The 72,089-nt window shown below is 41.2% G+C and overlaps 1 long non-coding RNA gene across 1 annotated transcript; it reads right to left on the reverse strand.

Moving 5' to 3' along the window:
• Positions 1–19,848: 19,848 nt before the first annotated feature.
• On the reverse strand, positions 19,849–54,346 carry LOC128572797 (uncharacterized). Its single transcript, XR_008376252.1, has 3 exons — positions 54,183–54,346; positions 36,478–36,570; positions 19,849–19,915 (listed from the first exon to the last, which is right to left on the reverse strand). It is a non-coding gene; the product is annotated as an uncharacterized LOC128572797 (long non-coding RNA).
• Between the last annotated feature and the right edge of the window lie 17,743 nt (positions 54,347–72,089).

The raw sequence follows: 72,089 nt of genomic DNA on the forward strand, positions 1-72,089 counted from the left end.
CATAGTCCCAAAGATCTACCACATTAAAATATGAATGCAACAGAACTTTACATGGTGAAAAGTTCAAGTGGACTACTGAAAATTATCTAATACTCAGGACAAGACTCATATGATCATAACTAATAATACCTAGTTAAATCCTATAAAAGATACCTTTGTCTTTCAAACCTTTCAAAAGATGAAGTTGGGATAAATTGTAAAACTAGTAGTACCTGAACCGTTTCTGATGAAAAATTTTTTTCAAAAATAAATTTAAAAAGCTGAATTTTTCTATTAAATTCTATCTCCTAGCACTAACTTCTCTCAGCATGGAAATAAAGTTTATGGTGGTAAAAATAGCTGCCTGTTTAATTTTTATAAATATTCTTTAAGTTACTAGTTCATTATTTCAACAGTGGCCACTCAGTGGATTACGTATTTAGGCAAGTGAAAAATTACTCATTTTCAGTAAACATGAAAAAAGTCCACTGATACACCTTTAACTAGTATTCAGTGGAGGTGTGTTTCTCAGCAACTTCTGGATTTGATTTGTTTTACCCAATGCCAGTGGACTTTTATGGAAAACATCTGCACACTGTTCAAATTGCATATGGGGTCCTTTATTGGCCGGCCACCCGAGATAGGTTCACAGTGAAAAATTCTCAGCCCAGCATCACAGAGGAAGGGTTTTTAAATACCTTTTTTCAGTTGAGAGGGGAGGAAGGCAGGTAGGATCTTTGCAAGGTTAGATTTACAGGGTAGGGGGTTGATTAGTTACCAGGGGAATGGAGGATATGAATGCCCTTTCACCAGGGTCTGCTGTACTCTGGGCTAATCCCCTGTCTCTGCAGGATATGTTTGTTTAACAGCCCATTTCTGCAAGGCCTATGTGCTGAAGGGGTTGCTGAAGGGCAGATAGAAAGGAAGTGCAAATTGGGGTCGGTTTGACCTTTCAGATTTATCTAATTAAAAAAAAATAAAACAGCAACACAATGCCTTTTCACAACTCCTACTGCCTTCTCACATTTCCAACCCAACTGTAAGGATCTATAGGACAATTTTCTGGTCCTAACAAAGGGCAAAAGTATACTGTGATCTATTCATATTCTTACCCTAAAATAAAATAGACTTTAAAAGGTGTTTACCAGGTTAAAGAAAAGTTCGGGCTTGGAGTCTGTACTATAGTAGTCACGACACCAGCCACATACACCCAAGCTGGTGTGTTCCAACCAAGCTCAGGCCTGCTAAACAATGACAACTGTGACAGAAAAATGGATGGGAATTGGAGGCAGCTGTAGTCCCAGCTACTTTGGAGGCTTAGGCAAGAAAATCATTTTAGCCCAAGAGTTCGAGGTTGCTGTGAGCTGTGACACCATGGCACTCTACTGAGGGACACATAGTAAGACTCTGTCTCAAAAAATAAATGAATTAATAAAATAAATAAACTAAAAAATGTCCAACCTCCTACTTCATCACCAGAGCCCATCTGAATGTACTTCCAACTTATTCTCTAACAATTGATGATTCAGGCTGGGCATCTAACTTTTCTCATAAAGACTACAGCCATACATCTTAACTAAATACATCAAAAGAACTGACACTCTTGACCTTTGAAAAGCTTATTTTGGAACCCTAAAATAGCACATTAATTCATTTCAAAGATATTTCTAGAAATATTCAGGTTCGTGGACAAAGGTTAACTTCATCTTTATCAAAATGGTTTTTCACATCTGTATTTATTTCTTTGGCTTTGTCATTCAAACAAAACCAAAACATCTATCTTACTGCTACAAATCCAGCTGTGCAAATGATGCTGGTTATGCATTTGGAAAGAAACACAAGCTTCAGCCAAGGTTCTATGTCTTACTAAGACTCAAATTTCAACAAAATCTCTATGAAAATGAAAAATTCCTATTATTTTCTAAGGTAAATAAAGAAAAAACAAACCACTCAGTAGGGCAAAAAGGAAATCTTAATCCACAATATGTAAAATTATCTGGACAGTCAAAAATAATACTCTAATAACTCAACCATATTAATGTTGTTCTCCATTAGAAATTCTGACTCCATATAACAATATGGCATTAAGATTTAAAAGGTAAATGTAATTAATGGAACTGTCCCCATTTTGATTCCAAAGACTAAGACTAAACTTTTTTTTTAATAAAATCTGAAGTTCTACCTTCTGAAGTTGTGCATAAGCTAACTTCTCATTTTTTTCTATAGGGAAATTACTGCATCAAGACTCTACCTTCCTATTCTTTTAAAATACAAGAAAAAAACAGCTAAGTTTGGAGAGAGACCTATTTAATCTAATGCTTCAAAGAGAAGGGGAAAAAATATACATGGAAATAAAGTGTGATGGAAAATAACCAGTGTGCATTGATCACTTCTACTAACGGCGATTTCTAAATAAGGAAAGATGCTGACATCAAGCAAATATCAAGTAGACACAGCGAAGAATTTCCACTCGTGATCCTCAGAACGTAGTGTCCTTTGAGAAAGCCCCAGAAGCCATGGTCCTGGGCTATTTCCACAGTGAGACTTCTCAGAAGCTTCCTTAGGAGGACACATCAGCTTCATTGACTTCAGGAGTTGGGAGGGAGGAGTACCGAGCACCATCTTTCCTCTCTGCAAGCTGCAGCCTTAGAGACAAACTTCAAACCTGAGCTACTTCCAACTTCCAAGGGGACGGGGGGAGCCAGAGAGCGTGGTTCCACTGCTTTCCTCTCACACCAAGCGCAGCAGCTGGGCTCTGCAACAGTGACAGGAGAGGCGGCTGGCGCCACATGCGGGTTTACTTGTCTCGGATAGATGTGGGAAGAGGAGATAGATTCTAATGAAAAGATGGAGAGGTGAGAGAAGAGGGGCTGGGAAGAAGGGGAGGCGCCACCTTTCTTTTCTCTGCCCTTCCTGGGGATTTGAAAACTCCTCCTAACAGGCCTTTCAGTTTCTTCAGGGCCTTTACCTAGAGCAGCTGTGCCCAAGGCTGCTTATGGCAGCTCTGGACCGCCTAGGCCTGGGCGGTGTCCTCAAGCCCGGGCTCAGCGGTGCTGAGGCCGCCGCCACCACAACCGCCATTTTCTGGGGAACACTCAAGCTCTGGGGTCTCCAGCGTCAATCTCGTCCCCTCCTACACCGCTGCTCTCCCACCATGTTAGTCCGTGGAGAGGCCTTTGTCTCCACAACAGGCGCCAGCCTGAGGAGCTTCTGGAAGCTTCTGCTCCCAAGGTCAAAGGGCGTGTTGGTAAGGGGCAGCAGGCCTCCTCAATGCCCTGTTGCTCTCAGCCCACCCACCCCTTGCCCCCAGTAGCCAAGAGCAGCGATCCCGACGCATCAGCTTCCTGGGTGCTCAGAAGCTGGGCACCCCAATCCTAATCGTGTAGTCCAGCGCCCTCTAGTATGGGGATTTCTCAAAAGAATGAATGTAGACCTACCATACTTGTACTCAAATGTTCACAGCAGCACAATTAACAATCACATGGATATGGAAACAACACAAGTGCCCATCAGTACATGAATGGATGAATTAAATATGGTATATGTATACATGGACTACTATTCAACCTTAAAAAGTTGGTGATCCAGTATATTTTGTAACAAAGTGGATGGAATAGGAGATGGTTCTTCTGAGAGGAGTATCAGAAGAACAGGAAAATAAGCACTCCTTGTGCTCAGTATTAAATTGGAACTATTTGATCAACACCTGTTTGCTCCTACTAAGGAAAACACAATAAAATTTGTGTGAGGGATGGGCAGCGCCTGTGGAGGAGTTGGGCGCTGACCCCATACACCAGAGGTGGCAGGTTCAAACACGGCGTTGGCCAAAGAACTGTGGGGAAAAAAAAAAATGTGTGGGAGGAGGGGAAGAAGAGGAATGGGAAGGATAAATTCTGACACAATAGGCACTTGGCCTGGGTACATTAGACATTTTTGAGTGAAGGGCATATCTATACCTTTGACTTAAAAGTTTAGAAAAGCAAACAATGTAACCAAAACACATGTACCTCCATGACATCTTGAAGTCAACTTTTAAAAAAATTGTGTTTTGGGCGGCTCCTATGGCTCAGTTGGTGGGGCCCCGGCCCCATATACCGAGGGTGGCGGGTTCAAACCCAGCCCCGGCCAAACTGCAACCAAAAAATAGCCGGGCGTTGTGGCGGGCACCTGTAGTCCCAGCTGCTCGGGAGGCTGAGGCAAGAGAATCGCTTAAGCCCAGGAGTTGGAGGTTGTTGTGAGCTGTGTGAGGCCACGGCACTCTACTGAGGGCCATAAAGTGAGACTCTGTCTCTACAAAAAAAAAAAAAAAAAATTGTGTTTTCTCTATATTCAAAATTAACCTATCAGGAAAAGAAGAATTAAGCTTTAATCTTTTTCATCCATTGTCATAACAATGATACTGTGGCAAAGAGAACAGGTAAAGGATATTTTTCCTAAGATGATCTTTTGTGTATTTGATATGATTCCATACACTAAAGTCTGTGCATGTTGTCGAGATAATTGTCCCAAATTAGATCAGTGTGGGACCTTTCACTTTGCCTCCTATGTCCTTGTGCCATGAGACTGTATGATTTGAGACCTTTCTTATTTTTTTGTAACAGACACACATGCATGCTTCTGTTTGTCTGATATGATTTGCAAAGAGATGTCCCATGGGCATATTTATTTTTACTTGACTTATGATGTTTCCTACACACATCATGGTGACATGAGAAAAATCCTGTCACTCTTACCCCCCTCTTTGCCTTCTCTATTTCTTGCTTCACTCCCTCCTTCCCCTTAATTTTTGTGAAACTGGGTGCTAGATCAACAAAACACAATCAATGGCGGAGTGGGGAGGGCATACAATAGTTTAGGGAGGTTACTAATACTTAACAATAGCTTAAGAAAGTTACTAATACTTAATAATAGTTTAAGAGTAAGTAAAATAGATAACAAAAGTTTAATAATAAATGCTAAACAGTAGAAAGCATTAGACATTAGGTGTGATTTTAAAATAAGTGTGTAAGAAATTATAATAAAATGTTTACTGTTTAATGAAATGTTAAAAGAAGCAGAAGGAAAAAAAGGGAAGCGGAAGTAGTGGAGCCTAGAAGTCTGGGTTATAGAAGCGGACACCCACTTCTCCTATTTACTCTGTACAACCTCACCATACTGAGGATCCCAATAAGCTGAACCAGACCTGACGGTTATAAAGATATTGTTAGAAAAAATGACTAAGACCAATGAGACTGAATGTCTGTCTGTGATTATTTTTACTGTACACCCTGTAAATGTTTAAACAATATCTGCTTCAGCAATTTTCTGATCATCAAGCTCACCCCAATATTGCATCAGCCTACCTTATCTAAATTGACCCATACCAGGGAACAGCCAGCCAATTGGTCTTTTTCATAAGACTTCCTATTGGAATTTTATTGATTGGCTTTGGGTCTTGATATCTCAAGTCTGTCCTATAACATTTAGAGGCCCCAGCTAGATTTCCCCCCAGGCACCAGCCCAGGGCTAAAACCTACAGGAGTGGTTTGGTGCAAGACCAGTTCTTACCCAGGGAGTGGCCATTGAAATGAAATCCCTCAGCCTTGTGTGTGAGGCCAGGACCCGATCCACACCACATAAACTAAAAACCAAAACAACTTCTCTGAGAAAATCATCAGATGTGTGTTCATCAGTGAGTCTGAGACAAGCATCCCACAGATGGACGCAGCAACAGGAACTGGGGGTTGTTTCTTAAAAAACTCGAGTTCTGGACCTTTTGGTTTACTGTCTGTCTCTGCCCCTGTGTCCTGTCTTTTCTGTGTGGTGACCCCCCCCTTGCCATGCTACACCTGATCCTATGGCTTAACAGCAAATCACACCACCATAATAGGGCCCTCTGACCTGGAACACGAATTATACCTCACACCTATGCCAAGATTGGGTCTTCTGTTCCTCTGGGAATGTGGGCAGACAAAGCTGGTGTGTGTTTTCAGTTCACATGTTTGTCCATATCCCTCAGTTCTGTGAGTTTTGACTGGGGTCTCTATCTGTTCTGGAAATTTGCCCTCTTCTTTAGATACTTATTAGAGGAATGGACTCACCCTGGTTCTCGTTCTGTGGAACACATCCTGTCATGGGTTACGGATCTAGTGTATCAGAGAACCTTGCTGAAATTCACCCCGGAGCTCTTCCCTTATTTTCTTCTCTACCTTATGTGTCACCCTCCATTTTATTAGTCAAATTAAGGGCCAGGGTGCTCTTTTACCTGGCCTTCTTCTTCTCTATGCTACGAGATCAGATAGCATTGGTGAGCTTGTGCACCAGATTCTTAATGTACAAGGCTTTCAGAGCCACTTTTAGAACTTTTTCCTTATTATCCTGTGTTCATTACTCTTACAGCATTGTTCTTGTTATGGATGTTGGGCTGGCTTCTAGCGCCCCTGCCACTTAGACTCTGGGAGAAAATGTAGCTCTCTGGCTAGCTGTACATCCTGACTCTTTCCTTTTTCTCCTTCCTAATCTTCTTTTGAGTTTAATGCCACGCCTGCACCTGGGGCCATCACTTTTACAAAAATTAGGGAAAACTTTCTCTCCGAAAATTAGGCACCTTTTCTGCTGCTTGTACCATCCAGACTCTTGCTTCTTCTGCAAAATTACTATACAGTGCTGTTTTCCTGATCGGCATAATAAAGAATTTTATCATGCTAGGGGTTGAACTGGACATGGGTCTTATGTCTGGCACAGGCCAGAATGTGATCAACTTGGGTGTCATCAACCATGTGAGAATAGTTGGTATGACTTCTAGTATGTGATCATCCCATACTGGCTCCAGAATTCACACCTGGTTGACCTACTGGTTTAACTTTTCTGTCACCCTGTTACTTTTCCTATAAATCTAAAGTGCTGATTTAGAGAAAGAGGAGACTTGTGGAGATGCCACTCTGTTAAACCTGTAGATATAGTAAGGGGAGTATTCTTTCTTTAAAAAGCCTATCATGAAATACTCGAAAGGTATTCTGACCACTGGGAATATCCTGCCCATTATTTTTTTCATTATCCCTCCTGGTTCCGGGATCCCCTCTGCTGTACCTGGCCCTGGCCAAATAGAGTATCTTGCTTACCCTGTCTTAGGTCCAAGGCCTCCCAATGGCCTCTCTCCAAGATTTAGTAGCACTAGCTTTCTTAAAACCTCTCATAGAAAAAGCTTATGCCATACTCAGCCAAAAGATTATAAACTTTCAGTACCTCTATAGATAGAATAGTTAATAACATGGGTCAGGGAGCTTCCAAACTTGCTGAATCCCCCCTTTCCTGCTTCCTTAAGAACTTTTTTGACTTTCAGCAAAGAGCCCATCAGGAGGGGTATCAGGTCAATGCCTTTGATCTCCAGAAATTCTGTGAGAGAGTGGCTCACTTTTGGAGTGGGATGGCCCCCAGGGGGTGGCACATATTTACTGCTAGCCTACCAGGTCCAGAGAATAATCTTTGGGAAGCCAGGACATCTCAAATCCCTTATATTCAAGTCTGGATCAATATAATTATAGAAAGGCCATCCTATCTTAAGGCCTATACAAAAGGCTCAAATGCTGGAAATATTCTCCTCACACAAACCACATGGAAAAATGGCTAGGGGGGTGAGGTAGGGTAAGGTTGGGAGCGTGGGAGGAGGGGATGAGGAGCAAACAAACCAGCTCAGCTTGTAATCCCTGAACCTACTGAGAACCTAGAGGCTGTAGATTTGATAACAGAGCCTCTTCCTCCTCCACCACACCATCCCCAACATCCCTCAGTAGAGGAAGCCCCTTTTCCTGACTTGAGCCAAAGGCATAGTCCTCCACATACTCGTAGTGGACATCCTTACCAGTTTCCTCATCCCAAGTCAGATCCCACCATGTCTACTATTTCATCCCCAGCCCCAGTATTACCCTTGCACTAGGTCACACGCCCTACCTAAGGGGGAGACATCCAACCACTTATGGTGTATGTTCTCTTTTCTAACAGTGATTTGTATAATTGGAAATTACAGAACCCTTCCTTCTCAGAGCAACCACACAAGTTAATTTCACTCTTAGAGACAATCCTCCTTATCCATCAACCAACTTGGGACTGTTGTCAGCAGTTGCTACAGATGCTTTTCACTTGTGAGGAGGGAGACAGAATTGTTAGGGAAACCCAAAAGCTTGTTCTAGATCCAGATGGACAAACCACTTTGGACCCCACCTGCCAGAATCTGTTTCCCTGTGTCCGCCAGACTGGGACCCCAAAACCAATGAAGGTAAGAAAACTCTCAACAATTACCACCAGGCTCCTCAAAAGCATATGGGCAGCGGCTCAAAAACCCACTAACCTATCAAAGGTGAGAGAAACAATTCAAAAGGCAGATGAGAGCCCAGCTGCATTCCTGGAATACCTCCTAGAGGCTTACTGCCTCTATACTCGGATAGACCACGAGGCTCTGGGAAACAGACAGGCTATTAATATCACCTTTGTTTCCCAGTCAGCCCCAGATATCCACAAAAAATTATAAAAGATAGAGGGTTTTGAGAGAAAGCTGTTATCTGAGCTAGTAGAGGTAGCCCAACGAAGCTTAACAAAAGAGATAACCCAGACATCCGATAGTCAAAGAAGCTAGCCTGGGTACTAGATACTACCCTGCAGGACTGGGATTGCACCAAAGATTTAAGAGGAAGAAGACAAGAGAAGGGGGAAGGAGGGAGTAAGAGAGACGGAATCCCACTGAAGTAAGACCAGTGTGCCTACTGCAAAGAAACCAGACATTAAAAAAATGAGTATCCCAAGAAAAAGAGGAGCCAGCTGACTCCTACCGCCCCCATTCTAGAACTGGAGCAAAGGGGCGTGGGCCCCATACCACTAGGCGCCCAGGAGCCCATGGTAACTTTGGACATTGGGGACCGAACAGTAGACTTCCTTGTGTACACTGGAGCCACCTTCTGTCTTTTTTTTTTTTTTTTTGTAGAGACAGAATCTCACTTTATCACCCTCAGTAGAGTGCTGTGGCATCTCAGCCCACAGCAACCTCCAACTCCAGAGCTTAGGCAATTCTCTTGCCTCAGCCTCCCGAGTAGCTGGGACTAAGGGCACCTGCCACAATGTCCGGCTGCACCTTCTCTGTCTTAAGGGAGGTGGCAGGCCCACTCTCAAAGTATCAAACAACCATACAGGAAGCTACAGTGTACACTGAATCATACCCATGGACTATAATAACTAATTTAGAAAAAGGAACTGTCACCCACTCCTTCCTAGTGATGCCAGAATGTCCATACCCCTTGATGGGGAGAGACTTATTCCAAAAACTACAAGCCACAATTTCTTTTGGAGATGGGGAGGTGAAATTAACTACCAACCCCCCTCTGCAAGGTCCATCCTCGATTCTTCTGACTTGCCCTCTGTCAGAAGAATACCACCTCCTGGGTGGAGAGATCTCACCTACAGGACATGCTCTCCAGACGCAGCTATAGAAATAAATTCCTGGAGTCAGGGTAGAAAATAATCCCCCGGGATTGGCTGCCCACCACTCTCCCATTTCTCAATGCAGACATTGAGAAACCTTTATATGCCTCGTCAGTCAGCCCAACCGGTAAGAGTTAAACAGTATCCAATCTCTCTAAAGGCCAGGAAGGGCATCGCAGTTCACATCAGAATGTTGAAAAATGCTGGGATCCTGAGTCCCTGCCAGTCAGCCTGGAAAACGCCCTTGCTGCCAGTCCAGAAACTGGGTACCAATGACTTCAGACCTGTCCAGGATTTATGGGAAGTAAACAAGGGGGTGGAAACCATCCACCCTACTGTGCCCAACTCATATACCCTCCTGTGCCTGCTTCCTCCAGACCATGGATACTACATGGTATTGGACTTAAAGGACGCGACAGATGAGCCAAGGTCTGAGGCAGGAACAGTGGACCTCTACACCAATGAAAGCAGCTACGTTTCATAGGGAGTGAACTATGCTGGAACAGCAGTAGTGACTTTAGATCAAGTTATATGGGTCCAGGCTCTGGAGCGTGGAACTTCTGCTCAGTCGGCAGAGCGGATTGCTGTAACCCAAACCTTGAGGTGGGGGAAGGAAAAGACAGTCAACATCTACACCGACAGCAAGTATGCCTTCGCCACAATACACATTCATGGGGCCCTATATCAGGAAAGAGGGATCCTGACCTCTGAAGGAAGAGAAATTGAGAACCAGAAAAAAATACTAACTCTCCTGGAAGCCATCTGGCTATCCAAAAAGGTGGTCGGCACTAGGCTGAAGACTCTTCCACTGCTAAAGGAAATGCTTTAGCTGACCACACAGAGTGAGAGTTCCCCAGAGAGCTGGTTGAACCACTCAAAATACTTCCTGCCCTCTCTCCTCAGGCACTGCTTCAATTGCCAGCATACACCCCAGGAGAGAGAGAACTAGGAAATAAGCTATATGCCTCCAAAGACCCCCAGGGTTGGCTAATTCTGTCTGATCAGTGTGTCCTCGTCCTCATCCCGACCTAGCTGGGAAGAGAGTTTGTGCATCAAATCCATGACTGTTCCCACTTGGGAGGCACTAAACTGATTGAACTTCTCCAGAAGGACTTTTATATCCCCCATCTGAGGAACATAGCTCAGTGGGTGGTGTCTTGTTGCCAACCGTGTGTAAAAATGAATGCTGGGAATGGACCTAAGATGCCTCTAGGGACCAGACTCCACAGTGAGTTTCTAGGGGAACAATGGGAAGTGGACTTTGCTGAGTTGGACCGTTCCCAGCATAGATACAAATATCTTTTAGTTTTTATTGACACCTTCTCCAGATGGACTGAGGCCTACCCTACTAAATCAGAAATACCACACGTAGTAGTAAAAAAACTCTTAAATGAAATTGTTCCCCAGTTTGGATTACCTTTAAAGATAGGGTCCAACAATGGCCTGACATTCATCGCCCAGATAACTCAAGAGTTGGCAAAGGTCCTGGGCATAAGCTGGAAATTACATTGCATCTATAGGCCCCAGAGTTTAGAACAGGTAGAAGACTTAAAGAAGACTTAAATAAGTTACACCTAGAAACTGGCAAAAATTGGGTGAGGTTTCTTCTCTTTGCCCTTTTACTCACTTCCTATGAGATAATGTTTGGGAGACCCCTGCCACTGATTCCCCAGCTGGGAGATTAGAGACTAGCAGAACTCTCTCCTCAAGGCATTGCAGGCTTTGCAAACATCAGCCTGGCATAGACGGGAAACCATAAAGGCAGCACACCAAAAACCCAATGTGGCCCTGATCCCCACTGCTGGTGAACAGAACTGTGTGCAGCCAGGAGACTCAGTCTGGCTAAAGAGGCACCAACCTGGAACTCTGGAAGCCGGGATAGGATGGACCGCTACCAGTTGTTCTCACCACCCCAACAGCAGTGAATGTGGTGGGGAATCACCATTAGATACACGGCTCTCAAATTAAGAAAGCATTCGAAGACCTGGAAGTGTGATGGAAAATCCAACCATCAGAAGATCTACTAAAATTAAGACTTATACAGGAATGATTATGGTGTTATTTGCTGGACTAGATGGCCTTGGGTCTTGCAGACCTCACATGCCTGTGAACTATATTTGGGAGTTAACAAAACCTATAGAGGGGGAATTAGTGCACAGAATTCATAACATAACCCAGCCCATTTTTATTTTTGACCTCTACAGACTATCTGATGAAAGGAAGGGCTTGAATGGAAGGGCATGTCTCTCTCACTACTGTACTCCTTCATATGGATGTGGAAATCTTAATTTTGAAAAGAGACTAAGAGGCATACAATACTATCTCTGTCCCAGTATAGTCAAGAACTATTGTGATAAAGGAAATAACTTCCATTGTGCTAAATGGAGTTGAGAACATTTTTCCCTGGAAAGGCAACTACAATCCCTTGATATTTTTTTTTCTTTTATTGTTGGGGATTCATTGAGGGTACAATAAGCCAGGTCACACTGATTGCAATTGTTAAGTAAAGTCCCTCTGGCAATCATGTCTTGTCCCCATAAAGTGTGACACACACCAAGGCCCCACCTACCTCCCTCCATTATTCTTTCTGCTTTTCCTGCCCCCCATAACCTTAATTGTCATTAATTGTCCTCATATCAAAATTGAGTATATAGGATTCATGTTTCTCCATTCTTGTGATGCTTTACTAAGAATAATGTCTTCCACTTCCATCCAGGTTAATACGAAGGATGTAAAGTCTCCATTTTTTTTAATAGCTGAATAGTATTCCATGGCATACATATACCACAGCTTGTTAATCCATTCCTGGGTTGGAGGGCATTTAGGCTGTTTGCACATTTTGGCGATTGTAAATTGAGCTGCAATAAACAGTCTAGTACAAGTGTCCTTATGATAAAAGGATTTTTTTCCTTCTGGGTAGATGCCCAGTAATGAGATTGCAAGATCAAATGGGAAGTCTAGCTTGAGTGCTTTGAGGTTTCTCCATACTTCCTTCCAGAAAGGTTGTACTAGTTTGCAGTCCCACCAGCAGTGTAAAAGTCTTCTCTTCTCTCCACATCTACGCCAGCATCTGCGGTTTTCAGATTTTGGGATGTGGGCCATTCTCACTGCGGTTAGATGGTATCTCAGGGGTGGTTTTGCTTTGCATTTCTCTAACATATACAGATGATGAACATTTTTTCAAGTGTTTCTTAGCCATTTGTCTGTCATCTTTAGAGAAGGTTCTGTTCATGTCTCTTGCCCATTGATATATGGGATTGTTGGCTTTTTTCGTGTTTATCAGAGTTCTCTATAAATCCTAGTTATCAACGTTTTGTCTGATTGAAAATATGCAAATGTCCTTTCCCATTGTGTAGTTTGTCTCTTTGTTTTGGTTATTGTCTCCTCAGCAGTACAGAAGCTTTTCAGTTTAATGAAGTCCCATTTATTTATTTTTCTTGTTGTTGCAATTGCCATGGCAGTCTTCTTCATGAAGTCTTTCCCCAGGCCAATATCTTCCAATGTTTTTCCTATGCTTTCTTAGAGGACTTTTTATTGTTTAATGCCTTAAATTTAAGTCCTTTATCCATCTTGAATCAATTTTTGTGAGTGGAGAAAGGTATGGGTCCAGTTTCAGTCTCTTACATGTAGACATCCAGTTCTCCCAACACCATTTATTGAATAGGGAGTCATTCCTCCAAGGTATGTTCTTGTTTGGTTTATTGAAGACTAGGTGGTTGTAAGATGTTAGTTTCATTTCTTGGTTTTCAATTCGATTTCAAGTATCTATGTCTCTGTTTTTGTGCCAGTACCATGCTGTCTTGAGCACTATGGCTTTGTAGTACAGACTAAAATCTGGTATGCTGATGCTCCCAGCTTTATTTTTGTTACAGAGAACTGCCTTAGCCATACGGAGTTTTTTCCGGTTCCATACAAAACGCAGAATCATTTTTTCCAAATCTTGAAAGTACGATGTTGGTATTTTGATAGGAATGGCATTGAATAGGTAGATTGCTTTGGGAAGTATAGACATTTTAACAATGTTGATTCTTCCCATCCATGAGCATGGTATGTTCTTCCATTTGTTGATATCCTCTGCTATTTCCTTTCTGAGGAGTTCATAGTTTTCTTTATAGAGGTCCTTCACCTCCTTCGTTAGGCATATTCCTAGGTATTTCATTTTCTTTGAAACTATGATGAAGGGAGTTGTGTTCTTAATTAGCTTCTCATCTTGACTGTTATTGGTGTACACAAAGGCTACTGACTTGTGGACATTGATTTTATACCCTGAAACATTACTGTATTTTTTGATGACTTCTAGGAGTCTTGTGTTTGAGTCTTTGGGGTTCTCTAAGTATAAGATCATGTCATCCGCAAAGAGGGAGAGTTTGACCTCTTCTGCTCCCATTTGGATTCCCTTTATTTCCTTGTCTTGCCTAATTGTATTGGTTAGAACTTCCAGCACTATGTTGAATAGTAAAGGTGACAGAGGACAACCTTGTCTGGTTCCAGTTCTAAGAGGAAAAGCTTTCAGATTTACTCCATTCAGTAAAATATTGGCTGTGGGTTTGTCATAGACAGCTTCAATCAGTTTAAGAAATGTGCCACCTATGCCTATACTCTTCAGTGTTCTAATTAGAAAAGGATGCTGGATTTTATCAAATGCTTTTTCTGCATCTATTGAGAGGATCATGTGATCTTTATTTTTGCCTCTGCTAATATGGTGCATAACGTTTATGGACTTGCGTATGTTAAACCAGCCTTGCATCCCTGGAATGAAGCCTACTTGATCATGATGAATGACTTTTTTGATGATAACTGTAATCTATTGGCTAGGATTTTGTTGAGAATTTTTGCATCTATGTTCATGAGTGAGATTGGTCTGAAATTCTCCTTTTTTGGGGGGTCTTTTCCTGGTTTTGGTATCAGGGTGATGTTTGCTTCATAGAATGTGTTGGGGAAGATTCCTTCTTCCTCGATTTTTTGGAATAATTTCTTTTTTCTTTTTTATTGTAGAGACAGAGTTTCACTTTATTGCCCTTGGTAGAGTGCCAGGGCATCACACAGCTCACAGCAACCTCCAACTCCTGGGCTTAAGCAATTCTCTTGCCTCAGCCTCCCAAGTAGCTGGGATACAGGCACCCACCACAACACACGGCTATTTTTTCTTGTTGTTGTTGCAGTTCGGCCAGGGCCGGGTTTGAACCCGCCACCCTCGGTATATGGGGCCAGCGCCTTACCGACTGAGCCACAGGTGCCGCCCTTTTTGGAATAATTTCTGCAGTACAAGAATAAGCTCTTCCTTGAAGGTTTGGTATAATTCTGCTGTGAAGCAATCTGGACCACGGCATTTATTGATTGGAAGATTTTTTATTGTTTCTTTGATCTCACTGCTTGAAATTGGTCTGTTCAAGAGCTCTATTTCTTCCTGGCTAAGTCTAGGGAGATGGTGAGATTCCAAATATTGATCCATTTCCTTCACATTGTCAAATTTCTGGGCATAGAGTTTCTGGTAGTATTCAGAGATGATCTCTTGTATCTCTGTGGGATCAGTTGTTATTTCCCCTTTATCATTTCTGATTGAGGTTACTTTTCTATTTCTCATTAGTCTGGCCAATGGTTTATCTATTATATTTATGTTTTCAAAAAAACAACTTCTTGTTTCATTGATTTTCTTAATGGTTCTTTTGTTTTCAATTTCATTGATCTCTGTTTTGATTTTGGATATTTCTTTTCTTCTACTGAGTTTAAGCTTAGATTGTTCTTCTTTTTCCAATTCCATAAGATGGCTTGTGAGATTGTTGATGCACCCTCTTACTGTTTTTTGAATGAAGGCATCTAAAGCGATGAATTTTCCTCTCAAAACTGCTTTTGCAGGATCCCACAGGTTTTGGTACCTTGTGTCTTCATTGTTGTTATGTTCAAGGAAATTAATGATTTCCTGTTTTATTTCTTCCTGAACCCATCTGTTATTTAACAGAAGATTGTTTAATTTCCAGGCCTTTGGGTGGGGTCGAGCATATTTGTTAGAGTTGAGTTCCACCTTTACTGCCTTATGGTCTGAGAAGATACAAGGTAAAATTTCAAGTCTTTTCATTCTGTTGATATTTGTTTTGTGTCCCAGGATATGATCAATTTTGGAGAACGTTCCATGGGGTGATGAGAAGAATGTATTTTCTTTATCTTTCGGTTGGAGTGTTCTATATGCGTCTATCAAGCACAGTTGTTCTAGGGTCTCATTTAAATCTCTTATATCTTTCTTTTAGAGGATCTGTCCAGCTCTGTAAAAGGAGTGTTAAGGTCCCCTGTTATTATGGTATTATCAGATATCATATTGCTCAGACTGAGTTAAAGTCTGTTTCAAAAATCTGGGAGCATTTAAATTGGGTGCATAAATATTTAGAATTGAAACATCTTCTTGTTGTATTTTTCCCTTGACCAATATAAAGTGACCATCTTTGTCTTTTTTGACTTTAGTTGCTTTAAATCCACATGTATCTGAAAATAAGATTGCAACTCCTCTTTTCTTCTGAATTCCATTTGCCTGAAAAATTGTCTTCCAACCCTTGACTCGGAGCTTTAATTTGTCTTTTGAAGCCAGGTGTGTTTCTTGCAGACAGCAAATGGATGGCTTGTGTTTTTTAATCCAGTCAACCAATCTATGTCTCTTCAGTGGAAAATTCAAGCCATTAACATTTATTGAGATAATTGATAAGTGTGGTAGTATTCTATTCATCTTATTTGGTGAGAGTCCATTGCTTAGTTTTATCTTTTGCATCAGTGTGGAGGTTAGGTTCTGTCCTTTGATTTCTGAGTTCTTACTTTGCTGCTGATCCATTGTGGTGGTCAGTGTGCAGAACAGGTTGAAGTATTTCCTGTAGAGCTGGTCTTGTTTTGGCGAATTTCCTCAATGATTTTATATCCGTAAATGATATGATTTCTTTGTGAATTTTGAAGCTTAGCTTAGCAGGGTACAGAATTCTGGGCTGGAAATTGTTCTGTTTAAGTAGATTAAAGATAGATGACCATTGTCTTCTTGCTTGGAAAGTTTCATTAGAGAAGTCTGCGGTCACTCTGATGGATTTGCCCCTGTAGGTCAACTGGCGCTTACTCCTGGCAGCTTGCATAATCTTTTCTTTTGTCTTGACTTTGGACAGGTTCATCACAATGTGTCTTGGAGAAGCTCGGTTAGAGTTGCGGTGACCTGGTGTCCGATATCCCTCTGAAAGCAGTGTGTCAGAATCTTTGGTGATATTTGGGAAATTTTCTTTTATAATATTCTCTAGTATGGCTTCCATTCCTCTGGGGCATTCTTCTTCCCCTTCTGGAATTCCTATAACTCATATGTTGGAATGCTTCATAAAGTCCCATAATTCTGACAGTGAATGTTCTGCTTTCTCTCTCTTCTTTTCTGCCTCTTTTACTATCTGAGTTACCTCAAGAACTTTGTCTTCTTACCTCTGAAATTCTTTCTTCTGCATGGTCTAACCTGTTGCTGATACTTTCCATTGCATCTTTAGGTTCCCTAATTGACTGTTTCATTTCCTTCAGCTCTGCTTTATCCTTTTCATATTCTTCATATTGTTCATCTCTTATTTGATTCTGTTTTTGGATTTCCTTTTGGTTATTTTCCACTTATTACCAGTTTCCTTCATTGTTTCCATCATTTCTTTCATTGTTTTCATCATGTGTATCTAAATTCCCTTTCTGTCATTCCTAACATTTCTTTATAGGTGGAATCCTCTGCAGTAGCTACCTCATGGTCCCTTGACGGGGTTGTTCTGGACTGGTTCTTCATGTTGCCTGGAGTTTTCTGTTGATTTTTCCTCATGAGTGAATTCTTTTGTCTGTTTCCTTGCCCTAATTTTCCTTTCACTTCCTCTTGCTCTTTAAGTTCTCCCGCCTGTGGACTAAGGGTTCAATAAGTCCTTTTGGTACAGGACCAGAAGGGGGAGAAGGTTGAAGAGCAAGAAAGGGATGAAAGAAAGGAGGAACGAGTGAAAAGAAAAAAAAAATAGAAAGAAGAGGTGGAGGGTAAAAGGAATATTGTTAAAGAGAAGAGAGGCACAGAAAGAGGGAGACAGAGCAATATAGTTGTACAGTATTTTACTTTGACACAAACTTAAAAAAAAACCACCTTCTGCTGGTGCCCAGTTGGGTGGTTCCCTTGAGGTCAGCTGCTCTTTGCTAACCTGATCAGACACAGTACCCCACCTCCACCAAGTAGAGAGGAAAGACAAAAATGCTATAAATCAAACCAAAACAAGCAAACAGAAAACTTTATGGGATAAAATTGGGTGAAAAACAATTAATAGCGGTAGAAACACTAGCAAAAATGAAGTTCTAGATATTGAAAAAGGCAGCAATGAGAAATTATAATTGAACCAGAAAAATTGAGAAAGAAAAAAGATCTGTACGGAAAAGGTTGAAATTAAAAAACAAAACAACATCAACAACATCAAAATAAACAAAAACAAGAACAAAAAAAAAATCACAACCAAAAACAAAGCAGTATGTATATGTTGTTGTCTATTGTCTGTGGTCTTCTGGGATATGAGATGTTAATCACAGTTCTGATATGACTGGAGGCTACTGATTTCTCAAACCCCAGCAGGTGGACACCCTAAATCTCTCTTCTGCCCACTTAAAAGGCACTTTGAGCTTGTAAACTTCTTGAGCAGAAGTTTTCCCAGGAAAGTGCTTGTCACTGGAATCACTGCTGAAGTGGATAACCACTTACCCAGTGTGCCAAAAACGGTCTCACTCTGCCTCTGATGGTTAGGGCTGCAAGGCAGCTCAGACCCTACCCTTAGGCTACTCGGTCACTGGGTTACCAGTTCCCACCAGATTCGAGCTCTGCGACCCTGAGGGCGGAGCTTCCTGAGGCAGATCACTCACAATGGCTCCCTGTGGCCCACAGCCAAACACTATTAGCTCTGTCTGGCTCAGCGGCTCAGACTGGGGCTCTAGACAATGGCCAAAGTTCTCCACACTCCCAGTCAGACTCTCCCCAAGGCAGTTCAACTGAGTGCCAAGTCCAAAGACACCAAAACAGTTCACAGGTAAGCCTTTCCGGTTTGCAGTCTGGCTGCTACTGAACTTACAGTTGTGGGCGGGTTTAGACCAATTAAACACACGCGACCACTTGCCGGTTTTCCACTGTTTTAGTCCTCCTCTTGGGGTCCAGAAGTCTCTCACTGACTCCCTGTATCCTCACAGGGGTGATGCTAGGCAGATCCCACCAGCCAGAGATGCCTGAAGTCCTATCTCCCCAGACTCACTGTGCCCAGATTCAGTGAAGCTGTTACTCGCCTGCCATCTTGCTCCAAGAGCACCCCTTGATATTTTTTTGAAAGAAAACCTTCACCATGCACCCAAATAGGAACTTGTAATATAGTGTCTATCTAGGTACTTAAGTGGCAGCAGGATGACCAAGGGAAGCCAGGGTATCTCAAGTGTGGCCTCAGACTATATTCTAATGTAAATTAGGATATTGGGACAACATTTACCATCCAGGGATTTGAGCCCAGGAAAGAATTTAACCCCAACAGCCGCAATTTGGCCTTAGTCCCCAGTCTTCCACCCATCCAGCCCCCGAGGGCCCTGAGTATTCCCCAACCCTCCAAGCCACCAGCAGTAACCCAGAAGGAAAAGTCTCATGAGCTAGGACCTTATAGTCCATCCCCAAAACGCCTTCTAAAAATGTTAGATGCTGTGTTTCGATTCATGAACAGTACTGACCAAGATCACTAAAGACTACTGGCTATGTCTCAACCCCCATATTATGTAGGAATTGCAATAAACGCTTCTATAGGAATCAGCATTCACTACCCTGATATAATTGTTAACATCTCCATAAAGCTAACTAGGCTCTGTAGCTGGGAACAAGAGCCTAAAGAATCCAAACTTACTTGGGGAGACTTGCAAGGAACTGGGCCTTGTTTTCAATCAGCATTGTTTAACTTACAGAATTCCCCTTATTGGGACTCCTGCCACTCTACCCTACTTCTTTCTGGACTAGGAGATGGGGACCTCTGGAAGGCCCCAGATAGAGCTTTGTTTGCTTGCTCTTCCGGAATAACTCCGTGCATAAACCCCAGATTTCTGACTAAAACCTCAGACCTATGTGTTCTAGTCCATATTATTCCTCAAGTCTATTATTACTCGGGGGCAGGGGAATGTGAACACCTGGGCATCTCTTCCAAGAGCATGCTTATAAGAACCAAATGGGTCCCCGTGCTTAACTCGGCATTAGTGGAGATAACTATAGCTGGATCCGCACCATAAGGACTACAGCTCTAGTGAAAGGAACAGAGAACTTTAAAATCCTAACGCACCAGATAAATAGAGATTTAAAGGAAGTAGAAAGCTCCATAACCCGATGAGAAACATGTTTAGACTGACTCACTAGCTGAGGTGGTCTTACAAAATCGGAGAGGACTGAATTTTCTATACTTGAAGCAAGGAGGCCTGGGCATAGCCCTGGGAGAAACTTGTTGCTTTTACACTAATAATTCAAGAATAATAAGAAACAGCATGTCACTAGTAAGAAAAAGGTTTCAGGAGAGAGAGGAGGCATGGGACAAAAAAGGTTGCAGGAGAGAAAGGAAGCATGGGACCAACAGAGAAATTGGTATGAAAAGATGGTCACCTTGGCAGACTACACTCGTCTCTGCATTAGCAGGACCCCTTTTCCTGCTCCTACTAGGACTAACAACAGGACCTTTTATCATCAGATGCTCTCACCTCCTACATTAGGAATAGAATACAGGCTGTAAGACTCATGCTTTTGCAAACCCACTGCGGACATATCTGTCAGGAGGAGGAGGAGGAAGAAACAAGGATTTAATTTCCTCCAACAGAAAAGGAGGGAATGAGATGGAATAAAATCCTGTCATTCTCACCCCCCTCTTTCCCTTCCCTATTTCCTGCTTCACCTCCTTCTTCCCCTTAATTCTTGCTAAACCACCAGCTTGATAGATCAGCAAAACACAATCAATAGAGGGGGGAGGGAGAGGGCATACAATAATTTAGGGAAGTTACTAATGCTTAACAATAGTTTAAGAGTAGGTAAAATAGGTAACAAAAGATTAATAGTAAATGACAAACAGTAGAAAGCATTAGACAGTAGGTGTGATTTTAAGATAACTATAAGTGTGTAAGAAATTGTAATAAACTGTTTACTGTTTAATGAAATGTTAAAAGAGACAGAAAGAAAAAAGGGAAGTGGAGGTCGTGGAGCCAAGAAGTCTGGGCTGTAGAAGCAGACCCCCACTTCTCCTATTTACTCTCTGCAATCTCACCATACTGAGGGGCCCAAGAAGCTCAACCAGACCTGACAGTTAGAAAGATATTGTTAGAAGAATGACTAAGACCAACGTGACTGAATGTCTATCTGTGATTATTTTTACTGTACATCCTGTAAACATTTAAGCAATACCTGCTTTAGCAATTTTCTGATCATGCAAGCTCACCCAATATTGCATCAGCCTGCCTTATATAAACTGACCCATACTCGTGGTCTGTGCTATTCCCCACACTGAGGGGACAGCCAGCCGATCGGTCTTTTTAATAAAGACTTCCTAATGGCACTATATTGATTGGCTTTGGGTCTTGATATCTCAAATCCATCCTATAACAATGGTTTTTTATTGTGTAATTTATTCGCCTCGCCTTGCCCCGCCCTGCCTTGCCTCGCCTTCTCCCAAGTCTCACTTTGCTGTCCAGGCTACAAGTTCACAGCAACCTCAAACTCCTGGGTTCAAGTTATCTTCCTGCTTCAGCCACTCAAGTAGCTGGGACTAAAAGTGCCCTCCACAAAACCCAATTGATTTTTTTTTTCTTTTTTAGAAATTGGCGTTCTCACTCTTGCTCAGGCTGGTCTTGAACCAAACTTAAGTGATAGAGTTGCCTTGACTCAGCCTCCCAGAGATCTGGGCTTATATAGACATGAGCTTCCCCACCCAGCCCCCAGTGTTGTTTTGTTTTGTTTTGGAGTTAGTTTCATTTTGTAGCTGTCTGCAGAGTGCCTTGGTGTCACAGCTCTCAGCAACCTCAAACTCTTGGGCTGAAGTGATCCCCTTGCTTCAGCCTCCCAGGTAGCTGGGATTATAGGCACCCACCACTACACCCCACTATTTTTAGATATGAGTTAAACCTCTGGCTTAGGCTGGTCTGGAACCTGTGAGCTCAGGCAATGCACCTGGCCTAAACTACACTACAAACCCGATTCCATGATTTGTTTATTGTCCGGACATTTAATAGTAATGTTCATTACTTACTTTCTTTTTTTTTTTTTCCTTTTTAGAAAAGGAAAAAACGTCCTGCTAATTTTTCTATTATTAATAGTGACCGGATCTTACTCTTGTTCAGGCTGATCTTGAACTCCCTAGCTTAGGCAATCCACATGCCTCAGCCTCCTAGAGTGCTAGGATTACAGTGTGAGACACTGTGCTCAGCCCCAATATTTTTTTATTGACATGTTTTCATTTGAGACACAAACCAGATTTATTTACACAGCTTGTAGAAACATTAATATTTATCAATGTTTTCTTCTATTATTTGTAATTTTTAATTTTTTTACCATATACATTTCTTCTTTATTTTTCCTTTATCTTACTCTATCATATACAAAATAAATCCATTTTAGCCAGGAATAGTGTGGCTCATGCTTATAATCCTCCCAAAACTCTGGAAGGCATGTGGATTGTTGTTATCAACAAAAATGCCTATTAATTTTTAGTTTCTTATTTAGGAAAAATAAAGACATGCTTTGGTTTCTTATTTAGGAAAAATAAATACATGCTTAAAAATAAGTGTTAGGGCCAGGCACAGTGTCTCAAATCTGTCATCGTAGTTCTCTGTGAGGCTGACACTTGTCGATTGCTTCAGGTCAGGAATTAGAGATCAGCCTAAGAGTAAGACCCCATCTCTATTAAAAATAGAAAAATTAGGGAGTAAGATTGCCGACTGGAGGCAGCCTCCAACAGAAGCTCCTGTCCAGAGGGAAGGAAAACATCCAAAATGTACCCGCTTAAGCTGAAGACTGGGAGCCAAGCCAAGAGGGAAGTGTGATAACTGCAGGTCACTTCTGTTGAGGCAAGCTGCGACTCCAAGAAAGCAAACTTCAGGTTTTCTACAGCTGAGCAGTGAACTGAGGATCTCTTGTCTCACTCCACGGGTGAGAGCTGGAGGAAATGGAAACTACTTCCCCAGAGGGACCCTGCTGTGACTCTGAGCACTCTCTTGCCAGGCAGAAAAATTGAACTAACATTTTCCCTGCCATTCTGAACTTCCAGTTCACCCTTCCCCTCTCACCTGATAAACCAGAAGCCCAACCCCTGCAGAGACTGGGAGGAGGTTCAAGAGCAATGTCCCCGAAACAGTCTACCACACCAAGCACCCCACCCACAGCCTGGCCAGAGACTTCTAGAGCCGAGGAATTCGCACCCTGCCCCCAGTGCCCTCCCTGCCTCCGAGACATGTGGGGCCAGTGATTGCTAGAGCCGTGTGTCCTGCCCCTGCCCCTGGCACCCTCCCTTACTTTGTGCTGAGCCCCTGTCCAGCCATAGACTGCTAGAGCCACACGTTAGTGCCCTGCACCCAGCAAGCTCCCTGCCTCCATGCTGCACAGGGCAAGAGACTGCTAGAGCCGGTGTCCCGTGCCCTGTACCTGGTACCCTCCCTGCCTCTGCACAGCTCCCTGCCCAGTCAGAGACTTCTAGAGCCACCACCCCATTTGGCCAGACTCATGAGTCAAGCACTCTCCTTGGCGAAGCCACTGAGCACCAGACAATGCCAGAATTGTGTGCAGCATCCCCCATCCTGCTGCTGGATCTGTGTGCCACATGCTCCCGGAGCTGCTCGTATAGCCAGAACTGCCTAGCTCAGCAGTGGTAGGGGAACTGTGCAGGATCACTTTCCACAAAGATCCGCCAACACTAGAGTGATCCAGCAGGGTCTAATCTTGGAGAGACACCTCCTCAACTCTGAGAACTGCCAGAAGAAACCAGAACTAACTCTATGGGGATACCTGTGTGGCAGAGCAGCAGGGGCAAAGGCACAGTGGCTGAGGGGGAAAAGCATTTGCTGACTTAGTACCCTCAGGATTAGACTGAATCCAATTGGAATATATGTCAGTGGCTATTGAGCACTTGAGGCAGGTAGGCCTCAACGACCCCAGCTGGCAGGTAGCAGAGGGCAGTGGCCGGGCGTGAGGGCACTGACCTTCCTTTGACTGACTGACTGTATTAATCCCTGGAACATCTGCTTATTGGAGGGAGCAGGACTGCAGCCCTCACCAGTGACTGGGCATGGAAAAGGAGCAAAGTGGAGAAAGAGACTCAGCCCCCTGGTCCAATTCTGCTACCGGGTGGGCCTTTCTGACTCCATAGAGCACCAGATCAAGCCAAATCTGAGCAGCCAGTAGACTTCTGACATCTAGTTGCTGGAGACCTCTTGAACTCTCCCACTGGAGAATTTGTACTGACTGTGTCAATTGGTTTGGAACCTCTAACCTGGGTCAATCACCCTAGGACCCTCGCGTATGGTACCGTGGTTGTACAGTAATGTAAAGGGTTGATTTTCCTCTTCCAGTTGTTGTCCATGAGGGTTGGGTGTGTGTCTTAGTTGCTTGTATTTCTCCACAGCTAAGACTTCACTAGAGTCACTGATCCACCAGGATCAGACAAGAACCAGCTGAATAAAAGACAGAGCCACCTAACCACACCACACCAAGCAGGTTTCCTCAGCCTCAGACTGTAATACTGTATAGGTCCTTTGCAAAGCTAAAGGGGGAAAAGCTGCAGTCATCAGTCCCAGATCCTTAACAAAGGGCTGGTTAACCACAACTCCAGGAACCCCAATCCAATTTCACCTTACCTGAAGGCCCAGCCAACAGTGAAAAACAATCATGCGGTGGAATCAGTGGGAAACCTCTGGCAACATGAATAATCAAAGTAGATCAACACCCCCAAGGAACAATAAAATAGACACAGAAAGAGATCCCCTTCATAGACCAATGGCTGAGATGTCAGAAATCGAGTTCAGAATTTGGATAGAAAATAAAATCAATCGAATGGAGGAAAAGATGGAATTAGAATTCAAAAGATGTCTCATGAAGTCAACGAATTCAAAGACAAAATGACCAAAGATTTTGACACATTGAAGCAAGAATTTGCAGGTCTCAAAAACCTGAAAAATACAGTAGAATCCCTCAGTAAAAGAATGGATCAGGCAGAAGAAAGGATCTCTGACATTGAAGACAAAGATATTGAATGCTCCCAAGTGCTCAAAGTGGAAAAAAAGTGGAGAACAAAAACAAATCATTCTCTCAGAGAGCTCTGGGATAATTCGAAGAAATCTAATATTCACCTTATAGGAATACCTGAAGGTGATAAGGTTGCTGTAAAGAAAACAGATGCTTTACTTCATGAAATAATCAAAGAAAATTTTTCAGACATGCCAAGAGATTCTGAAATTCAGATAGCAATTTCAGAACACTGGCATGACTCAACCCAAATAAAATTCTCATACACGTATTATAATTAACTTTGCCGAAGTTAATATGGAAAAATTCTACAAGCTGTAAAACATAAGAAAACCATAAACTACAAGGGTAAGAACATTAGAATGACTGCAGATCTCTCTGCTGAAACATTTCAAGCTAGAAGAGGATGGTCAACGACCTTCAATCTCTTAAACAAAATAATTTTCAACCCAGGATGCTGTATCCAGCTAAAATGAGTTTCATCTATAATGGAAAAATTAAATACTTTAATGTCATTCACATGTTGAACCAATTTGCCATAACTAAACCAGCTCTTTAGGATATTCTCAGACCTATCCTTCATAATGAACAACACAATCCTCCACCACCAAAGTAAACTCGATCAGAAACTTTTGATCAAATTTCGACTTCCATAGTTGCAAAAGGATTAAAAACATTCACTGGACTTTCGAAAAACTCAATACGCAAAACTCCATATGGCTTATCATTACTCTCAATTAATGTGAATGGCTTAAATTATCCTCTAAAGAGATACAGGTTGGCTGACTGGATACAAAAACTCAGGCCAATATTGAATGGAGTTAAATAGGAATCATTTCCACTCAGATCAGGAACCAGACAAGGCTGCCCATTGTCTCCATTGCTTTTTAACATTGTAATGGAAGTCTTAGCCACTGCAATTAGGGAAGAAAAGGAGATCAAGGGTATCCATATAGGGTCAAAAGAGATCAATCATTCACTCTTTGCAGATGATATGATTGTATATCTGGAAAACTCTAGGGACTCTACTACAAAACTCTTAGAAGTAATCAAGGAACACAGCAGCGTCTCAGGTTACAAAATCAACATTCATAAATCAGTAGCCTTTATATATACCAAAAATAGTCAAGTTAAAAAAACAGTTAAGGACTCTATCCCATTCACAGTAGTGCCAAAGAAGATGAAATATTTGGGAATTTATCTAACAAAGGACGTGAAAGTTCTCTATAAAGACAACTATGAAACTCTAAGAAAAGAAATAGCTGAAAATATTAACAAATGAAAAAACATACCATGCTCATGGCTGGGAATAATCAACATTGTTAAAATGTCCATACTACCCAAAGCAATATACAATTTTAATGAAATCCCTATTAAAGCTCCACTGTTATAATTTAAAGACGTTGAAAAAAACAATACTTCGTTTTATATGGAATCAGAAAAAACCTCGAATAGCCAAGACATTACTCAGAAATAAAAACAAAGCAGGAGGAATTACGCTACCAGACCTCAGACTATACTACAAATCCATAGTGATCAAAACAGCATGGTATTGGCACAAAAACAGAGAAGTAGATGTCTGGAACAGAATAGAGAACCAAGAGATGAACCCAGCTACTTACTGTTATTTAATCTTTGACAAGCCAATTAAAAACATTCAGTGGGGAAAAGATTCCCTATTTAACAAATGGTGCTGAGTGAACTGGCTGGCAACCTATAGAAGACTGAAACAGGACCCACGCCTTTCACCATTAACTAAGATAGACTCTCACTGGATCAAAGATTTAAACTTAAGACATGAAACTATAAAGATACTTGAGGAGAGTGCAGGGAAAACCCTTGAAGAAATAGGTCTGGGCGAGTATTTTATGAGGAGGAGTCCCCAGGCAATTGAAGCAGCTTCAAAAATATACTACTAGGACTTGATCAAACTAAAAAGCTCCTGCACAGCCAAGAACACAGTAAGTAAAGCAAGCAGACAGCCCTCAGAATGGGAAAAGATATTTGCAGGTTATGTCTCTGACAAAGGTTTAATAACCAGAATCCACAGAGAACTCAAATGCATTAGCAAGTATAGAACAAGGGATCCCATCGCAGGCTGGGCAAGGGATTTGAAGAGAAACTTCTCTGAAGAAGACAGGTGTGCGGCCTACAGACATATGAAAAAATGCTCATCATCTTTAATCATCAGAGAAATGCAAATCAAAACTACTTTGAGATATCTCTAACTCCAGTAAGATTAGCCCATATCACAAAATTACAAGACCAGAGATGTTAGCGTGGATGTGGAGAAAGAGGAAAACTTCTATACTGCTGGTGGGAATGCAAATTAATACATTCCTTTTGGAAAGAGATATGGAGAACACTTAGAGATCTAAAAATAGATCTGCCATTCAATCCTGTAATCCCTCTACTGTACATATACTCAGAAGACCAAAAATCACATCATAACAAAGATATTTGTACCAGAATGTTTATTGCAGCTCAATTCATAATTGCTAAGTTATGGAAGAAGCCCAAGTGCCCATTGATCCACGAATGGATTAATAAATTGTGGTATATGTACACCATGGAATATTATGCAGCCTTAAAGAAAGATGGAGACTTTACCTCTTTCATGTTTACATGGATGGAGCTGGAACATATTCTTCTTAGTAAAATATCTCAAGAATGGAAGAAAAAGTACCCAATGTACTCAGCCCTACTATGAAACTAATTTAGGGTTTTCACATGAAAGCTATAACTCAGTTACAACCTAAGAATAGGGGGAAGGGGGAAAGGGGGAGGGGGGGAGGGGGGTAGAAGGAAGGGGATTGGTCGGATTACATTACCAGTGGTGCATCTTACAAGCTTACATGTGAAACTTGGTAAACGGTCTGTGAAGCTAGTGAAGGATGCCCCATGAATATATCAATGTACACAGCTAGTATTTAAGAAAAAAAAAAAAAAAGAAAAAAGAAAAATTAAATAAAACTCAGGCCAGACATCTGCTGCATTCAAGAATCTCACCTTACCTTAAAAGATAAACATAGACTCGGGGTGAAGTGATGATCATCTATAATTCAGGCAAATGGAAATCAGAAAAAAAAGCAGATGTTGCAATTTTATTTGCAAATACAATAGGCTTTAAACTAATTAAAGTAAGGAAAAATAATGATGGTCACTTCTTATTTGTTAAGGGCAACACTCAACATGATGACATTTCAATTATCAAAATTTATGCACCCAACCAGAATGCACCTCAATTTATAAGAGAAACTCTAACAGGCATGAGTAACTTGATTTCCCCCTGCACCATAATTGTCAGAGAATTTAACACTCCTTTGGCCGTGTTGGATAGATCCTCCAAAAAGAAGCTAAGCAAAGAAATTTTAGACTTTAACTTAACCATTCAACATTTGCATCTAACAGACATCTACAGTACATTTCATCCTAACAAAACTGAATACACATTCTTCTTATCAGCCCATGGATTATCCTCCAAAATTTATCACATCTTATATAACAGGGCTAATCTCAGCAAATTTAAAAGAATAAAAATCATTCCTTGTATTTTCTCGAACCATCATGGAATAAAAGGTTAACTCAGTAACAACAGCAATCTGCACATGCATACAAAAAACATCGAAACTAAATAACCTCATGCTGAATGATAGCTGGGTCCTAGATCAGATTAAGAAGGAAATTACCAAATTTTTGCAACAAAACAATAATGAAGACACAAACTATCAGAACTTCTGGGATAGCACAAAGGCAGTCCTAAGAGGAAAATTTATAGCGTTACAAGCCTTCCTCAAGAGAACAGAAAGAGAGGAAGTCAACAACTTAATGGGACATCTCAATCAACTGGAAAAGGAAGAACTTTCCAACCCTAAACCCAGCAGAAGAAAAGAAATAACTAAAATTAGAGCAGAACTAAATGAAATTGAAAACAAAAGAATCATACAACAGGTCACCCAATCAAAGAGTTGGTTTTTTGAAAAGGTCAATAAAATACATAAACCTTTGGCTAACCTAACCAGAAGTAGAAGAGTAAAATCCCTAATTTCATCAGAGATGATAGAAGCCAAATAACAACAGACTCCTCAGAAATTCAACAAATCCTTAATAAATAACATGAAACCCTACTCTCAGAAGTATGAAAATCTGCAGGAAATAGATCAATACTTGGAAACATGCCACCCTCCTAGACTTAGCCAGAAAGAAGTGGATACGTTGAACAAGCCTATAACAACTTCTGAAATAGCATCAAATATAAGAAATCTCCCCAAAAAGAAAAGCCCAGGACCAGATGGCTTCACATCAGAATTCTACCAAACCTTTAAAGAGGAACTAGTACCTATATTACTTAATCTTTTCCAAAACATACAAAAAGAAGGAATACTTCCCAACTCATTCTATGAAGCAAATATCACCCTGATTCCAAAACCAGGAAAAGATCCAACAAGAAAAGAAAATTATAGACCAATACCTCTAATGAATATTGATGCAAAAATATTCAGTAAGATTCTAGCAAAGAGAATCCAACAATACATCGAACAAATTATACATCACGACCATGTGATTTCATCTCAGGGTCCCAAGGATGGTGCAATATACGTAAATCCATAAATATAATACATCACATAAATTAAAAAACAAAGACCATATAAATGATTCTCTCAATTGATGCAGAAAAAGCTTTTGATAATATCCAGCATTCTTTCTTGATCAGAACACTTAAGAAAATAGGTATAGAAGGAACATTTCTTAAACTGATAGAGGCCATCTATAGCAAACCCTCAGCCAATATCGTATTGAATGAAGTTAAATTGAAATCATTTCCACTCAGATCAGGAACCAGGCAAAGATGTCCACTGTCTCCACTGCTTTTTAACATTGCAATGGAAGTCTTAGCCACTGCAATCAGGCAAGAGAAGGCAATCCAGTGGGTCCAAATAGGACCAGAGGAGATCAAATTGTCCCTCTTGGCAGACGATATGATTATTTATGAAGACAATCCCAGGAAATCAACTACAAAACTCCTAGAAGTGATCAAGGAATATGGTACATCTCAGGATACAAAATTAATACTCACAAATCTGTAGACTTTATATATACCAACAATAGTCAAGGGGAAAAAACAATCAAAGACTCTATTCCCTTTACAATAGCACCAAAGAAGATGAAATATCTGGGAGTGTATCTAACTAAGGATGTGAAAGATCTCTACAAAGATGACTATGAAACTCTGAGAAAAGAAATAACTGAAGATGTTAACAAATGGAAATATATACCATGCTCATGGCTGGGAAGAATCAACATTGTTAAAATATCTATGCTACCTAAAGCAATCTACACATTTAATGCAATCCCTAGTAAGGCACCTCTGTCATACTTTAAAGACCTGGAATAACTGTACTTTGTTTTATATGGAAACAGAAAAAAAACTCAAATAGCCAAGGCATTACTCAGAAATAAAAAGCAAATCGGGAGGAATCATGCATCCAGACCTCAGATTATACTCTAAATCGATAGTGATCAAAACAGCAAGGTACTGGCACAAAAATAGAGAGGTAGATGTATAGAACAGATTTGAAGACCAAGAGGTGAACCCAGACACTTATTGTTATTTGATTTTTGATAAGTCTATTAAAAATATAAATTGGGTGAAAGATTCCCTATTCAATAAATGGTGCTGGGTGAATTGGCTGGCAACCTGTAAAAGACTGAAACTGAACCCACATCTTTTTCCTCTAACAAAAATTGACTCTCACTTGTTAAAGGACTTAAACTTAAAATGTGAAGCTATAAAAATTCTTAGAGAAATTGTAGGGGAAATGCTTTAAAAAATTAGCCTGAGAGAATACTTTATGACAAGGACCCCCCCAGGCAATTGAACCAACATCAAAAATACATTGCTGGGATCTGATAAAATTAAAAAGCTTCTGCATTGCCAAGAACAAGTAAAGCAATAGACAACCCTCAGAATAGGAGAGGATTTTTGCAAGTTATATTTCTGACAAAGGTCTAATAACCAGAATCCACAGAGAACTCAAACTTATTACTAAGATAAAAACAAGTGATCCCATTTCATTGTGGGCAAGAGACATGAACAGAAGCTTCTCTGAAGGAGACAGGCACATGGTCTACGGACACATGAAAAAATGATCATCATCTTTAATCATAAGAGAAATGCAAACTAAAGCTACTCTGAGATACCATCTAACTCCAGTAAGAGTAGCCCACATCACAAAATCCCAAAACTACAGATGTTGGCGTGGATTTGGAGAAAAGGGAACACTTCTACATGATGGTGGGAATGGAAGCTAGTACATTCCTTTTGGAAGGAAGTTTGGAGAACACTCAGGGATTTAAATGTAGACCTGCCGTTTGATCCTGCAATTCCTCTTCTAGGTGTATATCCAAAGGACCAAAAATCATTTAACAATAACGATATTTGCACCAAATTGTTCATTGCAGCTCAATTCATAATAGTCAAGTCATAGAAGAAGCCCAAGTGCCCATCAACCCATAAATGGATTAATAAACTGTGGTATATATATACCATAGAATACCATGCAGCATTTAAAAAAAGGAGACTTTACCACTTTTATGTTTACATGGATGGAGTTCTAAAATATTTTTCTCAGTAAAGTCTCAGGAATGGAAAAAATATATATCCAATGCACTAAGTACTTCTGTGAAACCAATTTATAATCACTCACACTTGCATATGAAAAATGAAATGCAACTTTAGGCTAGGATGAAGGAGGGAAGGGGAGGAGGAAGGGGAGGGGGAAGGGGTGGGAGAAGGGAAGGGAGGGGGGTGGGTTGTTAAATGGAGGGATAGTAGGGGGACCACACCTATGGAGCACATTGCAAGTACAAGTTTGATCTATCAGGTGTAGAACACAAATGTCTTAATGCTGTAATTGGGTAAATGAGGTGAAAGGTATGTTGACTAGTAAGATGTAAGCACTCCAATTTGTACAAATAATCAACACATTGACTTCCATATCAGCATAAATGTATTTATGATCTATGTACAAATGACTTAATAAAAAAAAAAGAAATAAGCCCTTTGGAAAACTGGCCACATACCCATCAATAATATTTCCTGATCTGTGGGAAACATGTAATGAAGTTAATGAAGGTCACTTGTTGATGGGTCCAGGAATCAAAATATGCTTGGGACCCCAAGAGAAGAGGAATTTACCCAATGCATACAGGTATCTAATGGCACAGATGAAACCTGAGCTTGTGAAAGGCTTTCAGTTAAGTCCAGCCTGAGATTCCTTATAAAAGGTTCCAGCAAAGCCAATTATAAAGGAAAGAAGAGCTTAGATGGCTAATAACTAATTATTCTTTCTGCACTTTATGCGAATAATCAGTATACTGAAGGTACAGTTTTGGCAACAAAGTTACTTCTGCTATAATTGGACTTTAGTAAAGAAAGAAATTGGAGAGAAAAATGGTTTAAAGAGAAAAGAGGCTGTCACCCACCTATATTAAATCTCAGCTTTGTCTGTACTGTCAACTCATAAAACAAGACATAACTGTTTTAGTAAACTAATCTGTTAAATGGCACTAAGAAACTGGCCAAAGAATATATAATTATATACAGTAGTTATTTTTACTCTGAAGCCTTAAGACTCGCCACACTGGAAAAATTTCTGCAGTAATAAATGTTATCTACTGTGTCTATATAGACACCTCAGGAAAAATTAAAACCTGAAATGGGAATTTCCCAGTAAATGGTGCAACTGTAACACTGTATCTACTGTGCCTAATCTGTATACTCTGCTGAGTCTGCTGCCAGCAGAAGCCAAGTGACCCACTTGCCTGGACTTAAAAGATGCTTTTATTCAGTATAAGTCTGGCTCTGGGAAGCCAGAGTCTGTTTACTTTCCAGTGAGAGAAACCAGACATGGAAACTGCAATCCAGTACACATGGATTAGGTTGCCACCAGGGGTTCAAATCACCCACAGTTTTTGGACAACTGCTGGCTCGTGACCTCCAGAAATTCCCGGCTGAGGAATTAGAATTTGTGCTGCTCCCCCAGCTGCTCGGGAGGCTGAGGCAGGATAATCGTGGAAGCCCAAAAGCTAGAGGTTGCTGTGAGTCCTGTGACATCATGGCACTCTACTGAAGGTGGTAAAGTGAGACTCTGTCTCTACAAAAAAAAGAAAAAGAAGAAGAATTTGTGCTGCTCCAATATGTCGATGACCTTTCTTTAGGGCACCTTACCCAGGAGAGCTGCGCCTGAGACATGGACTGTCTTTTATGACATCTAGAGAACACCCTGAACCCAGCCATGCTCTTAGCAGTCAGTGGAAGAGAGACTGAACATGACTGTATGGAAGTTGTAAATAATGTGTATTCTAGGGCAGACAGACCTGACTTGCGTGACCAGCCTTGAACATTTGCAAACGGGGACTTGTATGTAGACTGAAGCAGCTACACAACAGCCCAAGGTGAGTGGCGAGCCGGGTATACAGTGGTTACCTTAACAGAAACTGTAGAGGCTAAGCCCCTACCTACCCAAGAAACATTGGCTCAAAAGGCTGAGTTAATTGCCTTGACTTGAACCTTAGACCCAAGTCAACAGAAAAATGTGAATGCTTTTCTGACTCTCCATGTACGTGGGGCATTGTAAAAGGAGAAAGAACTATTAAATTCCAAAGAAAAGGACATTAAGTATTAGCAAGAGATACTTCACTTGCTAGAGGCACTATGGAAACTCCAGAAGGTAGAAGTGATGCACTATCTTGAACATCAAGGAGACACTTCACCATCACTAAAGGGAAAAATAGGATTGGTACTGAGGCAAAAAGCTCTACATCCAAACCATACCAGATGTTGTGAGTGGCTCCCCTCATCCTGTGGTTTCTGGAGCACTCTCCTATCTACTTCCCGGGAAGAAAAGGAACAGTTGGCAGCAGAGATGAGCCAGGAAATGGAGAGAGAATGAATAAAGATGCCAGATGGACGAGTAGCAGTCCCCCAGGTTCTAGGAGCCACCATGGTGACAGGAGTATTTGATGAAGTTGCTGGGCCAGTACCTCTACATCTCCCACCTGGCAGCCCTGGCCAAAACTGTCTACAGTGTGTCACCTGCAACCAGTTCAAGGCACACTGACAGTACCCCCAGGAATCTAGTCACATGGAGCAAAAACCTTTGAGGACTTCCAGTCTTTTGTGTCTGTACATCCTTTCCCTCTGGAGGATTCAGGGGACCAAGTCCAGGTCTAGAATCAGAAACTTGTCCACCTGAAACCAAGGTAGAAAGGACTTCACAACATTATCCTGAGCACACACAAGGCAGTGAAGGTAAAAGGAAATCCTCACCTGGAGTCATCACAGCTGGCTGAGTAGGACTTCACTGCCCCTTGGAAAGTAAAGGTAACTTTTAAAACAGTCTACATGCCCTGTTCCAGCCACATACCGGGGGGTGGCTGGCCAACACACAGCTGAAGCCTGAGGAAGCTCCTCAAAAGACTTGTCTTAGGGGCGGCACTTGTGGCTCAGTCCATAAGGCGCCAGCCCCATTTACCGAGGGTGGCGGGTTCAAACCCAGCCCCAGCCAAACTGCAAAAAAAAAAAAATAGCCAGGCATTATGGTGGGCGCCTGTAGTCCCAGCTGCTCGGGAGGCTGAGGGAAGAGAATTGCTTAAGCCCAGGAGTTGGTGGTTGCTGTGAGCCGTGTGATGCCATGGCACTCTACCCAGGGCCATAAAGTGAAACTCTGTCTCTACAAAAAAAAAAAAAAAAAAAAAAAGACTTGTCTTAATTGGACTTTGGACTTTGGGAAAAGGGAGGGGGAATTTCACATGGAAAACTAAAAACTCCTATGTATATTAGCCCACCACCATGGTAATATTAAGGGCTGAGAAGAGAACCCAAGAAGAGTCACAGTCCCTAAAACCTCAGTGCTAAAAAGTAATTGATATCGGCACCTAGAGAAACAAGCTGATATTGAGACCCCTAAATTGAAATATATTGGAGTCTCAAAGGGGGGAATGAGAGAGGATAGCCAAGAAGGGTGAGGTCTAGGAGAACAGGTCTTCTCAAGGAGACCACAAGGATACAGCTGCAGGGTACTCTCCATGGTGACTCAGCTCTTGGGCATTTGTAAACTTAACTTCTGGAACTTGCAAATTTCCAAATTATGTGAAATCCTGTAGTTCTGTATGGGCTGGAATAGCATAGCATCTCCCATTTAATTCAAACTGGCCAATGAGAAAGGTACATGTAGGGTGGAACTTTATGACTGTCAATAAAAAGGGAAAGACTAAGCCAGTCAGGGAACATGGCCATTTGGAATTCTTCTATGCCATAACCTGGCTAGTAAATAAAGCCCTTCCTCTAATAAACGTGGTGTTTGGGTTCTCTTTCTCTCTGTCGGGCCTTGTCTTCCTGAAACAATGGCATCACAGCTCACAACATGTTCAAACTCCTAGGCTTGAGCACTCCTCTTGCCTCAGCTTCACAAGTAGCTGAGATTACAAGTGTCTGTCAAAATGCCCAGCTAGCTTTTTCTAGTAGAGATGAGGTCTTGCACTTGTTCTGGCTGGTCTCAAACTACTGAACTCAAGCCATCCACCCATTTCAGCCTCTCAAAGTGCTAAAATTTTAGGTGAGAGTCACCATGCCCAACTAATTTTTCTATTTTTAGTAGAGAAAGGGTTTCACTCTTATTCAGGCTGGTCTTGTCTGCCTGAGCTAAAGGAATCCTACATTGGCCTCACAGACTATTAGGTGTCCCGAGCCAGGTTCAAACATGCCACCCTTGTTGTCTGAGGCTGGTGCTGTAACCACTGTGCTATGGGCACCGAGCCATCACAGACTATTAGTATTACAGGTATGTGCAACCACACTCGGCCTAAAGAGAATTCAAAAGAAAATATCACAGGCATTCTCAAAAACACACAAATATCTTTATGACCTTAAAAGCAAAGGAAGAGGCTCAGCATCTGTAGCTCAAGTGGCTAAGGCACCAGCCACATACACCAGAGCTGGCGAGTTCAGATCCAGCCCAGGCCTGTGAAACAACAATGACAACTACAACCAAAAAGTAGCCAAGCATTGAGGCGAGTGCCCGTCGTCATAGCTACTTGGGAGGCTGAGACAAGAGGATCATTTAAGCCCAGGAGTTGGAGGTTGCTGTGAGCTGTGACACCACGTCACTGTACCCAGAGCAAAAGCTTGAGGCTCTGTCTCAAAAAAAAAAAAAAAAAAACAAAGGAAGAGCAGTCAGACACTGCAGTAGTTTATAAGTTATGGGATGTTAGTTCTTACTGTTACCTGGAAGGAATATCACTGAAAAGTAAAGACATTCAAAAATACATAAAGAAGATGGCCAGGCATGGTGGCACACATTTGTAAACCTAGCACCCTGAAGGGGCCAAGGCAGGAAAATTTCTTGAGCTCAGGAGTTCAAGACCAGCCTGAGCCAGAGCAAGACCCTATCTCTACTAAAAACAATTGGAAAACAATTAGCCAGGCATTGTGGCTGTACTTCTGCCTACTTAGGAGCCTGAGTCAGAAGAATGACTTGAACCCAGAAGGCTGAGGTTGCTCTGTGCTAGGCTCATGCCATGGCACTCCAGTCTGAGGCAACAGAGTAAGATTCTGTTTCAAGGAGCAAATAAGAATAAAACTAAAATAAAAATAAGAACTGAGTTGCCAATGAAAACTACGCTTCTCCGATATCATTTCTATTGGATATAAGCTTTCCTAATCACATTGTGCTGTTTGGTTTCCACTTTCAACTTGGGACCTCTGACCAGTGTTACCTGCATCATTCAGTCCAACCTACCTGGGTGCTTGACTGTCTGTTGTGTCTTTGCTTTCCAGGGTTCTTTGCTTTTCTCCAGAGAGGTGATGAGTGATGGCTTAGAGATACCAAGACCTGTTTTATTAGAAAAAGAAACATGACTCTTGTTGGGATTCTCTAATTAACAATCTAGTATCTTGCTAAAGTAGAGAACAGAACATTTTAGGAAATCCTGAAGGAATAATCTATAAATAGAAGTTTCTTACACTAACTTTAGAACACTTAAAAAGTATTTAAACATTAAAGATTCTTAGTTCCAGGATTACACCTGCGGTGCATCTTACAAAGGTATATGTGAAACTTAGTAAATGTAGAATGTAAATGTCTTAACACAATAACTAAAAAAATGCCAGGAGGGCTATGTTAACCAGTGTGATGAAAATGTGTGAAACGGTCTGTAGAGTCAGTGTGTGGTGCCCCATGATCACATTAATATACACAACTATGATTTAATAAAACAAAAAAAAATTCTTAGTTCCACTACCCAGTACTACTGAAATAAAATTTGTTGCTAGAGAAGTGGTTCTCAACCTTCCTAATGCTGCAATGTATTTTCATTGTTAAAAAGGGGTCACGACCCACAGGTTGAGAACCGCTGTGCTAGAGGCTCGGCGCCTGTAGCTCAAGTGCTAGGGTGTGGGCCACATACAGCAAGATTGGTGGGTTCAAACACAGCCTGGGAATGCCAAACAACAATGACAACTACAACAACAAATACAGCTATGCATTGTGGTGGGTGCGTGTAAGTCCTAGCTACTTGGCAGGCTGAGGCAAGAGGATCACTTCAGCCCAAGATTCTGAGTTTGCTGTGAGCTGTGACACCAGAGCACCCTACTGAGGGCAACATAGTGAGACTCTCTCTAAAAAAAAAAGGAAAAAAAATTGACTTAAAGTTATAGGCAATAATTCTATGCCACTGTCTAAAATTACCATTAATCTTGTGAAAAACATACATCAGCTAAAGAAAGCATAAGATTAACACTAAGATAGAACATCTGTAATATTTTCTTCCTTATACTGAGAAATCTTTACGTTTTTCTTATGCCTATATACACACATAAACTCATGTAATCAAAGAAGAAACTCCATAAAGACTTTCCACAAAGAAAGAATATAAAATGCTTAGTGTAGACTAAGAATTGTGTATTTGAGTTATCCTCATCAAGAATAACCAGTTTTCTGTAGTTCTCTAACATGACATTCCGACACAAATTCTGCTGAGCAGGGTCCAGGAAGGCCCACTCATCCATAAAGAATTCTACAGACACATCTTCAAATATCAATATTTCCTGAAAAAAAAATCAAATGTATTTACCAAGAAGCCATGAGGAGATGTAATTTCACTTTCAGTTAAGTGAGAGAGTGAAGAGAGCTGTTTCTGATTTATATGAGTGAGTGGGATTATGCAATAAGATGTGTATAGGAGAGATGAATTGTCTCATGTGTTCTCCAACACTGTGGAAATAGGATGGCATAACATCCACAGAACCAGTGTAGATACTATCCATTTCTGTGTGACACAATACAAAAATAAGGTCACCAATATGAGCATGTAGATTGTTGTGGCTTATTTCCATCAAATAGTATACATTGCGTCTATTTCTCCTCTAAAAATGTCATAGTGATTTAAATTGTACCTCTAATATTTTAATGTGTACAACAATAAACTGGAGATCTTGTCCAAATGCAGATTTTGATTCAGAAGATACATGGGGAAGCTTGAATTTCTGAATTTCCAATAAGCTCAATGGTGATTCTGTCCCATGACAATATTTTGTCAAACATACACTAAATTATAGTGGCTGAATTTGTCCCAGTTAATGATTGAGGCAGTAAATATGGGTGAGAGTCTTTATCTTATAAAAAGAAAATCTGAGAAGAAAGGAGACCTTCACAAAAAATGTTTTGGTTTATGCACATCAGTTGGAAAATCCCCCCAAACTACTTGTTTATAATAGAGAGAATCTACTGAACGCTAAAATGGAACATGTGTCAAAGAAAACCATAACTGAGTGAATGAAATTAACATTAACTGTACTTGGATGAATTCGTAGCAGGTACTGATTCACAAGTGAAGAAACAATCTCACTGCTGTGATAGTACTGGCCAAAAGAAGTAAATCAGAATCTGATAAAAACTAGTTCAAAAATACTGGGCATGGTGGCTCATGCCTGTAATCCTAGCACTCAGGGAGGCCAAGGCAGGTGTATCACTTGAGCTCACAGGTTGGAGATGAGCCTGAGCCAAAGCGAGACCCCATCTCTAAAACTAGCTGGGTCTTGTGGTGGATACCTGTACTCTCAGCTTCTTGGGAGGCCGAGACAAGAATAACTTGAGCCCAGGAGTTGGAAGTTGCTGTGAGGTATGATATCACAGCATTCTACCAAGTGAAACAAAGTGAGAATCTGTCTCAAAAAAAAAAAAGAAAAGAAAGTTTTTTTGTTTTTTTTGTAGAGACAGAGTCTCACTTTATGGCCCTGGGTAGAGTGCCGTGGCCTCACACAGCTCACAGCAACCTCCAACTCCTGGGCTTAAGCGATTCTCTTGCCTCAGCCTCCCGAGTAGCTGGGACTACAGGCGCCCACCACAACGCCCAGCTATTTTTTGGTTGCATTTCAGCCAGGGCCGGGTTTGAACCGGCCACCCTCGGTATATGGGGCCAGCGCCTTACCGACTGAGCCACAGGCGCCGCCCAAAAGAAAAGAAAGTTTAAAGAAAAACAGCTTTATGCAAAGCTCAAGGTACAGATATTTATCATGTTGTGTAACCTGTAAGGAGGTCTTTAAATAGTCTTTCAACATACTAAAACGCATGTCTTTTCTAATTATTTTGTTTGTCAGAACTATGACGTACTTTAGGCCTTTAATGACATCTTCTATACAAGTGTATGTACTGCATCTTTTTTTTTTTTTTGAGACAAGTTCTCACTTTTCCTCCCTGTGTAGAGTGCTGTGGTGCCATACCTCACAACCACCACACATTCTTGGGCTCAAGCGATCTTCTTGTCTCAGTCTCCCCAGTAGCTGGGATTATAGCCACCCCCCATAACAACCGGCAATTATTTAGAGATGGGTCTCACTCTTGCTCAGGCTTGACTCAAACTCATGTTCCCAGGCAATTCACCTGCCTTGGTCTCCACAGCGCTAAGATTACAGGTGTGAGGCACCACTCCTGGCCACATGTACTTCATCTTATTCTACATAGAACTGATGGAGCTTTCACATGGAACCTAAATAGTACATATTTCCCTTCTTTGCTAAAATCCAATGCAGGCTTATCCACAATGGCAATCTTGGGTATCCACATTTTCCCATTTTAAATTGGCACAAGGAAAACTTTTGCGGCATCATAGTACATAATAGATATATGTGTATATATACATAGATATGTATATATATTTTTTTGATAGAACATAAATTTACAGTTAGAATTTTGGGGGGAACAGAAGAAGACTAGATGGAGAGAATAGAAAGAAAACTACAATATACAGGTAGGGGAGAAGTCTTCAGAGCCTCTTAAGTATTATAAGAAAAGGAGTAAAGAGTATTTGAAACAAACTCATTAGGCAAGAACATTGAAAGTAGAGAAGCAAAGGTTTGCAATTTCTAAACAGGTATCTAGCAGACCCAGGTAGATCTCAAACCCACCAGCTTTGATGTATGTAGCTAGTGCCCCACTCACTGAGCTATGGGTGCCAAGCCATGCCTTCCACTTTCTTAAGCAAACATTCTGTTTCTGGATAAAATTTATCACACAAGATTCTTTTCTTACACAATGCCATTTTCCTTTCTGTCTAATTTCTCTCATTCCCAAAAACCCACCTCCCATACAATAGGATCACAGTTCACTATGAAGTCAACCATTCACTCAGCCAAACTGATAATTAGAAGTTGTAAAAGGCAAGAGTCTTATTCTTTGACAAAGAATCAGTTTCCCCAACAATTTAAGCAACAAATGAGAGATATTTTATGAACTATAACATTGACACACAATATAACATTTTCCCACTCAGGGCTGCACAGGGAACCCCCATTCTTCAGGCTTAGGTGAGCTCAAAACTCATACTTTCATCTCTAGGCACAAACACATTGCAGGCCATACCCTCTGAACCCTAGCAAGGTCATGAACAAAGCAGCACTGAACATTTTGGTTGGCTCCACCCTGACTTGGGAGCATATACCCTAATCCCCTACCCAGACAAAAACCGCAGCAAAGACCTAATATCTTACCCAAGATGAGGGGCTGCATTCATTCATTTGCTAGAACATCCTTTCAGTTCATAAAGGTATTTTTCCATCTACCCTGTCCTGGCCAAACTATCTCTTAGGGCCAATATCTACCTCTAGACCAAGGACCCAAGCCCTCTGACTTGGGCTTTCTCCCCCCTGCCAGTAGCTCTTGTGCTCTCCAGTCTCTCTGCATGCCCCTTCATCCAACAAAATCCCATTTTATTACTAATCTGTGGACCATTGGCTCAATTCTCAAATCCCCAAAACTAAGGACTCAGTGAAGAAATCCCAATAACAAAACTACAACACAGGCATCCTTTCTGATGTCTTTCATTTTCCCCCTAATTCTCAAATGGCCACGTGGCAGCCAAAGACTAGACCTGTGTCTGAGACAGAAAGTAGAAATCCTGGAGCTTCCAGTTTCTGTCAGAATAACCAGGGGGCAAAGCTGGAGCAGGGAAGAAGGGGCCACTCACACAATCATTTCACCCTGTGAAGGGAGAGTGAACCCCACCTATTGTTACTCATCTCAATCATTCTCCAAGCACTCACATGCACACATTTCTTAACCTGGGCAACCTCGATTTCCCACTGTAACTGCCACTTAGCCAGAGGAGCAAACCAACACTCCCCTAGGCTCTGTGAAGGGAGGTCTAACTCCACCCTCAAAGTACTCTCAGTCACACCACATCCACATACTCTCATACACTTCTCAACAAACCTTGTTATGCGGTGATAAAAGATCACCAGCTAAATAATCTTCAAAATACCAATAAGGAGACTTTATTTAGACCGGAAGGCTGGCTGTCTCCACAAGCCTCAGAGAGAACTGGGGATAGCAACTCTGACCGCGGTTAATGCACAGCTTTCATAGGTTGGATGATGCAACAAGCAAGCCGCAGGACTCCACAACCAGCACGTACTCCACAACCGGCATGTATGGCACTTGTAGTTACTTGGTTAAGTAAAATAATAGCTAGATACAAAACCATTTTAGAATCAAATGGGGTCTGCATGACCTTATCCTGCCTGTGTGTGTAACATGAAATCAGCAAGATCTTATCTTGTGTGTGTTCTTCAAGGCCTCATCCCCTGTGTTCCCTGTTCAGCCTCCCTTCCCATCCCTATTTTCTGGCGAAAGGGAAAGGGTGAGCTGGGCCCTGGCCCACCAGCTCACCATCTCATTCCCTACTCCTGATCTTGGGGAACTTCAAATCTTTGATGAAACTTTTACTTTTTCATTCTCACACATGTTCTAGGAGGAGTAGGATGAGGGGTTCTACAAGTAGGATGAGGGGTTCTACAAGAGTGAATAGGAGAGTAGTTAACCAGGGGAACCAATTGAATAGGTTTTCAATCCGCTGATTAGCCTCTAGTCTCTTCTCTGTTTTGAATCCTGTTTTATTTTCCCTTTTGAGACTTCGATATATTTTAATTTGGGGTATCAATATCAGCTTGCTTCTGCAGGTGCTGATATTAATTACTTTTCAGCACTTAGATTTTGGAGACTGTGACTCCTCTTGGGTTCTCTACTCAGGCCTTAGTAGTACTGTGGTGGTGGGCTAATACACATATGAGTTTTTACTTTTCCCCATGTGATATCCCCCAACGCCTTTCCCAAAGTTCCGTTCAAAGTCCAATTAAGACAAGTCCCTTGAGGTTTCAGCCTTGCACTGAGCTACCAGCTTCCAGTGTGTCTGGAGCAGGGCATATCGGATGTCTTAAAAGTTATCTTGGGTGGTGCCTGTGGCTGGTCAGTGCCTGTGGCTCAGTGTTTAGGGCACTGGACCCATATACCGAGAGTGGTGGGTTCAAACCTGACCTAGGCAAAACTGCAACAACAACAACAAAAAAATAGCCGGGCATTGTGGTAGGGGCCTGTAGTCCCAGCTACGCGGGATGATGAAGCAAGAGAATCACCTAAGCCCAGGAGTTGGAGGTTGCTGTGAGGCCACAGCACTCTACCAAGGGCAACAAAGTGAGACTCTGTCTCTAAAAAAAAATAGCCGAGCATTGTGGAAGGAACCTGTAGTCCCAGCCACTTGGGAGGCTGAGGCAAGAGAATTGCTTGAGACCAAGAGTTTGAGGTTGCTGTGAGCTGTGATGCCATAGAACTCTACCTATAGACACAAAGTGAGACTCTGTCTCAAAAAAAAAAGAAAAGGCCAAATTTAGAGTTTTGATTTTGGAATATTTGTCAAATAGCAAAGGCTTAAAACATTTGTTCAAACACGATTATAAGCCAAAACATTCTAAAGACAATACATAGTCAACACGGATTACATGTAAATTCCTTTACAACTTTCCTTTTAGGAGCTTCATTTAAATACACAATCTACAAACATTCAAAACCCAAAACCTCCTTTCTTTTTTTTTCTTTTCTTTTTTTTTTTTTTGCCCTGCCTTTCATTGTCTTAAATAACCGTTCTGTTTCAGGACAAAATTTACCACACAACATCCTTCTTACATAATGCTATTTTCCTTTCTGCCTTAATTTTTCTTACTCTGAAAAAATAAAACAAACCACTTTTCACAAAACAGAATCACAGTTTACTATGAAGTTAATTATTCAGTTGGCTAAACTGATATATAGAAGGCTTATTTTTTTTTTTTTGAGAAAGAATTTCACGTCACCCTCAGTAGAGTGCCATGGTGTCACAGTTCACAGCAACCTCAAACTCCTGTGTTTAAGCGATTCTCTTGCCTCAGCCTCCCAAGTAGCTGGGAATACAGACACCCACCACAACACCCCACAATTTTTTGTAATAATTGTCATTTTTGTTTGAGCCAGATTCGAACCCATCAGACCCAGTATATGTGGCTAACCCCCTAAACCACTGAATTAAAGGCACTGAGCCTAATTACTAGCTTTAAAAGGTAATAATCTTTTTTTTTTTTTTTTTGGCAAAGATTCAGTTTCTTAAACAATCTAAACAGCCAAAGTATTACATTTTACTAATGAGAGATACTTTATGGAATATAAAACTGATAGCATTTGTTTTGTTTTGTTTTGTTTCACTCAGGGCTAGACAAGGACTCCCCATCTCTGTTTGTTTTTTTGGTAAGAGAGCACAAACAGGTTGCCTTCTCTAGGCCACAACCCCTGGGAATCTAGCAAGGTTATGAACAAAGTAACCTAAAACATCCCTGGGACTTTCTACTTTGAGTAAGGAGCGCACATCTCAATCCTTTCCCCAGAGGAAAATTAAAAGCTGCAAAAATGTAATAACCTTGTAGTAGGGGAGGGACTGCATTTATTTATTTGTTAAAACACTCTTTTAGGGGGCTCAGTGCCTGTAGCTCAGAGGCTAGGGCACCAGCCACATACACCATACCTGGCGAGTTCAAATCCAGCCCGGGCCTGCCAAACAACAATGACAACTATAATCAAAAAATTGCCAGGCATTGTGGCAAGTGCCTATAGTCCTAGCTACTTGGGAGGCTGAGGCAAAAGAATCACTTCAGCCCAAGAGTTTATGGTTGCTGTGAGCTGTGATGCCATCGCACTCTACCCAGTGTGACAAAAGAGAGACTTTGTCTCAAAAAAAAAAAAAAAAACACTCTTTTATGCCAGACGCAGTGACTAATGCCTGTAATCCTAGCACTGTGGGAGGCCAAGGCATATGGATTGCTTGAGCTCTTGAGCTCACAAGTTTGAGACCAGCCTGAGCAAAAGTAAGACCCCTGTCTCTACTAAAAATAGAAAAACTGAGGCAAGGGGATAGCTTGAGCCCAAGTTGGAGGTTGCTGTGAGCTATGATGCCACAGTTCTCTACCCAGGGCAACAACTTGAGGCTCTGTCTCAAAAAAAACCAAAAAACCCCACTCATTTAGCTTATAAAGGTATTTTTATCTACCAAATTTTGGCTAAAATTTCCTTTAGGGTCAATATTTACCCCTAGATAAAGGTCAATATTTACCCTCTGGTTTGGGTCTCCTCTTCCCTGAGAGAAGCTCTGGCACTCTCCACTCCCTCTGCATGCCTTTCTGTCTAACAAAATCTCACTTTATCACTGATCTGTGGCCCATGGGCTGACTTCTGGAATCTCCAAGACCAAAGACCTGCTGAAGAAAGAAATTCTGGTAACAAAACCACAACACAGGCATCTTTTCTAATGTCTTTTCATTGTTCCCCTAAGTCTCATATGGCCACAAAGGACAGGACCTGTGTCTTTAATTCATTTACCAGGCCTAGAGTTTAAGGCAGAAAGCAGGAAACCAGAACATTCAGTTTCTTAGAATAGCTAGGGGGCAAAGTTGGAGCAGGGAAGAAGTGACCCTGTAGACTAAACTGTGCCCTACAGTTTCTGGCCTAAGTAGGGAGAATATACCCTTAGGCCTTATAGAATGTAGAGGCTTAAAATCAAGAACATAAGCTTACAGTTGAATCTAGCAGATTTAGAAATATTACAGAGGTGGCAGTTTTACAATACTCGGACACTTGAACTTTAATAACAGGTGTAAAACTAATTTTATCTTAAGGGATACCACGATCACCTGAACAATAAGGCATTGGAGTTATTCCTATTTACACAAAGTTCTTAATCTTCCTGGAGACATACTGGTTAGCACATAGTAAACTGTAAACCCTTTCTTAAAACACTGTATCATAGGGCAGCACCTTTTTCTCAGTGCATAAGGTGCCAGCCCCGTATACCGAGGGTGGCAGGTTCGAAACCGGCCCTGGCCAGCTAAAATAGCAGTGACAACTGCAACAAAAAATAGCCAGGCATTGTGGCAGGCTCATGTAGTCCTAGCTACTCGGGAGGCTGAGGCAAGAGAATCACCTAAGCCCAAGAGTTGCGGTGAGCTGTGATGCCACGGTACTCTACCTAGGGTGACAGAGTGAGACTCTGTCTCAAAAAAAAAAGGAAAGAAAAAAATACTTTATCATAGTTTTCAAGACAGTGAGCTTCCCATGTGTATTTCTTATTTGTTTCCCTCAATATGTAAGGGAAATACACAGACAAACCACAAACACATCACAGGTTGGGTAAATGAGGCTACAAATAAGGTAAAAAACAGGGATACAAACAGGGGCCACTCACAATTGTTTGCCTTGTGCAGCGGGGGAGCTCGGGCCCTCCTATTGTCTAAAAGATCTTCTGGGAGATCAGGAATAGGTAATTGAAGATAGAGAGGAAGATAAGTTGGAGGGCGATTTAAGGTGGAGTAACATTTGTCTAATTCATATTTATGCGCATATGTTTTTTAAGGGTAGCAAACAACACTGATTTTTTTTTCTTTGAATTTGGTCTTCTTATCAATAAATTAAGGCAATTAAGATGATGAGAGCTCTCTAAAATTTTTTTTAATTAAGGAGTTTTTGTTTTTAGTTTAAAGAATCCATCTTCTGGTCATTTAAAGTTAGAATTTTCTAAGGTATATTTGTTCTAAAAGTGACTTAATCCAATGCCTCTTCACAAGGCCCAATGCCTCTTCATAGAAAAGGCTATTTCTAAGATTACCAAAAATGCACTGTCAGAAATAGACTTCTATTAGAATAGACAATAACAAAACTCACTCCTCAGAGCTTGATATGTTTGGTACATACAGCGTGCTGCTCTCGGACTCCCAATCTTTCCAGACCGGCCACCTGACATGTTCCTGACAAAACACACCCTCCAGATTTTGGAGGCTGAGGAGAGAATTCCCACATACACTGAGGCTGGCAGGTTCAAACCCGGCCCAGGCCAGCTAAACAACAATGACAAATGCAACATAAAGTAGCAGGGCTTTGTGGCAGGCGCCTGTATTCCTAGCTATTTGGAAGGCTGAAGCAACAGAATCACTTAAGCCTAAGACTTTGAGGTTGCTGTGAGCTGTGATGTCACATCACTCTACCAACGGTGACAAAGTGAGACTCTGCTAAAAAAAAAAAAAGAAAGAAAACAAAACAAAACAAAAAGCCATTCTCCAAGAGTGGTTGGATTTTCTGCAGCAGATAAAGAGGTAAAAGGAAAACAATAGAAGGCAACTGTTTTTACTTTGGGAAGAAGCTTTGTTTCTTATACACAGAAATTTTACAGAGTCCATCACTATTCTTGTGGTAAGGGAAGCAAGACTAGGTTATAAGGGACTTAATATTCAGGCTTATTTCCAAAAAATTTCCCATTTTCAAAAGTACTCAGCATGCCTGAGCTACAATTTTTTGATGAATAATTTTCTGCACATCAACATCACCTTAGCAGAAAACAAAATTTAAGCTTACCTAACACAAATTGACAATTCTCTTCTGATTACAAAACTAGGAAAGCTTCCTAGGATAGTCCAAATAAGATCAATACATAACTGCAATCAATCGGTTCAAGAATTTGATTTGCTTTCACTTTTGTTTTTTTGTTTTTGTTGAGACAGAGTCTCACTTTATCACCCTAAGTAGAGTGTCGTGGTGTCACAGCTCACAGCAACCCTAATCTCTTGGTCTCACGGGATCCTTTTTCCTCAGCCTCCCAAGTAGCTGGGACTATACCAGACTATCATTATTATTATTGCTTTTTTTTTAAGAGACTGATCTCCCTTCTGTTCTGGCTGGTCTCCAATTCCTGAGCTCAAGCGATCTACCAGCCTCAGCCTCCCAATGTGCTAATATTACAAGCCTGACCCACCATGCCTGGTTTGCTTTCTTATGCACCTTGTGAGAGCCTTTCCTTCAATCAACGCCTACCCCACCTACTCTGGGACCTCCAAACTACAACTCATGCCTGAAGATCCATGAATTGCAATTTGTTTGTTATATAAGGACATTTTAGAGAGTCCATCCCTACTCTTGTGATGAGGGGAGCAAGACTAGGTTATAAAGTACTTAATATTCAGGCTTTGGTTCATCTTCAATAACCGAAATCAATGGGCTTGGAAGGGCAATTTCAAAATAAATCAATGGGTTTCATTAGAAAGAGAAGAAAAGTAAATGATTTGTACATCATTATTTGTCATTTTCATTCGAAATTTCAATAATCATTGCTTGTTTCTTCAACATTTTCCAAAATATATGAAGAACCACTACTAGAAAAGAAATCATGATTTTCATCACCATCTGCTGAGAGCTGTAAAAAGATTTCTGGTTAATTGCAGTTTCTTCTGGACTATTATTTCCAAAAAGCTTTCCATTTTCAAAAGTATTCAGCATGCCTAATCTAAAATTTGTTTTTACAATTATTAATTTTTATAATTATTTCCAATAAATTAAACTCTTTAACATTTTAATAGTACCTAAGTTTATTTATTTATTTATTTATTTTATTTTTGGAGACAGTCTCACTATGTCACCCTTGGTAGAGTGCTGTGGCTCATAGGTCACAGCAACCTGAAACTCTTGGGCTCAAGTGATTCTCTTGCCTCAGCCTCCCCCAAGTAGCTGGGACGACAGGCACCCGCCACAACGCCTGGCTTTGTTTAAATTTTTGTTGCAGTTGTCATTGTTGTTTAGCTGGCCCAGGCTGGGTTTGAACCTGCCAGCCTCAGTGTATGTGGCTAGTGCCATAACCGCTGTGCTATGGGTGGCAAGCCCTATGGCTTAATTCTTAAACACTTGTATCAGGCCTTGAAAAGACTGTGTGTGTGTGTGTGTGTGTGTGTGTGTGTGAGAGAGAGAGAGAGAGACAAAGCCCTGCAGAAAGTTAAAGTCTCTCTAAGACTTCTGCCCTTGGCCTAAGTTAACAAAACCCTTCTTTCTATATGTGCATGAAAGATGGGGAACTGGGGTTTGGCCTTTGTGTACTGATACAAAAAAAATGGCACTATTCCCAGACCAGTCGCATATTTGTCTAAATAATTCCACTTACAGCTACTGGATGGCCTGGCTGTCTTCAAATCCTGGCTGTGACTGGTGATCTTTCAAAAGAAACTGAAAAATTTACCTTGGGACAACTGACTATGGTTCCTGTCCCTCATCAAGTCTTGTTCCTACTTCTGCAAAAAAGCAACTTACAGTTAACTGCAGGTAGGATGAAAAGATATCAATCTATATTAATTACTAAACCTGAAATATGGTTAGAAGTAATAGCTGGACTGAACCCAGCCACTCTACTTCTAACCTTACTCATGAACCAAAAGAGCATTAGTGTCTAGACTTAATTGAACAAGTCTTTTTTTTCTTTTCTTTTCTTTTTTTTTTTAAGAGACACGGTCTTACTTTGTCACCCTCTGGTAGAGTACCGTGGTGTCACAGCTCACAGCAACCTCCAGCTCTTGGGCTTATGTGATTGTCTTGCCTCAGCCTCCTGAATAGCTGGGACTACAGGCGCCCACCACAATGCCCAGCTATTTTTTGTTGCAGTTTGGCCGGGGCCAGGTTCGAACCTGCCACCCTCGGTATATGGGGAATGTGCTCTAAGCACTGAGCCACAGGTGCCTCCCTGAACAAGTCTTTTCTAGCCAAGGAGACACATCAGATAACGCTTCTGAAGAGGTAGACTGAACTATTTATATAGATGGAAACAGTTATATTGAAACACGTATGCAAAGGGCAAGTTATACAGTAGTGACTGCAGAAAGGCCCGCAGAAACAAAAGCCCTTCTACCAGGGACTTGGGCCCAAAATTTGAACTAATTGCTCTAACCAGGACATTAAAACTGTCAAAAAGAAAAACACTAAACATTTATATGGACCCCAAATTTTCTTTCTTTTATTTTATTTTATTTTTTTTTTTTTTGAGATAGAGTCTCAACTGTCACCCTGGGTAGAGTGCCGTGGCATCATATCTCTCAGCAACCTCCAACTCTTGGGCTCAAATGATCCTCTTGCCTCAGTTTTCCTATTTTTAGTAGAGAAGGGGTATCACTGTTGCTCAGGCTGGTCTCAAACTTGTGAGCTCAAGCAACCCACCCACCTCAGCCTTCCAGAATGCTAAGATTACAGGCATGAGCCACCGCACCCAGCCAAATTTTCTTGTCTAATTCTTCAGACTGAAAATACCATATAAAAGAAGATGACTAGCACCAGAAAAACTACATATATTAAAAACACTTTAGGGGCGGCGCCAGTGGCTCAGTGGGTAGGGTGCCGGCCCCATATACCGAGGGTGGCAGGGTCAAAGCTGGCCCTGGCCAGCTAAAAGAAAAAAAAAAAAAAGCAGTGACAATTGCAACAAAAAGTAGTCAGGCATTGTGGCAGACCTCTGTAGTCCCATCTACTCGAGAGGCGGAGACAAGAGAATCGCCTAAGCCCAAGAGCTGGAGGTTGCTGTCAGCTGTGACGCCACAGCATTCTACCAAGGGCAACAAAGTGAGACTCTGTCTCAAAAAATAAACAAATAAATAAAAATAAAAACAGTTTGGAGTAGCCTGGTGTTGTGGCGGACATCTGTAGTCCCTGCTCCTTGGGAGGCTGAGGCAAGAGAATGGCTTAAGCCCAAGACTTAGAGGTTGCTGTGAGCTGTGATGCCATAGCACTCTACTGAGGGCAGCATTGTGAGACTCTGTCTCAAAATAAATAAATAAATAACAAAAACAGTTCGGAAGTTATGCAATTATTAGAAACTGTCTTGCTTTCTTGCAAGGTGGCAGTCATGCACTGCTCTGAACTCCAGAAAAGACAATCCTGTGCCAACAGAAACCCAGAGGGTGACATTGCAGCAAAGCAAGCTGCAGGACTGACAGTAACAACCCCTTAATGCCACCTCTACACCTATCTGATTTCAATCCCACCTATAAGAAAATAAATAAAAAAGAAAACAGAAAAATTCCATAATAAAAGAATAGTTAATTCATCAACATCCACAGACAAATCGTGCTACCCAGAAGCCTAACATGGCAGGTCATTAAACGACTTCATGACATGACACATTTCTGCAAAAAAGTCTCACCCGAGTTCCTTCCGCCATAAGCTGGAAACAGGCAACTCGCCCAGATAATCAAAAAATAAATACTTAGTGTTTCCTTTGTACAAGAAACAACCCCTAAACAGACAGCAGATCTAAAAAACCACTCCCACCATACCAGAAGATAATGCCATTTGAAAACTAGTTGATGGGGTCTGTGCCCATAGCTCGGTGGCTAGAGCTCCGGCCACATACACAGAGGCAGGCGGGTTTGAACCAGCTAAACAGCGATGAAAACTGCAACAAAAAAAATAGCTGGGCTGTGGCATGTGCCTGCAATCCCTGCTACTTGGGAGGCTGAAGCGGGAGAATCTCTTAAGCCCAAGGGTTGGAGGTTGCTGTGAACTGTGACACCCTGGCACTCTACGGAGGGTGACATAGTGAGACTCTGTCTCAAAAAAAAAGAAAAGAAAAGAAACCCTTTCAGGCAGTCTCAATGCAAATGTCAGGGCAAGCAGAATTTAATCTCTTTTTTTTTTTTTTGAGACAGAATTTCAAGCTGTTCCCCTGGGTAGAGTGCCTGGCGTCACAGCTCACAGCAACCTCCAACTCTTGGGGTTAAGCGATTCTCTTGCCTCAGCCTCCCAATTAGCTTGGACTACAGGCACCCACCACAATGCCTGGCTATTTGTTGTTGTTGTTGTTGTTGTTGTTGTCATTGTTGTTTGGCAGGCCTGGGACAGGTTCGAACCCACCAGTGCGGGTTAAGTGCCCAGCACCCTAGCTGCTGAGCTATAGGCAGCAAGCCAGCAGAATTTAATCTTAAAGTACAAAACTATGTACAACAAATGCAGGAGTGTTATCCCTTATTCACAAGTTTTCTCTTCCCTGACCCCAGTCGACCCCTACAGAAAATGTACATCCCTTTTATCCTGGTAACCAAGACCAGCTCGAAAACTGGAAAGACAGGCCTGAGAAAAATAACTGAAAGAAAAGACTAGTCCAAAAGATGTTCTGTTGATCACACCACAGCAATGAAACTTGCAGGACTAGAAGCCTCATCCCACCACACTCCACTCAAGCTGTTATCTCACTGCACAAGCAGCTGAGGCCTACAAAAACTAGACTGGAGGAAACACCACATTAAAGTTGAAGAGATAGGGTGACGCCTGTGGCTCAAAGGAGTAGGGTGCAGGCCCCATATACAGGAGGTGGCGGGTTCAAACCCGGCCCCAGCAAAAAACTGCAAAAAAAAAAAGATCGAAGAGATACAATTCCTAGTCATCATCCTCTTGAGACTATACAGGTTTGTGCGCTCAAACCAGAACCTTGTCCCATTTTGCTGACATTAAAACATATAGATTTCTTCAGCCCAAAATGTCATAAATATGTCTCATTTCTATCTTACTAGAAGTACTTATATAGAAGAGGTATTTACTTCATGCCAAATGGAGGTGTGCACCGGCCAGAACTTAACAGAATTGTCACACTTTTGCCATATATCCACAAGATTATGATATACTCAGATATTTATATTTAAAAAACAACCACTACTGTCAAGAAAAAATATATAGTTCCTATACAACTGAAAACTGAAAGTACTAGCCATAAATATATTACGTTTAAAAGGTGCCCATTCTGATACACTAACCTGAATAATTCCTTACTTAAATATAACTTAACCATCTTTGTTCTTATGCCAATAGACACACCAAGCTACCCTGAAGACAGTTTTTATTATATGGCACCCAGGCTTTTTAATTATATCCCTGTGACAACACAGGCAAACTTCTTTTGTCTAAGATTAACCCCTTTTCTACACTGGTTACATAATTTTAAGTCCACCCGGTCTAAAATAACTTAAGATATTAACCTCCCTGAAAACTATAATAGCCACCTACACCTTTTAGCCCTGCTAAATACACAATTTTAGCCATTTTGTCATACCAACAATAGCAACTGGACTAAATCTAAAAATTACTCCATTGGCCCGTGCCACCGTCAAGGCCCTTAATACAACTTTTCCAGCCATAAACTCTGAGTGTTGAAAGAAAACAAGTAGGAGTAGCTGTACTAAAAAAATCAACCTGCCATTATAGAGTATTAAAACACAATCATAGGCTGGGTGCAGTGGCTCATGCCTGTAATCTTAGCACTTTGGGAGGCCAAGGCAGTTGGACAGACTGAGTGCACAGGTTGGAGACCAGCCTGAGACAGAGCGAGACCTCATCTCTAAAACTAGCCAAGACTAGGCTTCTAGTCCTGCAATAGCCTCTCTAAAAGTGGCAGGCACCTGTAGTCCCAGCTACTTGGGAGGCTGAGTCAAGAGAATCCCTTGAGCAAAAGAGTTTGAGGTTGCTGTGGCACTTTACGAATGGCAACAAAGTGACACTCTGTCTCCAAATAAATAAATAAATATTTTTTTTAAAAAACATAGATGTAAAAACTTTAAAATCCATATACTGCTTCAATTTATTGAACAGTTCCCAACTCATTAAAAACAAGTTAAAATGTATAAGTAACATAGTACAAATAATATAACCAACAAGATTTTTCAGAATATCCAACACTTTCTATCTAAAGTATTGTTAAAATTACCCAACGATTACCTAAGTCCGATCTTCATAGTTATTCTTTTATTATATTATAAGCTTCTTAATGTTATAAATACAATGTATACCATTCATATGCTTCACAAATTTCAAGAAACAAAATTAAATAGCACAGCCTGCAAGTCAATTTAACCATAATGATTATTTCCATTTAAATCAATTTCACAGATATGAAAATAAAATAAATAAAAGTAGAGAATGTGGTAGACACAGACACCCCCACGACCTTTCTTAGCTATTTCTGAACTGAGAATGCACTTTAAAACATAGGAAGAGTAAGTCAGTCAAACAGGCCAAACCAGAAATAGGGAATAAAGGTAATAATCTTGAAAAAAAATGAGGAAGTAATGAGGCATTTTAGAACAAGTTAATAGCATGTTTAATGATGTTTCATTGATGATGATTTTTGGTTAGATTTTTAATTGTTATGTGTATTTAATTTGCCTACACGTTGTTAATCACATTAAGTATAATACATTTTTAGTATACTTTTGAAATTATATAAATTATTAAAACTTGTCAGACAAAACAACATTTACAAAATTACTCTCGCTGTCGTCCGTAATTACTAGCCTTTCTGATAATAAAGCCTTTTAAGGAAACAACTCCCTGTCCCTGTTTAACTACAACCGCAGGCAACGGAGCCTCTTCTTGTTCCGCAACAGAGTGAGCCAGGGCGCCCTGCCCTAAATTTATTTTGAACAAAATGGAGGGATTGGGGGTCCCGCGGACTACGGGCTCCCCCATGAACAAGCCCCACACACTCAGCTGGGATTCTTCCCTGAGGACCCTTCCATTGTCACCACGTGGGAGGGACACGCGGCGCTGCAGCCACACAGCTGCTCAGAGAGAGTTCTGGGCCGTGGTCCAAGTAACAGGTCCAGGAAGGCTTCAAGCAACAAGGCCCCAACTTCCTGCCCCACTCCACCTTTTGCCAAGAGGGGTCAGAGAGACAAGGGGTGCCAGTGGCAAACTTCACTCTGAAGACTCTAAAACTGAAGGGAAACTGCCTGGTCCCGGCACAGCCACTTCTGGCTCCAACCACGCCCCTCTCCCTCTCAGGACGCCCAGTCGCCTATGCTCACTATTTTCCCAGCTTCAAGGATGTCCCGGTGTCCTCCCTACAGATCTCCCAGTATCTGCAGGTCACAGGGTGACAGAGGCTGCTACAGAGACACTTGGAATCTCCAGGAGATGGAACCGCTGAAGAGGAGCCCCCAGCTCAGCGCCCAGCTCTAGAGAGAAACGTTGCTCCATTCCCGGAGCCGCCGCCTTCTTTCAGGCTGTGCATCTGAATGGACAGTTCATACTGGAGCATCCCTGATTGGATAGGGCCTCAGGCCCCACCTCTCACCTTGGGTGACAGGAATGCCTACTGACAGGACCCTGAAAGAGACCAGAATGCTAACAGTTTCTTCACCACAGAACTTTTTTTTTTTTTTAATTGCAAGAACCATGACTTTATTTATCTTAATATTGCTCTGTGCTTGCCATACAGTAACGGTTTTTATTTATTTATTTTTTTTTTTTTTAATTGAGACAGAGTCGCACTATGTCACCCTGGGTAGAATGCTGTGGCCTCACTGCTCGCAGCAACCTCAAACTCTTGGGCTTCCAGCGGTTCTCAAGCTGTGTGTCGCGACTCCTTTGGACCATAGGAAAACACATCCTGTGTATCAGATATTTACATTACAATTCATAACAGTAGTAAAATTACAGTTATGAAGGAGCAAGGAAAATAATTTTATGGTTGGGGTCACCAGAACTTGAGGAACTGAATTAAAGTGTTGCGGTGTTAGGAAGGCTGAGAACGTCCGGTAAGCAATTGCCTTATCTCAGCCTCCCAAGTAGCAGGGACTTTGGGTGCCCGCCACAAAGCCCGGCTATTTTTTGTTGCTGTTGTTGTTGTTTTTATCATTGTTTTAGCAGGCCCAGGCCAGGTTTGAACCCACCAGCCCAATGCATGTGGCTGACACCCTAACCACTGAGTAGGTACTAAGCCACAGTAAAGGCTTAACAAATTTTGATTAAAGGAATGAAAATGTATTTACTGAGTGTTCAGTCAGTGCTAGGCTTGAGCTCCAATTATTAAAATAGGAGTCAGACTCTGCTTTGAAGGCGTTTTCAAGACACATTGTAGAGGAATGGACACCATGCTTACAAGGACAGTGACTAATTCTTATCACATTAAAAGGGAACACTGAGAACAGGACAGTCTCCTGGCAAGCCTAGAGATGTTTTGTGACTTAGGGGCAGTCCCCCGAGTAACTCAATGTTCCGGAATGAGATAAGATCAGTCCCTCATTAGTACGCATGTGTTAAACATTGGTGCTTGGTACTCTTCATGGGGGTTGTGGGGAATGAACATGTGAGGAAAGAGTGAGTGGCAATCCTTAGGCAAGCAGCCCACATATGTAATTACCTTAACTCTCCACACCTGTTGTGTATAACCTTTCTGTTGTGTATAACTGAGCCTTTGCGGAAGGGCTACCCTGCACTTAAGGTTCGCCCATCTCTCCCAAGCTTGTACGTCAATCCCTGTCACACCTGTTTCCTTCGTGCGGCAATCATGACAAACACCTTAGGGATACATCATGATGTCTGGGTAAAAACATGCACATAAAGAATTTCATAATCTTGGGCAGTGCCTGTGGCTCAAGGAGTAGGGCGCTGGTCCCATATGCCAGAGGTGGCGGGTTCTAACCCAGCCCCGGCCAAAAGAAAAAAAAAAAAAAAAAAGAATTTCATAATCTTATAAACAGATGAACAACATTGGCAGTTAAAGCAAAGGCTGGCTATGGCAGTTCAAAGAAGGGTGAAATTCCCTCTAGTCTTCAGTGAGGGAGTTGGCATTGCAGGAGGCTTCATACAGGAGGTGATATTTAAGCTCCCAAATAACAGGCACAACATAGGGGTATGTGTTATACTTCCTGGGAGAAGGGCTCAGCTACAACATGAACTTTTCCTAACAAACTCTGTAGCTCTTTATACACAGGGCTTTGTGCCTTCTCTGGGATACAGCTGTGCCTAAGGGATTTTTGTATTTAGCCATGAATATAAATTATATCCTTTTGTCAATTTCAATTTTATTTACATATATATGTGCTATAATATACACACAAAGTAAATACATGTTTTTCACTCATGGAAACAACATATTAACAATTATATACATATTTTTATGGTAAAAATGTATATACAATGTGGACATAAAGTTCATGTACAATTTACTATTTAAACTTGAAACTTCACTCTTTCTTTCTTTCTTTTTTTTGAAGACAGAGTCTCACTATGTTGCTCTTAGTAGAGTGCTATGGCATCACAGATCACAGCAACCTCCAACTCTTGGGCTTAAGTGATTGTCTTGCCTCAGCCTCCCAAGTAGCTGGGACAACAGGTGCCTGCCACAAGGCCCAGCTATTTTTTTGTTGCAGTTGTTTTGCTGGTATGGGCCAGGTTCGAACCCACCATACCTGGTCTATGTGGCTGGTGCTGTAAACACTGTGCAACAGGCACCAAGCCAAATCTTCACTATTTCAATTTAAATTAAAACACTTTATGGCATTGCCCAAAGCTCAGCAAGTAGGGGGCCAGCCACATACATTCAGGCTCATGAGTTTGAACCCATCCCTGGCCAGCTAAACAACAATGACAACTGAAACAAAAAAATAGCCAGGTGTTGTGGCAGGTGCCTGTAGTCCCAGCCACTTGTGAGGCTGAGGCAAGAGAATCTCTTAAGCCCAAGAGTCTGAGGTTGCTGTCACCATGGCACTCTACTGAGGGTGACACAGTGAGACTCTTGTCTCAAAAAATAAATAAAACAATAAAACACTTTACTATTTATATTTCACACAAAATTTATGTCCACCCTGTATTTAGAATTAAACAGGTGGATTTGTGTAGATGATCCCAATTTGATGGGCAACATCCAAGCATCATAATCAGCAGCCAGTGAAACATATGCCTTCTTCTCTCCATCAGGCCTGATCCAGGTGTTGACCTTGGCCACATCAATGTCACAGAGCTTCTTCACAGACTGTTGATCAAGTGCTTGTTGATTTGACATCCAAACAAACACAAGTGTGTTGTCTTCTTCTCTCTTCTTCATGGTAGACTCTGTGGTCAGGGAGAACTTTATAATGTAGAGTGGTAAGCTTGTTCCTCCTGGGGAAGCCCTTCCTGGGATGTGTGGACTGCCTTCATAGGATACTCAGAGCCTTCAGCCATCGAAATGTTGGTGATTTCTGAATATCCTTTTTTTGTGTGGCTGTGGTTACCTTTTAGCACTGCCTTCTTGGCCTTCCATGCCTTTGTTTTGGCTTTGGATTTGGGGGGTGGAAGAGGAAGGAGCTAACTTCTTTGCCTTTGGCATCATCTTGTGAAAAGCAACAATTATTTTGAAGTTTGAGGAGTTTTTTTGTTTTTGTTTTTTGTTGTTGTTTTTGAGACAGAGTCTCACTGCATTGCCCTCAGTAGAGTTCCATGGTGTCACAGCTCACAGCAATCTCAAACATTTGGGCTTAAGCAATTCTCTTACCTTAGCCTCCCAAGAAGCTGGGACTACAGGTGCCCACCACAATGCCCAGCTATTTTTTTGTTACAGTTGTCACTCTTATTTAGCTGGCCCAGGCCGGGTTTGAACCCACCATCCTCGGTGTCCGTGACCAGCACCCTAACCACTGAGCTACGGGCACCAAGTGAGTTTGAGATTTTTTTTTCAAATTTGGCTGAACTCCGATCTTTTAAGGACGCACACTGAGCTTTGAAACAGGAGGCAGTCTTCTAAGTCAGCCTGTCCAATAGAAACAAAATCAGAGGTATGTGTGTCATTACAAATTTTCTAGTAACCACATCAAAGAAAAGATAATGAAATAGGTTAAATTGAGTCCCTGGGAAGTTTGCAGACAGCCCCATCCTGTGTCTGATCCTTGCTGCTGTGCAGCTTTCAAAAAAAAAAAAATGTCGAAAGGGGTGAAGAACTTAAGAGATTCAGGAGATTGAAAAGTAATTCATTCCCGATTGAAGGCGGAGCTAGATGGCAGCCGAGTAACAGCTTCCTTGCATCTGGGCACCGTGAGTCTGGGGATATAGGACTCCAGGCATCTCTGGCTGGTATGATCTGCCTATCATCACCCCTGAGAGGATACAGGGAGTCAGCGAGAGACTTCTGGACCCCAAGAGGAGGACTAAAACAGTGGAAAACCGGCAAGTGGTCGCGTGTGTTCAACCGTCTAAACCCGCCCGCAACTTCCACAGGCACGAGAACTTAAAGAGCAAGAGGAAGTGAAAGGAAAATTAGGGCAAGGAAACAGATAAAAGAAATCACCCATGAGGAAGAATCAGCAGAAAACTACAGGCAACATGAAGAACCAGTCCAGAACAACTCCGCCAAGGGACCATGAGGTAGCTACTGCAGAGGATTCCACTTATACAGAAATGTTAGGAATGACAGAAAGGGAATTTAGAATACACATGTTGAAAACAATGAAAGAAATGATGGAAACAATGAAGGAAACTGCTAATAAAGTGGAAAATAACCAAAAGGAAATCCAAAAACAGAATCAAATCAGAGATGAACGATATGAAGATATAAAAAGGATATAGCAGAGCTGAAGGAAATGAAACAATCAGGGAACTTAAAGATGCAATGGAAAGTATCAGCAACAGGTTAGACCATGCAGAAGAAAGAATTTCAGAGGTAGAAGACAAAGTTCTTGAGATAACTCAGATAGTAAAAGAGGCAGAAAAGAAGAGAGAGAAAGCAGAACGTTCACTGTCAGAACTCTGGGACTTTATGAAGCGTTCCAACATACGAGTTATAGGAATTCCAGAAGGGGAAGAAGAATGCCCCAGAGGAATGGAAGCCATACTAGAGAATATTATAAAAGAAAATTTCCCAAATATCACCAAAGAGTCTGACACACTGCTTTCAGAGGGCTATCGGACCCCAGGTCGCCTCAACTCTAACCGAGCTTCTCCAAGACACATTGTGATGAACCTGTCCAAAGTCAAGACAAAAGAAAAGATTCTGCAAGCTGCCAGGAGTAAGCGCCAGTTGACCTACAGGGGCAAATCCATCACAGTTACTGCAGACTTCTCTAATGAAACTTTTCAAGCAAGAAGACAATGGTCATCTGCCTTTAATCTACTTAAACAGAACAATTTCCAGCCCAGAATTCTGTACCCTGCTAAGCTAAGCTTTAAAATTGATAAAGAAATCAAATCGTTTATGGATATACAAACATTGAGGAAATTCGCCACAACAAGACCAGCTCTACAGGAAATACTTCAACCTATTCTGCACACTGACCACCACAATGGATCAGCAGCAAAGTAAGAACTCAGAAATTAAAGGACAGAACCTAACCTCCACACTGATGCAATAGATAAAACTAAACAATGGACTCTCACAAAATAAGATGAATAGAATACTACCACACTTACCAATTATCTCAATAAATGTTAATGGCTTGAATTCCCCACTGAAGAGACATAGACTGCTTGACTGGATTAAAAAACACAAGCCATCCATTTGCTGTCTGCAAGAAACACACCTGGCTTCAAAAGACAAATTAAAGCTCCGAGTCAAGGGTTGGAAGACAATTTTTCAGGCAAATGGAATTCAGAAGAAAAGAGGAGTTGCAATCTTATTTTCAGATTCATGTGGATTTAAAGCAACTAAAGTCAAAAAAGACAAAGATGGTCACTTTATATTGGTCAAGGGAAAACTACAACAAGAAGACATTTCAATTCTAAATATCTATGCACCCAATTTAAATGCTCCCAGATTCTTGAAACAGACCTTACTCAGTCTGAGCAATATGATATCTGATAATACCATAATAACAGGGGACCTTAAAACTCCTCTTACACAGCTGGACAGATCCTCTAAACAGAAATTAAACAAGGATATAAGAGACTTAACTGAGACCCTAGAACAACTGTGCTTGATAGATGCATATAGAACACTCCATCCCAAAGATAAAGAATATACATTCTTCTCATCACCCCATGGAACATTCTCCGAAATTGATCATATCCTGGGACACAAAACAAATATCAACAGAATCAAAAGAATTGAAATTTTACCTTGTATCTTCTCAGAACATAGGGCACTAAAGGTGGAACTCAACTCTAACAAAAATGCTCTACCCACCCAAAGGCATGGAAACTAAACAATCTTCTGTTGAATAACAGATGGGTGAAGGAAGAAATAAAACAGGAAATCATTAACTTCCTTGAGCATAACAACAATGAAGACACAAGCTACCAAAACCTGTGGGATACTGCAAAAGCAGTTTTGAGAGGAAAATTCATCGCTTTAGATGCCTACATTCAAAAAACAGAAAGAGAGCACATCAACAATCTCACAAGAGATCTTCTGGAATTGGAAAAAGAAGAACAATCTAAGCCTAAACTCAGTAGAAGAAAAGAAATATCCAAAATCAAATCAGAGATCAATGAAATTGAAAACAAAAGAATCATTCAGAAAATTAATGAAACAAGGAGTTGGTTCTTTGAAAAAAATAAATAAAATACATAAACCATTTGCCAGACTAATGAGGAATAGAAAAGTAAAATCTCTAGTAACCTCAATCAGAAACCTCAATCATAAAGGGGAAATAACAACTGATCCCACAGAGATACAAGAGATCATCTCTGAATACTACCAGAAACTCTATGCCCAGAAATTTGACAATGTGAAAGAAATGGATCAATATTTGGAAACACACCCTCTCCCTAGATTCAGCCAGGAAGAAATAGAGCTCCTGAACAGACCAATTTCAAGCACTGATATCAAAGAAACAATAAAAAAGCTTCCAACCAAAAAATGCCCTGGTCCAGATGTCTTCACTCCAGAATTCTATCAAACCTTCAAGGAACAGCTTATTCCTGTACTGCAGAAATTATTCCAAAAAATTGAGGAAGAAGGAATCTTCCCCAACACAGTCTATGAAGCAAACATCACCCTGATACCAAAACCAGGAAAAGACGCAAAGAAAAAGGAGAATTTCAGACCAATCTCACTCATGAATATGGATGCAAGAATTCTCAACAAAATCCTAACCAATAGATTACAGCTTATCATCAAAAAAGTCATTCATCATGATCAAGTAGGCTTCATCCCAGGGATGCAGCCTGGTTTAACATGTGCAATTCTATAAACATTATCCGCCATATTAACAGAGGCAAAAATAAAGATCACATGATCCTCTCAATAGATGCAGAAAAAGCACTTGACAAAATCCAGCATCCTTTTCTAATTAGAATACTGAAGAGTATAGGCATAGGTGGCACATTTCTAAAACTGATTGAAGCTATCTATGACAAACCCACAGCCAATATTTTACTGAATGGAGTAAAACTGAAAGCTTTTCCTCTTAGAACTGGAACCAGACAAGGTTGTCCTATGTCACCTTTACTATTCAACATAGTGCTGGAAGTTCTAGCCAATACAATTAGGCAAGACAAGGAAATAAAGGGAATCCAAATGGGAGCAGAGGAGGTCAAACTCTCCCTCTTTGTGGATGACATGATCTTATACTTAGAGAACCCCAAAGACTCAACCACGAGACTCCTAGAAGTCATCAAAAAATACAGTAATGTTTCAGGATATAAAATCAATGTCCACAAGTCAGTAGCCTTTGTGTACACCAATAACAGTCAAGATGAGAAGCTAATTAAGGACACAACTCCCTTCACCATAGTCTCAAAGAAAATGAAATACCTAGGAATATACCTAACGAAGGAGGTGAAGGACCTCTATAAAGAAAACTATGAAATCCTCAGAAAGGAAATAGCAGAGGATATTAACAAATGGAAGAACATACCATGCTCATGGATGGGAAGAATCAACATTGTTAAAATGTCTATACTTCCCAAAGCAATCTACCTATTCAATGCCATTCCTATCAAAATACCAACATCGTACTTTCAAGATTTGGAAAAAATTATTCTGCGTTTTTTATGGAACCAGAAAAAAACCCGTATAGCTAAGGCAGTTCTCTGTAACAAAAATAAAGCTGGGGGCATCAGCATAGCAGATTTTAGTCTGTACTACAAAGCCATAGTGCTCAAGACAGCATGGTACTGGCACAAAAACAGAGACATAGACACTTGGAATCGAATTGAAAACCAAGAAATGAAACTAACATTTTACAACCACCTAGTCTTTGATAAACCAAACAAGAACATACCTTTGGGGAAAGACTTCCTATTCAATAAATGGTGTCGGGAGAACTGGATGTCTACATGTAAAAGACTGAAACTGGACCCACACCTTTCCCCACTCACAAAAATTGATTCAAGATGGATAAAGGACTTAAACTTAAGGCATGAAATAATAAAAATCCTCCAAGAAAGCATAGGAAAAACACTGGAAAATATTGGCCTGGGGAAAGACTTCATGAAGAAGACTGCCATGGCAATGGCAACAACAACAAAAATAAATAAATGGGACTTCATTAAACTGAAAAGCTTCTGTACAGCTAAGGAGACAATAACCAAAGCAAAGAGACAACCTACACAATGGGAAAGGATATTTGCATATTTTCAATCAGACTAAACTTGATAACTAGGATCTATAGAGAACTCAAATTAATCCACATGAAAAAAGCCAACAATCCCTTATATCAATGGGCAAGAGACATGAATAGAACTTTCTCTAAAGACGACAGACGAATGGCTAACAAACACATGAAAAAATGTTCATCATCTCTATATATTAGAGAAATGCAAATCAAAACAACCCTGAGATATCATCTAACCCCAGTGAGAATGGCCCACATCATAAAATCTCAAAACTGCAGATGCTGGCGTGGATGTGGAGAGAAGGGAACACTTTGACACTGCTGGTGGGACTGCAAACTAGTACAACCTTTCTGTAGGGAAGTATGGAGAAACCTCAAAGCACTCAAGCTAGACCTCCCATTTGATCCTGCAATCCCATTACTGGGCATCTACCCAGAAGGAAAGAAATCCTTTTATCATAAGGACACTTGTACTAGACTGTTTATTGCAGCTCAATTTACAATCGCCAAAATGTGGAAACAGCCTAAATGCCCACCAACCCAGGAATGGATTAACAAGCTGTGGTATATGTATACCATGGAATACTATTCAGCCATTAAAACAAATGGAGACTTTACATCCTTCGTATTAACCTGGATGGACGTGGAAGACATTATTCTTAGTAAAGCATCACAAGAATGGAGAAGCATGAATCCTATGTACTCAATTTTGATATGAGGACAATTAATGACAATTATGGTTATGGGGGGGAAACAGAAAGAGGGAAGGAGGGAGGTAGGTGGGGCCTTGGTGTGTGTCACACTTTAAGGGGACAAGACATGATTGCAAGAGGGACTTTACCTAACAATTGCAATCAGTGTAACCTGGCTTATTGTACCCTCAATGAATCCCCAACAATAAAAAAATAAAATAAAATAAAAATAAAAAGAATATGCAACAGAGCACATATGATCCTCAAAGCCAAAATCACTTACTATTTAACCCTCCACAGAAAGTATTTTGCCAACTTCTTCAATCTGTTATGATCCCAAACATTCTTCTATAAGGGGGCTGACTCAGTCTGTATTTCAAAAGAAAATCTGATATTCAAAAACTTCAAATTAGCCAGTGATTTATGGAACCATAAAGTTGTTTGTTTTATCACAGTTTATATTAATTAAGTCTAGCTCTTCTGAACAATTGTTGTTAATGGAATTCCTTAATAAATTTCAGAATAATTAATTTTAAGTAAAGCACATGTACATCATTTATCCTATATTTTGAAAATATGTTACCACCTATTTTGTGATTATTGTAAAGAAATGGAAAAATATAAATAGATACAAAGGTAAAAAAAAAATAAGTCACCTGCAATCTGAGTCAATGATAGTCAATCACTACTAACATTCAGCTACGTTTCCTTTTTCTGGCCACATAACTATTTAATTTTTTTAATGTAGATCACATTGTATGTGTAATATACTTATGTAATGCCATAGTTTTTTAAAGCATCTTATTTGATTGTATTTATGACATAGAATAAACATGTCACAATTTAAAAAAAAAGAAATAGGTTAAATTGATTATTATTTATTTAACCTAATATTTTCAAAATATCGTTTTCATAACTGATCAATAGAAATATTTTAATGAATTACTTTGGTTATGTATCTTTAAAATTCATTATATGTATTAACTGTAGAGCACAGCTCTCTATTCAGAACAGCACGTGGACAGTTGCTGCCACATTGAAGTGCAGCTCTGAGGGCTCTGACTTTACTTAACCTCAGAGATGTAACTGGCCTGAACCATACTTTTCTATTATCAGAGTAAGGGAATATTCTACTCCTTATTTTTAATCTCTACTCATGTCAAAGGGTGGGAGACACAGAGCCCCAGGTGGGAGCACAGGAGTGTACACAAAGGGTCTACCGGTAGACACTCACTTCACGCACTGCTTGGCGGAAGCCTATCTATCTTCCAGAAATCATACACTGAACAAAAATTAGCGAGGCTCCAAAAAGGAACCTCAATACTCTGCTTACATAACTCCGCAAAGGATGAGATGGACACATAAACCATGTGATTACTGTGACTGGACAAGGCAGGGTGGATGTGAGATCTAGGTTTCTGAGAGGTACCTGAAGTCCAATAAGTACATCCACCAACTGCAGGGATTAGTAATCCCCCACTAATTAATCCAACCTGTCAGGCTTTGAGTCTCCAAATTGAACACAGGTGAGCACAGCACCAGCTCCTCCTCCTCTGGCCTGCACCAAGAGAAGAGATCTTGGGGCTGATCTGGGTAACCAGGGATGTGGAGCCAGGAAAAGTAACAGGTAAATGCCTGGCTGGCCCTGCATCTGGGTGTGGACCTGGCACATCCTAGGGCTCCTTTTACTTTAACTTTTTTCTTTTTTTGAGACAGAATCTCACTTTGTTGCCCTACCATAGACCTATCACAGAGTACCATGGCATCAAAGCAAACAGCAACTTCAGACTCCTGGGCTCAGTGACTCTCTTGACTTAGCCTTCCCAATAGCTGGAATTATAGCCAGCTGCCCAATGCCTTGCTATTTTTGGAGGCAGGGTCTCAATCTAGCTCAGGCTGGTCTTTAACTCCTGAGCTCTGGCAGTCTGCCACTTTGTCCTCCCAGAGTGCTGGGAAGTGTGAGCCACCGGGACCAGCCCCACTTTAACTTCTAGAAGACACACTGCTCTAACTCACAGGCTGTTAGGAAAATAAAATGGTTTCATTAAAGTAAGAATGATATTTCTCAGTATCACCTATAGAGACAATCTTGCACAAATATTTTGGTAACAAAACTGTTCACACTTAGGCATTTAGAGTGCTCTTGTCCTAATTGTAATGCCAAGCTGTCTGGTACTCATTTACCTACAGTTATCACACCCAGATCTGATGACAAACCTGAAAATTTACTATTAAAATGTGCAAGAAAACTTTTTTTTTTTTTGAGACTGAGTTTCACTATGTCACCCTCAGTAGAGTTTCTGTGGCATCACAGCTCACAGCAACCTCAAACTCTTGGGCTCAAGCAATTATCTTGCCTCAGCCTCCCTAGTAGCTGGGACTACAGGTGCCTGCCACAATGCCCAGCTATTTTCTTGTTGCAGTTGTCATTGTTCTTTATCTGGCTCTGGCTGGGCTCAAACCCACCAGCCTTGGTGCATGTGGCTGGCACTGAGCAACAGGAAAACATTTTTAATGGAAAGGGATGATGAGAAGTATGTTACACATTTTTATTAAAATACTTTGTTTCTGGCCAGGCGCCTGTAGCTCAGCAGCTAGGGCACATACACCAGGGGCTGGCGAGTTCGAACCTGGCCCAGGCCTCCTAAACAACAATGACTATTGCAACCAAAAAATAGCCTGGTGTTGGCTCGGCACCTGTGGCTATAGCGGCTAACGCGCCACCACATACGCCTGAGCTGGTGGGATCGAATCCAGCCCAGGCCTGCCAAACAACAATTACGGCTGCAACGAAAAAATAGCCCAGTGTTGTGGCAGGCGCCTGTAGTCCCAGCTACTTGGGAGGTGGAGGCAAGAGAATAGCTTGAGCTATAGTAGGAGTTGGAGGTTGCTGTGAGCTGTGATGCCACGGTATTCTACCCAGGGTGACGGCTTAAGTGTCTCTCAAAAAAAAAAAAATAGCCTGGTGTTGTGACAAACGTTTTAGTCCCAGCTATTTGGAAGGCTATGGAAAGAGAATCACTTAAGCCTAAGAGTTTGAAGTTGCTGTGAGCTGTGATGCTACGACTCTCTAGTGGGTGACATAGTGAGACTCTGTCTCAAAAAAAAAGTACAAGTTGATTGTGTGTCAACTACCACCACAATAAAAATGTAGGAAAAACATATGCGCATGTATCTTCCATATATACAATGTCAATTATTAATAACACTAAAATTAATTATTCCAACAACCAAAAATATTCTGTATTGATTATAACATTTAGGAAGACGTGCCATCAAATAACTAAGATGTTTAGCGTGCCCTCTTCTGGCTGTCACAAAGAATTATGCTACCAAACATGTCCAACAGTTATGAAGTAGCCCTGGAATCTAGACTTCTATTCTTTGATTGATTTCATATCAACCTCATCATAGTCACATTCCAAAATAATCACTTCAGTATTACACAGTAGCCATGGTACAAAGATAGCAAAAAAGGCATGCCATCACTCATTCCCAAAGAAGAGGTTTCTATTCCCTACAACAGCGGCATTAGGAAGGTTGAGAACCACTGCTCTACAGCATGGTAGATATGAATATTTTATGCATATTTTGGAATGAATAAAGTAAGAATTCCAGCATTGAGGCCTTGTTTTCTTTATGACCAGAAAGAACAAACAATGCAAATAACATTTAATATGGCAAAATGAAACTATGCTTTATGCATAGTTAAATTTCTACTTCACATAGTGTATTATAATTTGATAACAGTATGAAAAATATATGGAAAGTAGTTCTATTTTGAGAAAAGCATTCAAACCTAAATATACTTTGAAAATGCAAAAAGAAAATCCACATAATAACTCTCTCCTAAATATTTAACTTTCTTTAAATATATTTTTGTAAATTTTTTTTTTTTTGAGACTGACTCTCACTTTATCGCCCTTGCTAGAGTGCTGTGGCGTCACAGCTCACAGCAACCTCCAACTCCTGGGCTTAAGTAATTCTCTTGCTTCAGCCTCCTGAGTAGCTGGGACTACAGGCACCCACCACAACACCCAGCTATTTTTTTGTTGCAGTTTGGTGGGTGCCAGGTTCAAACCCACGACCCTCTGTATGTGGGGCCAGAGCCCTAACCCAATGAGCTACAGGCGCCATCCATATTTTTGTGAATTTTTGGTAATGGCTGTGGATAACATAGAGACTCTTATTTTTACGTTTCCACATTTGTGTAGAATCTGTAATGGTTCCTCTGGTACAGACTTCATTTCACTTTATATTGTCACTAATAAAAATGGGGATTAGGACAAATTTCTACATTTTCACTCATATAAATATTTTCTTTGTATTATGACAACACACCTATCCCTGGCATCACAGGGATTCAAGTGCTTTTTGGTGTACAATGATCGTTCGTTCATAGAAATATTTATGGAAAACTTAAGAAGGGATGAGTGTTGTCCTAAGTAATGAAGAGACAGTAGTAACAAAAAATGACACATTCCACTACCAATGAATTTATAATCTGGCAGAATAGCTAAACAACTACAGTGAGGTATGGGACATCCTTCAAACAGGGTAACTATACAGAGACATGTAGCCCCAGGTGTAAGGCAGGACTCTTTTTGGAACTGTTTCTCGAAACTAAGACCTGACTATGAGGACATTTTATCACAAAAGGAAAAAGGTGCAAGAGAAACACAGGAATGAGTGAGAAACAATGGAGATCTATAATACGTAAGATATGGCAACTGAGTGACGGTTCCATAAAACAGAATTGCTTTTTAACTTCAACAGCTGCTTTTCAATTTCAGGAATTATTTAGAATTCACAATGGACACAGAAAGAGGAAGCCCAGCAGGCTGTGACAGGGGCTGCTTTTCAGGCTCAATGACTCACCACTGACCACTGCCAAAGGTGCCTTTCAAAAGGTGTTCCCATCACTGATCCTCACACCCTGAATCCACACAGGTCAGAAGCATCCAGCCCTTGAGGGAGACAGCCAGAAGGGCAGGGGCAAGCAGGGACACAGAGAGCAGGAATGAGGGTGGGTAATGGGAGACAGGAACAAAAAACAGCCAAGTGCAACATTCCAATCCACCCCCTGGAACCTGTTCCCCTGGGTTCCCCCAGATCCATCTCCCTGGCTGGTTTCTCAGATATTCTTGGCAGGGGACCGCAGAGGGCACAAGAGCTCAGTCTGCACATCATCAGCCCTCAACTGTAACTGTGCCCCATACATCCCAAGATGTCCTTCTGAACGTGCATAACTCTCAGGTCCTCTGAAACCAGAAGCCCCAGCTCACTGAGCAGGCCTCCTAACATAGTATAAATCTGTGGAGCTTGTGGGAACAATTAGGTTACTGTTATCTAGAGTAAATAAAATTTGATGAATAAAATTATGAAAAATTGACTTAAGTAAAAGGATCAATTAAAACACCTGTGCTGGCTCAGCAGCTAGGATGCCAGCCACATACACCAAAGCTGGCAGGTCAAATCTAGCCCAGCCTGACAAACAACAATGACAACTCCAACCAAAAAATAGTCAGGCATTGTGGCAGGCACTTGTAGTCCCAGCTACATGGGAGGGAGGCTGAGGCAAAAGAATTGCTTGAGCCCACGAGTTTGAGTTTGCTATGAGCTGTAATGCCATGGCACTCAACCAAGGGTGACAAAGTGAGACTCTGTCTCTCAAAAAATAAAATAAAAAAAACAAATTCCTGTACCATATGCTATCTGTATTACTATTTTGTTGACAATCACATAAAATAACCAAATAATTTTCAAATGTTTTTTGTAATGAAAATCAGCAAATCCCTATTACAGTTTCCATGGAAATAGTTCCTCAGACTAAAAAGTTCTAGTAACACAAGAAAGCACTGGTTGAAAACAGCAAAGGTTTGGAAATAAGTAGGTCATTCATTAAATAAGAAACTGCTTCCCACACCCATAGTTGGTCTTTACACAGTTGCTGCAAATTCAGTCAATGAAACAATTACAAATAATTCCTATAACTTGCTATACAATGTGTATTTCAAGGCCTTTACAAAATTAACTCAGTTTTTTATATTACATAACTTAGAATTTTTCTGTGAAATTAGGATGAGTTAAATTTTGGTTTAGAAACTACTAAGTAGTTTCATCAGGGGGTGTCTGGGTGTACCATTTAGTTTACTTTAAAGTCCAACAATTTGCACGGGCACCACAGCTGGGGAAACAGAGACTCACCAGACCCAGACTCTTCCCTGCCTCTTTTCCTCCTTAGGACATCAGTTCATCAGTCAACCAAGTCATGTGACAGTGTTGGCTAATTTGTGAGATCAGAGCCAGGCCAGATCTCTGAGATCTTTGAGACAGAGTGTCAGTATTTCACCCTCAGTAGAGTGGTGTGGTATCACAGCTCACAGCAACCTCAAACTCTCGGGCTTAAGTGATTCTCTTGCCTCAGCCTCCAAAGTAGCGGGGACTACAGGCACCTGCCATAACGCCCAGCTATTGTTTTGTTGTAGTTGTCATTGTTTATTTGGCAGGCCCTGGCTGGGTTCAAACCCACCAGCCCCAGGGTATTTGGCAGGCACCCCAGCCGCTAAGCTACAGGCGCTGATTCCAGATTTATTCTTTAATATGTGGAAAGCCATCAGCATAGTAGTATGACATGAGAAAGACAACATTCAAATGAAATATGTTAGGAATTCCTGACAATGAATAGTAAAAACAGAATAATTAGGCTCAACGCCTGTGGCTCAAGCAGCTAAGGCGCCAGCCACATACACCTGAGCTGGCGGGTTCAAATCCAGCCCTGGCCCGCCAAACAACAATGATGGCTGCAACCTAAAAATAGCCGGGCGTTGTGGAGGGTGCCTGTAGTCCCAACTACTTGGGAGATGAAGGCAGGAGAATCGCCTGAGCCCAGGAGTTGGAGGTTGCTCTGAGCTGTGATTCCACAGCACTCTACCCAGGGCAACAGCTTGAGGCTCTGTATCAAAAAAAAACCAGAATAATTAAAAAAAAAAATAGCTGGACCTAAGAAACCATTTAATAGTAAATAAACATTGAATGGTCATTTCCCACACAAAGAGGCATCCAACTTCAATGGTGTTTAGATGAAGTAAATTATAAGGTAGATGCATTTTGTGGCTCGGCGCCCATAGCACAGTGGCTACAGTGCCGGCCACATGCACCGAGGCCAGCAGGTTTGAACCCATCCCAGGCAAGATAAACAATAATGACTACTGGAACAAAAAAATAACGGGGCATTGTGGTGGGTGCCTGTAGTCCCAGCTACTTGGGAGGCTGAGGCAAGAGAATCGCTTAACCCCAAGAGTTTCAGGTTTCTGTGAGATGTGATGTCATGGTACTCTACCGAGGGCAACAAAGTGAGGCTCTGTCTCAAAAAAAAAAAAAATAGACAGATGCATTTTATGAGATGATCAGATTGAAAAATTGAATGCTGCCTAATCTTGTCTCTTTATATGATCAGTTTGTACATGCTTGTACACACTATAAATGGCTAATAAACTATTGAAGAACAATTTTGGACTGTCTATCAATAATTAAAATTTGCACATTCTTATATGTTGCGTGACCAGAGATGCAAGAAAACAGCAGCTTTGCTGCGGGTGCAAGCTCGCTCCTGCAATTATTAATCTGGAAACAAGAAACAGACTATACCGCATGAGATGGCATGTAGCAAAGGATCTTTATTCTTGACCACCTTATATACACTGGTGGTCACATACACACTTAATCTATGATCTCTAACTCTTTCTATCTAAAATTAACTTGTGAGGAGATACCAAGTCTACAAATCAGCACAATCTTTTCTGCTTTTTCATTCTTCTCAGACTTGCGTCAACTCTTGAGCAAGGTATCTAAATAAAAATCACAAAGAACTCCTGAGGTATAAGGGAAAATAAAATCCCTCAAGCACACACTTAGTTTGCCTCATAATGGAGTAATGACTTTGTTTCTCCACAGGGCAGAGACCTTTAGGCTTCAAAGACAATATGTTTTTAACACCTGTCAACCTCTGGCCCATATCTCCAGGAGAGAGATTATTAGTCCCTGACCACCTGGGCTTAAGGGGAGCATGACATCAGAGAAACTGTTCCAGATTTTTACCTCTGAACATACAGGCTCTGTGTATGCCTCAGGGGGAGCCCAGCTCTCCTTTTGCCTCTGTGTTAGCAAAAGCCATTTTTAACCCATTATAGACTTGCCTTGCGTGACTTCTGTGGGACAGTTTAACCACATTTGTATCTATGATTCTACATGTAATAAGAAAACTTGTAATAAGAAAAGGCATGTAATAAGAAAACATGAACAACACTGACCATGGTGGGTAGTGCCTGTAATCCCAGCACTCTGGGAGGCCACAGAGGGTCAATTGCCTGAGCTCAGAAGTTTGAGACAGGCCTGAGCCACAGTGAGACCCTATCTCTAAAAATAGCCAGGCATTGTTGCAGGTGCCTGTAGTCCCAGCTACTTGGGAGTATGATAGAAGATAATTACTTGAGCCCAAGAGTTTGAAGTTGCTGTGAGCTATGATGACATGGCACTCTACCAAGGGTGACAAAGTGAGACTCTGAAAGGAAGGAAGGAAAGAAGGAAAGGAGGAATAAAGGAAGGAAGGAAGGAAGGAAGGAAGGAAGGAAGGAAGGAAGGAAAGAAAGAAAGAAAACACTTGAACCAAAGTGCACACACGGGCATGTTTTTGGTGAATATATAAATAATAGTGAAGAAAAAAAAGAAGGAGGAGGAAGAAGAAATATATGTCTATGTGAGAAATCAG

This window comes from Nycticebus coucang, chromosome 20, assembly GCF_027406575.1.
Source record: "Nycticebus coucang isolate mNycCou1 chromosome 20, mNycCou1.pri, whole genome shotgun sequence".
In the NCBI taxonomy this organism is placed as follows: Eukaryota; Metazoa; Chordata; class Mammalia; order Primates; family Lorisidae; genus Nycticebus; species Nycticebus coucang.